This window comes from Urocitellus parryii, chromosome Y (assembly GCF_045843805.1).
Source record: "Urocitellus parryii isolate mUroPar1 chromosome Y, mUroPar1.hap1, whole genome shotgun sequence".
In the NCBI taxonomy this organism is placed as follows: domain Eukaryota; kingdom Metazoa; phylum Chordata; class Mammalia; order Rodentia; family Sciuridae; genus Urocitellus; species Urocitellus parryii.
In genome coordinates this window covers 57,124,670-57,196,758 of record NC_135548.1, presented here as the reverse complement: position 1 = coordinate 57,196,758, position 72,089 = coordinate 57,124,670, and positions in this window count along the sequence as shown.

The window sequence follows — 72,089 nt, the reverse complement described above, 5'->3', positions numbered from 1 at the left end:
GAGCTCTCCACTGCCACACACTAGAGCTTTATGGACAGCCTCAGTGCACAACCAAAGAGAAAGCTATGAAACCCAGAGAAAAAAGGCCTAGGATTCCTCCTCTGAGTTATTTTCCACAAGTATGGCCACAGTGAGGACAGGCTGACCAGCACGGATACCACGTTAGAGCCATGCTTCTGCGTTGGTGGAGCCCGCCTCCATGTGAACCAGGCTTCTGAGAATGGAGGCCACATTCCAAATACTGCCCTACTGAGAACAATGGTTCCAAAGACCAGCAAAGGGACTGCTTCCCTCCAACATGGTGTATGGCCCAGTGGTGCCATGACCCCGAGTGGGGGAATACAACAGCCGCTTCTCCTTCCTCTGAACATGTGTTTCCTGTCGCCCTCCTCTAACCTAGAGCCTGTTCTCCATCCCTTCTGGGTTGGATGTGGAGATCTCTGCTATGAATTTCTTAGGCTACCAAGGCCCCAGACAGACTTCCTCTTCCATAGACTCTACTAACCTAACAGTAGGTTAAGATAGGAGACAAGTGATCCTAGAACTCATAGGGATGGTGGTCTTCAGGGTACATAGGCTGGGATAATGGCTGCTGTGGTGTTTGGCTCACAAAAACCAACCAACCAACCAACGAAAAAGCGCTGGCATTATTATCAGATGAGCTCTGTGGCTACGTGCTCAGGAAGCCCTCATCTGACTTTAGTTAGGGATCACAACCTGGCTATTGTGATCACTCCTTGCCTAGTGGACTCAGGTGCGTAAGACCATGGAATTTATGCAAAAACAGATGATTCAGGCTGTCTCCCAGGCTGTGTTTTCTTCCCAATTTCATCCTGTTACTGCTTGCTAGAATCCTGGCAATGCTCTGCCCAGGCAGTGGTTTTTTGGTCACACAGAAGGCTTTCAATAGTACTGCTTCAGTCCACAAAATGCCAGTTCCCTCTTTAGCCCATGCATTCCCATGTTCCTTTGAAACCACTCCTATCCCAGACCATGAAAACATACTGCTCCTGGAGAGAGGCTTTCCTCCTCACTCCTCAAAGATGTCAGCTTTGGATGCCTGTTCATGTCCAGGGGAGGGCACCTGGTGGGGAGCCGCAATATCCACCGGGGTATACCATTGGACCTCAAGACCTTCCACCAGCAGAAGTGCAGTTGGCTTTGTGCACGAACCCAACACACCTGTTGGAGTGTTCTTGGGGGTCAGAGACTAGTCTTTGTTGCTAAGAGTTGACCTGAGTCCACATCCTGACCCTTGCTCTCTGCTATCTGATTGTCTCACTTACTCTGACGGCGAGAGATGATTTGGCCCAGCTCATAATCCTCTGGAGTCTCCTCAGTAAGGAAGTGTAGGTCGAGGGCGCTGCGGATGACGACAGGAGCCCTATCGTGGCAGGTCACCTGGAGCAGCATGGGAGACAGGCCTTCAGGAAATGGGCCTTGAAGTGACTACTCAAGGACAGTGGGCAGGGGCATTCTGGAGGCACCTCCACTCTAAATACAAGGGCAACATCCATGACCCTACTACCCGAGGCTGACCTCCTGCTCATCGTGTGGGCTCTTCCCACAGGCTACTAGCCCAATCCTTGTACATAGGACTTCCTGGGCCTGCCATTGCTCTTTGTGGAGCTGCACTCCTCTCGGAGTGAAAGGACCCCACTACCTGCATACAGATGCAATCTCATCCCACAAGTTGGGAGGAATGGGACAATAGCCTCCAAGATCCCAGGTCTGCCCGAGGATGCAGGCGGCATTGGGAATGGCCTAGGCACAAAACCTAGAGGCTTTGGTCTGGATTGCCAGGGCCAAAAACAGACCCAGGAACATGACCACACACAGGAGAGCTGAAAGATAGCCACGAGAGCTCCTGGCCTCCAGAGGCTCAGTGCTGGCTGGGATGTAGGAGGCCACCTCATCCGGCAAGGGTGGTCATTGGGTTACCTGGACATTTAGTGTGCTTGCTCCACATCCATATCGACTCTGCAGAGAGACTCTCTCAGCTCCTTGTTCAAGGAACATGGAGAACCTCACACTGCTGTCCTCCTCCATAGACGTCAGCATCCCATACAAGGGAACCTGCAACCTAGTTCCTGTCCTATTCTCATCTGTCACCCATACCTGTCCCTGCCCTTCTGGACTGCATGCTGCCACCTAACACACAGACTCCCTCAGACATGGCAGTGGACAAGCTGCTGCACTCGCTCATCTCAGCTCCAGCCCTTCACACTGACCTCTCCCTTCTTGATTCCCATCTATCCTCCTGATCATCCAGAAGCTCCAAATTCAAGAGGGCATGAGTAGTCCATGGTATTGGACCAGTGTCTGCTCCCCACCCAGGTGAAAGCACCACGGGACACCCCTGCTCCCAGGCTTACCAGAACACTCTTGGCCATCTCTGGACTTTGTGTTTCTAAGTGGACACGAATTAAGCAGGTGTCTCCCACCTGCTTGTGGGAAAGCGGCCTGGAGGACTTGCAGGTTGATTCTGAGAACTGTGGGGGATGGAACATCAGCAAACCCAGAAACAGAAAGCCACCCGAGACTGTCAGTTGGCTCTATGGGCTTCCAGCAAATATGTCCAGGTGCTGAGGCTTCTTATTTCCTCAGGGCGGAGTGGAATGGCAGCACATGCACAGCTTGAATAAGGTAGGTGTTTACCTCCTTTCCCTTGACCTGGGGGCGTTTCCTCACGATGAAATATTGTATTCCCAGATTCATGGACAGACACACGAGTGAGTGGTCAGAGACCTTGATTTCTGCAGAGCGAAGTGGAGAGAATTGTTAGGTGGCACTCAAGGATTATACCACAAAACACCCACAACCCCTGAGAGTCTCCGCCAGGCCCATCACACTTTGGTATTTTGGGGCCAAGGCCCACTTTCTCTTGGCTGTCAGTTATCCTGAGCACACTGTGGATCATGTCTCCCCACTGTCTGATTGTCCTACTTAGTCTCATTCTCAGACATCATATACAGCAGCTCAAAGTTGTCCACATCCTCATGCTGCAACAAATTTTGGTCCAAGGCCCTGCGGATGAGGCTTGTCACCGTCTCCTGAAAGGTCACCTGGATCAGGGTGGGACAAATGTCATCAGAGAATGGCTTTTAGAAGAGCTACCCAGAAGACTGTGGTCAAACATTCAGGAGAAATCTCAGCTACATATACAAGGGCACAATCTTGTTATCCTGCTACCTGAGTGTGTCCTCCATATACCACCTGGGTTCTTGCAATGTGCTACTAGAACAATCCTGGTACAAATATCTGCCTGTACCTGCCATCTCCCCTCCCCCTGGGGAGCCACATTCCACTCATGTCAAAGGACCAAACTGCCTATGCACAGACACACTCTCATCTCACTGAGATGAGAGCAATGGGCCAGGGATCTGCGCACCAAGTGTGATCTGGGATGCAGGCTGCCTTTGTGGGTGGAAGAGGCAGATGCACTGAAAATTTGGGTCCTGACTGCCACGACACAAAACAGACTCAGATACAAGAGTGTGCACTTGAGTGCTTCATGATAGCTTTGAGAGGCCCTGGCCTCTGGAAGCTCGGTGCGGGTCTGGTTGTCATGATGTACTTGACTCAGCACTGGCAGTCACTGAACATGTCTCCTCTGCAGCTGGACACCTGCAGCATTAGCGTGTCTACTGCACATCCATAGAAATTCTGCCAAGAACCCCTTTAGCTCCGTATTTACATACATGCAAAGCCTAACATTCCGAAGCTTTGGCATGACCCCCCAGGTGATCCCGACCCCAAATTCCTACACCTAGTCATGCTAAGGAGGATCTCTTCCCTGCCACCAGGAACACATCCCCTCCTACACATGTGACAAGTCACTGCCACCTCCTCTGCTCCAACTTCACTCATTGAGAATACCAAGTTCTAGGCACTGCAGCCTGCACCCTGGACATATCTCTGCCTTCATCTGTCCACAGCACTTCCGTCTGCACTTCTGGCCTGCAAAACCCACAATACACAGGCCCACTCACCACTGAAGCTGGGCATGCTGATGCTCTCCCTCCTCAGGTCAAGCCCTTAAGACGGACCTCTCTCTTCTTTATTTCCCACCATTGCCCTGGGGTTGGCTGTGTCTCCTGCCGTCCACTGTGTGGACACCCAGGAGGCAGCCCTGCTGTCGGGCTTACCGGGATGCGATTTGTCTCCCTCAGGCTCTGTCCCTCTAGGAGGACGTGAACAACGCGGCTGTCTTCCACCTGCTCGCTGGAGTGAAGCAGTGAGGAGCTGCTACTCACAGCTGCTGGGGTCCTGGATGCCACTGCCACAGAAGGTTCCAAGAACTGTGGGGGATGACAACATCAGCAAAGCCCAGCAACTGCACCCCACCCAGCCTGGCAGTTGGCTCTGTGGGCATTCTACAACATCCATCCAGAACCTGAGGTTCTTGTCCCCTTGGAGGATGTGGAGTGGCACCAGGAGTAAAGACTGAAGAAGGTGGCTGTTTTGGGAACAAGAGATCCAGCACCTGCTGGGTGGGGATGAAATCCCAGGAGATTAACCCCATGTTGCTGCTGAAATGTAGGTTCCTCCCACAAATGACAGGCAGGAGCTCATTCCTAAGCTGGTCCTGCCTGTAAGGTTCAAGGCTCTGAACCCTGAAGGGCTCCTCCGTGTTCTGATCATTTTCACCCTGGGTTGGGACCAAGAATGGTGGGTTCAAAATGGAAATGGTGACAAACAGAAAAATGACTTGTGCCAATACACTAGAGTCAAAGCACAATGGGACAGTTCCCATCAGTACAAACACACACACACACACACACACACACACACACACACACACACACACAGAGTCAGAATAGGAGTCCTGGGCCATTCATCAGGGATCAGACTAGAGGGCCTGCTGGGCTCACCTGCCCTGTGCTACTCACTGTTACTCTTGAGCTCCTCTGCGACAATCGCCAGAGGCTGTGGCGTCTAAGATGAAGCCTCACCCAGTGTATCCACAAAAGGGCTAGTTGGCCCCCCTGAGATTCCTGGGAGCCTGAGGCTCGGCATTGTCTGCAACCACAGGAGAACATCCTTCTCCCTCCAGTGGCTCCAACCAAGTGAGCTCGGATGGCTTGGTCAGTGAAGTGGGTGCCTGGATACCAGGGTTCCATGTTCTGTTTGATCCATTGTCAAGGCAATGATGTCATTTCCTGTGCCCATACCTGAGCCTCTTTTCACATAAGACCACTTTCAACAGCCCTATGGGCTGCCGATTTCTCCTCCATGCCTACCCATCTCAGGTGCGCAGGTGTTCACCAACAACTACCCAAACATCCCCACCAGCATCTGCCCTGCTTGGTGCCACTAGAGTTCCAGCTTGGAGCCTTCAAAAATGCATTCACAACCAGTCCTTCCCTCTCAGCAGCTTTTGGACCCTGGTCCCATCATTGTGCAACTCATGGTGTGCCCAGTCTTTTCTGGAAAGTAGGGTAGCATCTAATCTCTAGGGTTTATTGTGTCTATTGGCCCATAACACCCTCTGTTCTCTCTGAAACCAGAGATGGGACTCAGAGGAGGCTAAAGCACAAATGTAGAGATGGGATAATCACAAGAAAGGGAGAGACAAAGAATGCACCCTAACTCAATCAGGCCTGTGTCCCACACAGGGACATGGCCAATGTCCGTCCCATCGTGGCTGCAGTTCCCTCTCTACACCATGGCAAGTTGGAGGGGACTGAGATGCAGAGGCTGCTCCCCTCTGCCATACAACTTCCCAAGGCTTCTCCTAAGATTTCAAAAGGGCCAAGTGTGTCTAGTGTTGGGGTCTCACAGAGACTCCGAGGTACCACAGCATCCTGCTGCCCAGAACCGGTTCACCCCTCACCTCAAGGGGGCTCAGCCTCTGGATTCATGGGAATTGAAGTGGGTACAGGTGATGGGATATCACCTCCAAGACTGAGTTATGCCAAGTCCATGACCCCTGTCTGCATCCCTGTCTCCAGCACCACTCCCCCCTCTCTCTTTCCTCCTCAGAGCAAACAAATCCATTTAGCAAGTGTGTCCTGTGATAAAGACATGACGGTCACCCATCCTCTCATTACAAAAACACTGAGGCTCAGCCAACATGGATCCTACAGGGAACACAGGCATAAACTCAGACTCCAATCCTCCCAGCCGAGCCTCAGTGGAGCCTGGACTCCCAGCCTCCTGAGTCAAGGAAACAGAGGTTCCTAGCCGAGCCACCTTGGATGCAGCCGCACACAAACTGAACTCATCAATGCCCCTTGCTCTCAGTTGTGAGTAAGAGGGGAAGTGGTGTTTCACAACCCTGGACATCAAGTGCAGTCTCCAGGCTTTGGGGTGTGCCCTGGCCTCTGTCTATCTGCCCAGGCTCTCCAACCCACACTGGCCTCTTACCCAACCTCCTCCTAGGGCCAAACTCAATCCTGCCTCTCAATTTCTGCTGCCTTCCCCAACACACTGCTCCCCAAAATGAGCAGGGCTGGCTCTCGGTTATCATGCTGGTGCCAGCAGCAATGCCACCCCACTGACATAATTCTGAGTCCCAACCTAGGCACTCCAGCTGTCTTTGCCACACCTGGCCTGTTTGGGCTCTGGCTCTTGCTCTTTTCTTTCATGTGCATGTGTTTTGAGGTTTTGAGTTTCTCCCACTGCAGAACTGCAGCTGTGGCAGGGTAGAGCTCATGAGGGTGACATTCTGAGCCACATCCAATCCCATCAGGACTGTTCACTGGGATGACTGCTGGAACACAGTGATGAGTGAACACATGGGAGGTGGTTGGACCCACCTTGCCTCTGAGTGGCTTCCTTTCAGGACAGGAATGTAGGCATGGGAGCCCCTGGCGTGGGATGCTTTGCACAAGGCGTGACCATGGGCTCTCTTTCCTGGCAAAAATGGCTCCACTCAGCATGGAGAGCACTGTCATTCCTGGTGGCTAACAACAGCCCTGGACCCCAGAAAGGAACCCACACTCAAGATTAACGTCTGAGTGTGCGTGTCCTCGAGGAAATGAGGTCTCCTGATCCCAGGTGCAAAGGGGTAAGTCCTCTAACTCCAGGGGCCATGAAGGGACATCTGAGTTTCCCTTGTCCTTCTTTCCCTCTCTAACTAACCACAGTTAGGACCCTGGCCTCATTCCCCAGTGAGGATCATTAGGCTCCATAAAGGACAGTCTCTAAGATGCTCAGTGGACCAACACCCTCTGCACAACCCATAACCCTATTCACCCAAGAGGCAAGAGGATTTCTATTCAGGAAAACCAGGAAAGGGAGAGCCTTTCTCAAGGACACAAGGACAATAGTGAGTGAGGGAGTGATTAATGGATGGAGAACTATTTCCAACACCAACTTCCAGGAGCATATATGGCCCCCTGGAGAATTCTGCATTGTGTTGGTAATTAAGGAGAACGTGTGAATTCAGGGGTCACTAGGTCCTCTAAGCCATAAGGAGGGAAACTGCCATAAAGGAACTAGGACAAGGGTGCGAGGAATGCTCACTGGTGGGAGATCGGAAGGAAGGAAAGTGTACTCATTAGAAAAGTGTCGCCTGAAAATTCTTAGCCAGCCAAAAGCCGTGCGAACTTGTGTGGGAAAAGAGTCTTTGCACAGTGATGAAGCTAAGAGCTCACATGATGGAACACAGCATCAACTGGGACCAAATCCAATATCTGATATTCTTGTAGGAAGAGGAGAGTCTGGACCCAGATACCAGGGAGACTGGGGGATACCGGATATGTGAGGTTGGAGCCAGGGCGGGATGCCCATATGGGAACCACAGATCGTGGGCAGCAATAGGAGAGTGGGCAAGGGCTGGGAGAGTTGGGGAGACAGTCCCCTTGAAACCTGGGAGGGGTTATGGCACTGGGACAGCCCAACACCTACTGTGTTGAGCCTCTGGAGCTCAACGGAAGACACTTCCTCTGTTGTCGGCCACCCAGTTAACAGAGTTTGGTTGCAGCAGCCTAGGACCCAGCTGAAGGTCTGAGCATGTTGGCCATGCAGGTTGGATCTGGACCACAGACACCCTCATCAGAGATTGTAGGGTCTCAGCCTTGAGGCAAGACAGGCACTAAGTCAGGCCAGGTGGGGAAACGGATAGGCACACACTCTGGGGGCTGGTGCCTGTGTTACTGGGAGCACTTCTGATCGCAATTCCCTGATCTGCTGCCAACACAGGCTACAGAGGAGGGTACAGAAACACAGACCATGGATCTGCCCCACTCAGTGGGCCCAGGCCAACACCACACCCAGCAGCCTCCTGCCATACCCAATGAGTCTCGAAGCGGCCCCCTCTTCCCATCCTGAGAGCTCTTCCCTTCCTCATGTGCCAATAGCTCCCTACTGTCACTGGCAATATCTACTCTGTGAGATGTCAACATCCGTGGGTACTGTTCTCTCATCCCAGGACAGTGTGGTCCCACACACCCTGGTGAAATGGGCCACCTGGAGGCTGGACCTGGAGGTTGTTGAGGCTGATTGGCAGCGGTGGTCCTCTGGCACTTAATATTATTTAAGTTAAAAAAAAACAAAAACAAAAACAAAAAACGGGTCTTGGTGCTCAAAAATGTTTGATTTGCATATTCTCATCCCCTAACCCCAATATTTTCATTATTTCCTCACATATGAAATCTTACTAGCATAATGGTAATTTCGTATTAAACAAAGTGGATTGAAATAACATTGGTAAAAATAATCAATCACCATACTTTCAATTTTTGTTCTGCTTTCCTATTAGAAACCACTTGGATACAAGAGAACAGAGGACAGACTCATGGAAATGCTTGAAATGACAAGAAGCTCCCACTCAAGCTCAGCATTCAGTCCTGGACAGGGTAAGACCAGGCCACTTTGACATCTGTGCCAAAGAGTCTACCAGACAGAATCCTCTGACTGATCCCTGACTGAGCCATAGGAACTGGCTAGAAAAGCCTTCACATCCTCAATACATTCTTCACGTCAGAATACTTGACAACCATTGATATCCATCTCTCGTTAACTTGCTCCCCAGCCAACCATTCTTCAACAAATTCAAAGGAGTAACTCATGCAAGCACACAGAAAGGGGTGTTCACTACACACATCCATGTGCGAAAAAGACAACTGGTATTTCTTGTTTGGGCTATTTCAAATGAAATCCCTTCTGCATGACCTCCACAAACCAAAGGAAAATATTTGTGAAATTCCCACGTAGAAGACAAGATACACTTGCCAAGGAGGCAGTGGCAAGAATTTTGACACTCCAAATGTAGAGTGTGTGTTTAGGAAGCAGTCACAGTTTCCATGAGAGAGTCCCATGAAATCAATTAGGAAGATCCATGCTCTAGCCCTACCATGCAAGTGATGTGACTTGAAAGAGTCACTTAGTCTTAGTAACCATCATCACTAACAACTAAGTCAATGAATAAAGGTCCTCAGGTGCCAAGCTACAAAATGTGGGATGAGCATGGATGAGGATGGGTGGGAGAAGTCTCCAACTCTAACACAATTAGGGAAGGATGTGCTGACCTCAAGTGGCTGGGGGGCTGGGATCCTGCCACAGAGGGGGATTCCAAACCTCACATCCCCTGACCCAGGCCAGAAGACCAGGTAGAGTCCAAGGACCCTGGGGTGGCCCAATGGCAATAAAGGTCAAAAGGAACTAGGGATCTGCCTGGTCCCTCAATCCCCTACTCTGAGCAGGGCTGCATGACGAGGCCAGAGGCCATCCACAGCAATCTGCCTTTACAGGAAAACAGGGACTGCAGGCTGCCTCTGGCTCACTGAATCAGGGTGGTGTTTTCATAAAGCAAGACCACTTCCTCACATTTGACCAGCAGCTCATGTGTTGACAGCACAATGACTGACTTGACTCAGGCCCTGATGAATGAAATAGAAAATTAATAGCAAACCCATCTTTAGCTCTTCCACATCATCAGGGGCTCTGATTCAATTCCGTCCAGAAAGGTGTCTGAAATGATTTCTAAACATGCTGGGGACTCACCTCTGTGTGGAACTTTTCAGGAAAAAGGGGATCAAATCTCATGAAGCAACTCTTCTCTCTTCTAGCCCATGGGCAATGCAAGGAACCTGCATGATACCAGAGGCTCACTTCTCTCTTCTCATGTCTTCTGGAAAGGATTCGTTAATGCTTCCTGCAAGGTGAAGCAGAAGCCTGCATCCCCAGCTGCACAGAAGTGTTTTAGGGGAGTGTCTCTCTTAAAACCCAAAAATAAAAAAACAGGTCATTCAACAGGCACATGGATTCGAGTACATGTTCAATGATCCCTCCTCCCTGGAGCCTTCCACATGCCCATCTTCCACATTCACAGAGCAATGCTTGGCCATTCTCAAGACCAGGAGACCATGATGCTCATCACCAGGAAGTCAATAAGGAACATGAAGAGAGCAGCATGGATTGCAGAAGGTGGCACATCAAGGATCTTCAGCTCTGCTGCCAGAACACAAGAGCTTAACTTCAGTATTGACTTTTTGCCAACTACCAAGTACGATAGCAGTGTCAAGCCCAATATGCAGATATGCAAGTAGTAGGTGACACCCCGCATCCATTCACAAAAGTGGGCAACATCTGCATCAGAACAAGGAAATATCTTACCCTTACTCATAAAAATCATCAGAAACAAAATAAAATGGATGCAAGACTTCTCATTTCACTATTAGGTAGCTGTTGGAATTCCCTATTAAATAATACCTCCTCCAAAATAAAAAGTATCTCAGACATGTGTCAACTATTCAATGGATGACATTTTAAAAACTATGGACTTTACTTAATATTTATGTATGCTATATCCCTGCCTAAGGCTCTATGAGAAAGGAGCACATAGAATTGGATCTTTGAAAATCTCACATTTGCTGATAAATATTACTGCTGATCTCAGGCATGGCGAAGTGAAAAGTGGGACTTTGGATATTCCAAGAATGCTATGTTGTGGGATTGGTGTCCCTGATTCATACATAGCATATGGTTTCTATGAAATCCAGTGAGGGAGCAGGAGTAACGAAGCTGATTGCACAGATGACCTCAGGGAATACTGACAGATAGGCCAAATGAAAAATATGCTCCAGCTAACCATTGGTATTTGGGCTTCTGATCCCAGTCCTGTTTTTAAAAAAGGTGCAGACAGGCAGTGTTCATTAAAAACTGTCTACCAATTAAAAGTGGGTATTTTAAATGGCATATAGTTACACATCTGATAGAATGGTCTGGCAACATATGAATTTCATTCTAACAACAACAACAACAACAAAACATAGAAAATGAGACATAAAGATAAAACCTTGTCTTCACCAGGATGCCTAAAAATAGGTTTTATTTGGCTCATGCAAATAAATATCTTTCAATAGAATTTCTGATTTCTGAATGAATCCATTCAACTTCATACTGCACAGATCACAAGGTTTTCTTTACAGAATATTCTCTTCTTCTTCTTAAAGCCTCACATAGAAAATGTCTCACAGGACATAGGAGGGGAATGACCCAAAGGATGAGAGAATGGCTGGAACCGTTCTCAAATGTGCCCATGTAGCCTAAAGTTTGAAGGCATCTAATTGTACTCTAAAACAATTATGAACCTATTCGATCCATTATTAATAAATATCACCACTTTACCACTTGAACCAAATCACAGAAAATTGGAAACAGATGATCATTGGCTTTGATACCTTTACTTCTGTTTCATTACTCAGAGTCGATCAACTCTATACTTCAAGTGACACAGATTTATTTCAGAATGCCTAAGATCCTAAGGATCTATTTTAGCTCAGCCCATGGTATTGCTTCATTATTTTATTATTTTGTAAGTAATAAAATATAACTTCATGTTGGATGATATATTCAAGCCATGAATATATCATCCAACATTGTTCTTCCCAAAATATTAGCCCAATTTCTGCGCGCGCTCACTTACTGTTCAGGAATTTTACTAATTGTTTGAAGGTTCTAGAGGACCTGTTAGACTCCTAATGGACAAACCATACAACATAGTCCAGAGAACGGACGAGTGCCATAAGAAGAAAATAAGGTCAGCCTACAGCAATGGGCAGCTGCCTGCCCTCGGCTGGGAGGAGCCCTGGACATGGCACCAGGGCTGCTGGGCAGCAGAAGCCTCCACAGCCCTGCAGGGAGCCTGGAGCACAGCTCTGCCTAACCATGCTCAGCCCTGGACAGATGCACATGAGTTCCCATCACAGGCTCGAGTGTGACAGTCCCAGGTGCATGCCTGTCATGCCAGCCACCAGGGAGGCTGAGGCAAGAGGAACGTTTGAGGTCAGCCTTGGCAACTTAGACCCCGAGGCAAAGGGGAAATACTTTTACAGGGGTCTCTGAGGGTGTAGCTCAGGTAGGTCACTTGCCTCACAGGCTCAAGGCCCTGGGTTCAATCCCCAGAACCCACGTACACACAAAAAGTGAACTTGGAATATTGTTTAGAATGATGGGTCAGGTACACACAAGGACTTCAATATGACCTCTCAGAGGAGCTCAATTTGAGATCAGACTGAACAAAAGACCACCTGGACCATTGACTCAGTGTCTGAAACCCTCTGTGAGCATGAGAAGCACTGCTGGCAAGACACCAGAGGGCCAAAGCACTTGTGCCCCCTGCAGGGGCGTCTCTTGTCTACCGCCAAAGACTGTTCCCCTCCTGGGGCAGCTGAGAGCAAGCTGGGCCTTGGAGCAACGACTAGTGCTTTAGACATAGACTATGCAAGCAAGGGTCAATGTCTTTAATAAAACTAAAATTAAAAAGTCACATTGAAAAAAATTTAAAAAGAAGAAAATAAGGTCAAGTAGAGGAAGCCCATTTTCACAGGAAAAAATCCCCCAGTGAAAAGCATCAGAATAGATACCAAGAAAAATACCAACAAAAACAGTGTGCTCCCACTATGTATCTACTCAACCTGCAAAAGTTAGAAAGCTAGATAATACAATCCTGGCCACAGGTAGAGCTATGCAGAAGAGCCACCTGGCAGTGCTTAGTCAAAGAAGTAAACATGCACACTTTGACCTAGAAATTCCACCTGTGTGTAAACCAGGCGGTGCTTAAGCAGTTTCACAAGGGGACATGCACAGGGAAATTTATCCTCAGGTTCTTATAGAGTTGTCTGTGCTTACAGGGAGTTGATGGTTGTCAAGATGCCCACAGCTGCGAAAGTCAAAAGCTAAAAAAATAATAGATGCCAACCTGGATATATTAATAATCCCGTATCTATGATCACCTTCATAAGGTAGCTTCCCAACTTCTGTGTGGAAGTGAGTTTCTCCTTGGCCCTTACACTGTTGTGGAGACCACTAGGAGTTCAGCTTTGTGCAGGATCATCTGACCTGGACTTTTGGCAAGACCTGTACAGCCCTCACACATGCTCAGATGCTACAGGACTTTTCAGACCAGTCCAGACAACAGTAGGCATCCATTCATTGTCTGCACTCTACAGATTCCTAGATGCACGACATTCATTACCATCAAATGCAGAATTTTCATCAAAAACTAATATATATATCATTCCAATCTGAATCAAGAAAATCGGAAATATCCCCAAATCCAAAGAGTGGATCCCCATTGTGATGCTACAAGTTGAAAATTCCACAGCTGACCTCATGGGATGGTTCACAGTCAAAAGACAGCTGCATGAAAAATATTGCATGACCTTCCTGCTATTTGAAAAGTGGCATGTGAAGTACACATGCATGTCTTCCTCAGACATGGGTTCATTTGCAAGACACCTTGTGCAATTGAAAATACTCCAAAAGGGGAGAAATCAGAACCATGTCTCCAAAGTATTTCAGCAGAGACCAACTCCATCTGTCTATCTATCTCTCAGTGAGTGTGTGTGCTCTTGTGTGTGTTTGTGTGTCTTTGTTTGTGTTTGTACCATCACAGCTGATACTTCATTGCCCCCATTGGAAAACTGACTCAGATAATGCCATCTGCCAAACTCCTAAAAACCAAAGTTCTTGCTGATAGAATGAAACATTCCTTCCTGTTGGTTTGGATGTGTCCTTTAGGAATCACTGCTACATTTAGTATACTCAAATCATCACAGTAGATCAGGTAACAAAAACATATATATTTTAAAATAATAATAATATATTAATGGAAACAACAAATACAGGATAGAGTAACAACTGTGTTACTAAACAAGGTCAAGGACAATGGCAAACTATAGATTCAAACTTTGAAGAAATGTAAATATTCCTGGGCTGCCTCAGCCCCGCCCAGGCACACAGCAACAGAATGGTTTTGCAAGCATCCTCAGGAGGGCAGGAGCCTTCTTTGCAGGACGAGAGGGAGGTTGAGGCTCGATCCACCCATCATTCTTTTGGGAGAGGCTCCTTTTCCTCAGCACAAAGTTGGATTTTTTGTGAGGATTCTTGGCATAAAATACGTTGGCCTCTGCTGGAATCCTCAGCTCTGGGGAGAGAGGGGTGTACAAAAAGAAGGTGGCACTCAGGAGGTGCTCCCTAGGACACGCCAACATCTGAGAGCCTGTGCCAGAAAAGGCCAGAGCCACACACCTGAGAGCTCTCCAATTCAGCACCAATACCAACAAAGACAGCCTCCACAGTCCTCCCTGAGGAAGAACTAGGCAGAGCACTTCAACAGACCTAATGTCTGTTCCTACCGAAGGCTTTGGACTCCAGAATATCTCAGGTCCTCTTGCATCTGCCAAAGCACACCACTAGGGTTTGCATCTGAAATCTCCCACAAAAGGCTCCTGTGCCGAAGATTCAGTCCCCACATGAGCCATCTTCATAGGTGGGTTTGGAGGGAAGCATTGGATGGTGAGTGCTCTGATGTCAACATGAAATTCTCATTCAAGATGAATACACTACTGGGGGGTGGGAGGGACTGGAAGAAAGGTTGAGCATGGTTGGAGTAAGACCTAAACAGGGTTGTGCCCTGGGCAACAGTACCTTGTTCCTGTTGGCTCCACTGAATCCTCATTCTCCAAGGAGAGGTCCTCCCTCTCCATCTTTCTCTCTCTCCCTCTCTGCCAGCCTCGTTCTCTCTCTCCCAGTCTATGCCTTTGTGGCAAGGGCTGAGGAGCTCTCCACTGCCACACACTAGAGCTTTATGGACAGCCTCAGTGCACAACCAAAGAGAAAGCTATGAAACCCAGAGAAAAAAGGCCTAGGATTCCTCCTCTGAGTTATTTTCCTCAAGTATGGCCACAGTGAGGACAGGCTGACCAGAGCGGATACCACGTTAGAGCCATGCTTCTGCGTTGGTGGAGCCCGCCTCCATGTGAACCAGGCTTCTGAGAATGGAGGCCACATTCCAAATACTGCCCTACTGAGAACAATGGTTCCAAAGACCAGCAAAGGGACTGCTTCCCTCCAACATGGTGTATGGCCCAGTGGTGCCATGACCCCGAGTGGGGGAATACAACAGCCGCTTCTCCTTCCTCTGAACATGTGTTTCCTGTCGCCCTCCTCTAACCTAGAGCCTGTTCTCCATCCCTTCTGGGTTGGATGTGGAGATCTCTGCTATGAATTTCTTAGGCTACCAAGGCCCCAGACAGACTTCCTCTTCCATAGACTCTACTAACCTAACAGTAGGTTAAGATAGGAGACAAGTGATCCTAGAACTCATAGGGATGGTGGTCTTCAGGGTACATAGGCTGGGATAATGGCTGCTGTGGTGTTTGGCTCACAAAAACCAACCAACCAACCAACGAAAAAGCGCTGGCATTATTATCAGATGAGCTCTGTGGCTACGTGCTCAGGAAGCCCTCATCTGACTTTTGTTAGGGATCACAACCTGGCTATTGTGATCACTCCTTGCCTAGTGGACTCAGGTGCGTAAGACCATGGAATTTATGCAAAAACAGATGATTCAGGCTGTCTCCCAGGCTGTGTTTTCTTCCCAATTTCATCCTGTTACTGCTTGCTAGAATCCTGGCAATGCTCTGCCCAGGCAGTGGTTTTTTGGTCACACAGAAGGCTTTCAATAGTACTGCTTCAGTCCACAAAATGCCAGTTCCCTCTTTAGCCCATGCATTCCCATGTTCCTTTGAAACCACTCCTATCCCAGACCATGAAAACATACTGCTCCTGGAGAGAGGCTTTCCTCCTCACTCCTCAAAGATGTCAGCTTTGGATGCCTGTTCATGTCCAGGGGAGGGCACCTGGTGGGGAGCCGCAATATCCACCGGGTATACCATTGGACCTCAAGACCTTCCACCAGCAGAAGTGCAGTTGGCTTTGTGCACGAACCCAACACACCTGTTGGAGTGTTCTTGGGGGTCAGAGACTACTCTTTGTTGCTAAGAGTTGACCTGAGTCCACATCCTGACCCTTGCTCTCTGCTATCTGATTGTCTCACTTACTCTGACGGCGAGAGATGATTTGGCCCAGCTCATAATCCTCTGGATTCTCCTCAGTAAGGAAGTGTAGGTCGAGGGCGCTGCGGATGACGACAGGATCCCTATCGTGGCAGGTCACCTGGAGCAGCATGGGAGACAGGCCTTCAGGAAATGGGCCTTGAAGTGACTACTCAAGGACAGTGGGCAGGGGCATTCTGGAGGCACCTCCACTCTAAATACAAGGGCAACATCCATGACCCTACTACCCGAGGCTGACCTCCTGCTCATCGTGTGGGCTCTTCCCACAGGCTACTAGCCCAATCCTTGTACATAGGACTTCCTGGGCCTGCCATTGCTCTTTGTGGAGCTGCACTCCTCTCGGAGTGAAAGGACCCCACTACCTGCATACAGATGCAATCTCATCCCACAAGTTGGGAGGAATGGGACAATAGCCTCCAAGATCCCAGGTCTGCCCGAGGATGCAGGCGGCATTGGGAATGGCCTAGGCACAAAACCTAGAGGCTTTGGTCTGGATTGCCAGGGCCAAAAACAGACCCAGGAACATGACCACACACAGGAGAGCTGAAAGATAGCCACGAGAGCTCCTGGCCTCCAGAGGCTCAGTGCTGGCTGGGATGTAGGAGGGCACCTCATCCGGCAAGGGTGGTCATTGGGTTACCTGGACATTTAGTGTGCTTGCTCCACATCCATATCGACTCTGCAGAGAGACTCTCTCAGCTCCTTGTTCAAGGAACATGGAGAACCTCACACTGCTGTCCTCCTCCATAGACGTCAGCATCCCATACAAGGGAACCTGCAACCTAGTTCCTGTCCTATTCTCATCTGTCACCCATACCTGTCCCTGCCCTTCTGGACTGCATGCTGCCACCTGACACACAGACTCCCTCAGACATGGCAGTGGACAAGCTGCTGCACTCGCTCATCTCAGCTCCAGCCCTTCACACTGACCTCTCCCTTCTTGATTCCCATCTATCCTCCTGATCATCCAGAAGCTCCAAATTCAAGAGGGCATGAGTAGTCCATGGTATTGGACCAGTGTCTGCTCCCCACCCAGGTGTAAGCACAACGGGACACCCCTGCTCCCAGGCTTACCAGAACACTCTTGGCCATCTCTGGACTTTGTGTTTCTAAGTGGTCACGAATTAAGCAGGTGTCTCCCACCTGCTTGAGGGAAAGCGGCCTGGAGGACTTGCAGGTTGATTCTGAGAACTGTGGGGGATGGAACATCAGCAAACCCAGAAACAGAAAGCCACCCCAGACTGTCAGTTGGCTCTATGGGCTTCCAGCAAATATGTCCAGGTGCTGAGGCTTCTTATTTCCTCAGGGCGGAGTGGAATGGCAGCACATGCACAGCTTGAATAAGGTAGGTGTTTACCTCCTTTCCCTTGACCTGGGGGCGTTTCCTCACCATGAAATATTGTATTCCCAGATTCATGGACAGACACACGAGTGAGTGGTCAGAGACCTTGATTTCTGCAGAGCGAAGTGGAGAGAATTGTTAGGTGGCACTCAAGGATTATACCACAAAACACCCACAACCCCTGAGAGTCTCCGCCAGGCCCATCACAGTTTGGTATTTTGGGGCCAAGGCCCACTTTCTCTTGGCTGTCAGTTATCCTGAGCCCACTGTGGATCATGTCTCCCCACTGTCTGATTGTCCTACTTACTCTCATCCTCAGACATCATATACAGCAGCTCAAAGTTGTCCACATCCTCATGCTGCAACAAATTTTGGTCCAAGGCCCTGCGGATGAGGCTTGTCACCGTCTCCTGAAAGGTCACCTGGATCAGGGTGGGACAAATGTCAGCAGAGAATGGCTTTTAGAAGAGCTACCCAGAAGACTCTGGTCAAACATTCAGGAGAAATCTCAGCTACATATACAAGGGCACAATCTTGTTATCCTGCTACCTGAGTGTGTCCTCCATATACCACCTGGGTTCTTGCAATGTGCTACTAGAACAATCCTGGTACAAATATCTGCCTGTACCTGCCATCTCCCCTCCCCCTGGGGAGCCACATTCCACTCATGTCAAAGGACCAAACTGCCTATGCACAGACACACTCTCATCTCACTGAGATGAGAGCAATGGGCCAGGGATCTGCACACCAAGTGTGATCTGGGATGCAGGCTGCCTTTGTGGGTGGAAGAGGCAGATGCACTGAAAATTTGGGTCCTGACTGCCACGACACAAAACAGACTCAGATACAAGAGTGTGCACTTGAGTGCTTCATGATAGCTTTGAGAGGCCCTGGCCTCTGGAAGCTCGGTGCGGGTCTGGTTGTCATGATGTACTTGACTCAGCACTGGCAGTCACTGAACATGTCTCCTCTGCAGCTGGACACCTGCAGCATTAGCGTGTCTACTGCACATCCATAGAAATTCTGCCAAGAACCCCTTTAGCTCCGTATTTACATACATGCAAAGCCTAACATTCCGAAGCTTTGGCATGACCCCCCAGGTGATCCCGACCCCAAATTCCTACACCTAGTCATGCTAAGGAGGTTCTCTTCCCTGCCACCAGGAACACATCCCCTCCTACACATGTGACAAGTCACTGCCACCTCCTCTGCTCCAACTTCACTCATTGAGAATACCAAGTTCTAGGCACTGCAGCCTGCACCCTGGACATATCTCTGCCTTCATCTGTCCACAGCACTTCCGTCTGCACTTCTGGCCTGCAAAACCCACAATACACAGGCCCACTCACCACTGAAGCTGGGCATGCTGATGCTCTCCCTCCTCAGGTCAAGCCCTTAAGACGGACCTCTCTCTTCTTTATTTCCCACCATAGCCCTGGGGTTGGCTGTGTCTCCTGCCTTCCACTGTGTGGACACCCAGGAGGCAGCCCTGCTGTCGGGCTTACCGGGATGCGCTTTGTCTCCCTCAGGCTCTGTCCCTCTAGGAGGACGTGAACAACGCGGCTGTCTTCCACCTGCTCGCTGGAGTGAAGCAGTGAGGAGCTGCTACTCACAGCTGCTGGGGTCCTGGATGCCACTGCCACAGAAGGTTCCAAGAACTGGGGATGACAACCTCAGCAAAGCCCAGCAACTGCACCCCACCCAGCCTGGCAGTTGGCTCTGTGGGCATTCTACAACATCCATCCAGAACCTGAGGTTCTTGTCCCCTTGGAGGATGTGGAGTGGCACCAGGAGTAAAGACTGAAGAAGGTGGCTGTTTTGGGAACAAGAGATCCAGCACCTGCTGGGTGGGGATGAAATCCCAGGAGATTAACCCCATGTTGCTGCTGAAATGTAGGTTCCTCCCACAAATGACAGGCAGGAGCTCATTCCTAAGCTGGTCCTGCCTGTAAGGTTCAAGGCTCTGAACCCTGAAGGGCTCCTCCGTGTTCTGATCATTTTCACCCTGGGTTGGGACCAAGAATGGTGGGTTCAAAATGGAAATGGTGACAAACAGAAAAATGACTTGTGCCAATACACTAGAGTCAAAGCACAATGGGACAGTTCCCATCAGTACAAACACACACACAAACACACACACACACACACACACACACACACACACAGAGTCAGAATAGGAGTCCTGGGCCATTCATCAGGGATCAGACTAGAGGGCCTGCTGGGCTCACCTGCCCTGTGCTACTCACTGTTACTCTTGAGCTCCTCTGCGACAATCGCCAGAGGCTCTGGCGTCTAAGATGAAGCCTCACCCAGTGTATCCACAAAAGGGCTAGTTGGCCCCCCTGAGATTCTTGGGAGCCTGAGGCTCGGCATTGTCTGCAACCACAGGAGAACATCCTTCTCCCTCCAGTGGCTCCAACCAAGTGAGCTCAGATGGCTTGGTCAGTGAAGTGGGTCCCTGGATACCAGGGTTCCATGTTCTGTTTGATCCATTGTCAAGGCAATGATGTCATTTCCTGTGCCCATACCTGAGCCTCTTTTCACATAAGACCACTTTCAACAGCCCTATGGGCTGCCGATTTCTCCTCCATGCCTACCCATCTCAGGTGTGCATTTGTTCACCAGCAACTACCCAAACATCCCCACCAGCATCTGCCCTGCTTGGTGCCACTAGAGTTCCAGCTTGGAGCCTTCAAAAATGCATTCACAACCAGTCCTTCCCTCTCAGCAGCTTTTGGACCCTGGTCCCATCATTGTGCAACTCATGGTGTGCCCAGTCTTTTCTGGAAAGTAGGGTAGCATCTAATCTCTAGGGTTTATTGTGTCTATTGGCCCATAACACCCTCTGTTCTCTCTGAAACCAGAGATGGGACTCACAGGTGGCTAAAGCACAAATGTAGAGATGGGATAATCACAAGAAAGGGAGAGACAAAGAATGCACCCTAACTCAATCAGGCCTGTGTCCCACACAGGGACATGGCCAATGTCCGTCCCATCGTGGCTGCAGTTCCCTCTCTACACCATGGCAAGTTGGAGGGGACTGAGATGCAGAGGCTGCTCCCCTCTGCCATACAACTTCCCAAGGCTTCTCCTAAGATTTCAAAAGGGCCAAGTGTGTCTAGTGTTGGGGTCTCACAGAGACTCCGAGGTACCACAGCATCCTGCTGCCCAGAACCGGTTCACCCCTCACCTCAAGGGGGCTCAGCCTCTGGATTCATGGGAATTGAAGTGGGTACAGGTGATGGGATATCACCTCCAAGACTGAGTTATGCCAAGTCCATGACCCCTGTCTGCATCCCTGTCTCCAGCACCACTCCCCCCTCTCTCTTTCCTCCTCAGAGCAAACAAATCCATTTAGCAAGTGTGTCCTGTGATAAAGACATGACGGTCACCCATCCTCTCATTACAAAAACACTGAGGCTCAGCCAACATGGATCCTACAGGGAACACAGGCATAAACTCAGACTCCGATCCTCCCAGCCGAGCCTCAGTGGAGCCTGGACTCCCAGCCTCCTGAGTCAAGGAAACAGAGGTTCCTAGCCGAGCCACCTTGGATGCAGCCACACACAAACTGAACTCATCAATGCCCCTTGCTCTCAGTTGTGAGTAAGAGGGGAAGTGGTGTTTCACAACCCTGGACATCAAGGGCAGTCTCCAGGCTTTGGGGTGTGCCCTGGCCTCTGTCTATCTGCCCAAGCTCTCCAACCCACACTGGCCTCTTACCCAACCTCCTCCTAGGGCCAAACTCAATCCTGCCTCTCAATTTCTGCTGCCTTCCCCAACACACTGCTCCCCAAAATGAGCAGGGCTGGCTCTCGGTTATCATGCTGGTGCCAGCAGCAATGCCACCCCACTGACATAATTCTGAGTCCCAACATAGGCACTCCAGCTGTCTTTGCCACACCTGGCCTGTTTGGGCTCTGGCTCTTGCTCTTTTCTTTCATGTGCATGTGTTTTGAGGTTTTGAGTTTCTCCCACTGCAGAACTGCAGCTGTGGCAGGGTAGAGCTCATGAGGGTGACATTCTGAGCCACATCCAATCCCATCAGGACTGTTCACTGGGGTGACTGCTGGAACACAGTGATGAGTGAACACATGGGAGGTGGTTGGACCCACCTTGCCTCTGAGTGGCTTCCTTTCAGGACAGGAATGTAGGCATGGGAGCCCCTGGCGTGGGATGCTTGGCACAAGGCGTGACCATGGGCTCTCTTTCCTGGCAAAAATGGCTCCACTCAGCATGGAGAGCACTGTCATTCCTGGTGGCTAACAACAGCCCTGGACCCCAGAAAGGAACCCACACTCAAGATTAACGTCTGAGTGTGCGTGTCCTCGAGGAAATGAGGTCTCCTGATCCCAGGTGCAAAGGGGTAAGTCCTCTAACTCCAGGGGCCATGAAGGGACATCTGAGTTTCCCTTGTCCTTCTTTCCCTCTCTAACTAACCACAGTTAGGACCCTGGCCTCATTCCCCAGTGAGGATCATTAGGCTCCATAAAGGACAGTCTCTAAGATGCTCAGTGGACCAACACCCTCTGCACAACCCATAACCCTATTCACCCAAGAGGCAAGAGGATTTCTATTCAGGAAAACCAGGAAAGGGAGAGCCTTTCTCAAGGACACAAGGACATTAGTGAGTGAGGGAGTGATTAATGGATGGAGAACTATTTCCAACACCAACTTTCAGGAGCATATATGGCCCCCTGGAGAATTCTGCAGTGTGTTGGTGATTAAGGAGAACGTGTGAATTCAGGGGTCACTAGGTCCTCTCAGCCATAAGGAGGGAAACTGCCATAAAGGAACTAGGACAAGGGTGCGAGGAATGCTCACTGGTGGGAGATCGGAAGGAAGGAAAGTGTACTCATTAGAAAAGTGTCGCCTGAAAATTCTTAGCCAGCCAAAAGTCGTGCGAACTTGTGTGGGAAAAGAGTCTTTGCACAGTGATGAAGCTAAGAGCTCACATGATGGAACACAGCATCAACTGGGACCAAATCCAATATCTGATATTCTTGTAGGAAGAGGAGAGTCTGGACCCAGATACCAGGGAGACTGGGGGATACCGGATATGTGAGGTTGGAGCCAGGGCGGGATGCCCATATGGGAACCACAGATCGTGGGCAGCAATAGGAGAGTGGGCAAGGGCTGGGAGAGTTGGGGAGACAGTCCCCTTGAAACCTGGGAGGGGTTATGGCACTGGGACAGCCCAACACCTACTGTGTTGAGCCTCTGGAGCTCAACGGAAGACACTCCCTCTGTTGTCGGCCACCCAGTTAACAGAGTTTGGTTGCAGCAGCCTAGGACCCAGCTGAAGGTCTGAGCATGTTGGCCATGCAGGTTGGATCTGGACCACAGACACCCTCATCAGAGATTGTAGGGTCTCAGCCCTGAGGCAAGACAGGCACTAAGTCAGGCCAGGTGGGGAAACGGATAGGCACACACTCTGGGGGCTGGTGCCTGTGTTACTGGGAGCACTTCTGATCGCAATTCCCTGATCTGCTGCCAACACAGGCTACAGAGGAGGGTACAGAAACACAGACCACGGATCTGCCCCACTCAGTGGGCCCAGGCCAACACCACACCCAGCAGCCTCGTGCCATACCCAATGAGTCTCGAAGCGGCCCCCTCTTCCCATCCTGAGAGCTCTTCCCTTCCTCATGTGCCAATAGCTCCCTACTGTCACTGGCAATATCTACTCTGTGAGATGTCAACATCCGTGGGTACTGTTCTCTCATCCCAGGACAGTGTGGTCCCACACACCCTGGTGAAATGGGCCACCTGGAGGCTGGACCTGGAGGTTGTTGAGGCTGAATGGCAGCGGTGGTCCTCTGGCACTTAATATTATTTAAGTTAAAAAAAAAAAAACAAAAACAAAAACAAAAAACGGGTCTTGGTGCTCAAAAATGTTTGATTTGCATATTCTCATCCCCTAACCCCAATATTTTCATTATTTCCTCACATATGAAATCTTACTAGCATAAAGGTAATTTCGTATTAAACAAAGTGGATTGAAATAACATTGGTAAAAATAATCAATCACCATACTTTCAATTTTTGTTCTGCTTTCCTATTAGAAACCACTTGGATACAAGAGAACAGAGGACAGACTCATGGAAATGCTTGAAATGACAAGAAGCTCCCACTCAAGCTCAGCATTCAGTCCTGGACAGGGTAAGACCAGGCCACTTTGACATCTGTGCCAAAGAGTCTACCAGACAGAATCCTCTGACTGATCCCTGACTGAGCCATAGGAACTGGCTAGAAAAGCCTTCACATCCTCAATACATTCTTCACGTCAGAATACTTGACAACCATTGATATCCATCTCTCGTTAACTTGCTCCCCAGCCAACCATTCTTCAACAAATTCAAAGGAGTAACTCATGCAAGCACACAGAAAGGGGTGTTCACTACACACATCCATGTGCGAAAAAGACAACTGGTATTTCTTGTTTGGGCTATTTCAAATGAAATCCCTTCTGCATGACCTCCACAAACCAAAGGAAAATATTTGTGAAATTCCCACGTAGAAGACAAGATACACTTGCCAAGGAGGCAGTGGCAAGAATTTTGACACTCCAAATGTAGAGTGTGTGTTTAGGAAGCAGTCACAGTTTCCATGAGAGAGTCCCATGAAATCAATTAGGAAGATCCATGCTCTAGCCCTACCATGCAAGTGATGTGACTTGAAAGAGTCACTTAGTCTTAGTAACCATCATCACTAACAAGTAAGTCAATGAATAAAGGTCCTCAGGTGCCAAGCTACAAAATGTGGGATGAGCATGGATGAGGATGGGTGGGAGAAGTCTCCAACTCTAACACAATTAGGGAAGGATGTGCTGACCTCAAGTGGCTGGGGGGCTGGGATCCTGCCACAGAGGGGGATTCCAAACCTCACATCCCCTGACCCAGGCCAGAAGACCAGGTAGAGTCCAAGGACCCTGGGGTGGCCCAATGGCAATAAAGGTCAAAAGGAACTAGGGATCTGCCTGGTCCCTCAATCCCCTACTCTGAGCAGGGCTGCATGACGAGGCCAGAGGCCATCCACAGCAATCTGCCTTTACAGGAAAACAGGGACTGCAGGCTGCCTCTGGCTCACTGAATCAGGGTGGTGTTTTCATAAAGCAAGACCACTTCCTCACATTTGACCAGCAGCTCATGTGTTGACAGCACAATGACTGACTTGACTCAGGCCCTGATGAATGAAATAGAAAATTCATAGCAAACCCATCTTTAGCTCTTCCACATCATCAGGGGCTCTGATTCAATTCCGTCCAGAAAGGTGTCTGAAATGATTTCTAAACATGCTGGGGACTCACCTCTGTGTGGAACTTTTCAGGAAAAAGGGGATCAAATCTCATGAAGCAACTCTTCTCTCTTCTAGCCCATGGGCAATGCAAGGAACCTGCATGATACCAGATGCTCACTTCTCTCTTCTCGTGTCTTCTGGAAAGGATTCGTTAATGCTTCCTGCAAGGTGAAGCAGAAGCCTGCATCCCCAGCTGCACAGAAGTGTTTTAGGGCAGTGTCTCCCTTAAAACCCAAAAATAAAAAAAACAGGTCATTCAACAGGCACATGGATTCGAGTACATGTTCAATGATCCCTCCTCCCTGGAGCCTTCCACATGCCCATCTTCCACATTCACAGAGCAATGCTTGGCCATTCTCAAGACCAGGAGACCATGATGCTCATCACCAGGAAGTCAATAAGGAACATGAAGAGAGCAGCATGGATTGCAGAAGGTGGCACATCAAGGATCTTCAGCTCTGCTGCTAGAACACAAGAGCTTAACTTCAGTATTGACTTTTTGCCAACTACCAAGTACGATAGCAGTGTCAAGCCCAATATGCAGATATGCAAGTAGTAGGTGACACCCCGCATCCATTCACAAAAGTGGGCAACATCTGCATCAGAACAAGGAAGTATCTTACCCTTACTCATAAAAATCATCAGAAACAAAATAAAATGGATGCAAGACTTCTCATTTCACTATTAGGTAGCTGTTATAATTCCCTATTAAATAATACCTCCTCCAAAATAAAAAGTATCTCAGACATGTGTCAACTATTCAATGGATGACATTTTAAAAACTATGGACTTTACTTAATATTTATGTATGCTATATCCCTGCCTAAGGCTCTATGAGAAAGGAGCACATAGAATTGGATCTTTGAAAATCTCACATTTGCTGATAAATATTACTGCTGATCTCAGGCATGGCGAAGTGAAAAGTGGGACTTTGGATATTCCAAGAATGCTATGTTGTGGGATTGGTGTCCCTGATTCATACATAGCATATGGTTTCTATGAAATCCAGTGAGGGAGCAGGAGTAACGAAGCTGATTGCACAGATGACCTGAGGGAATACTGACAGATAGGCCAAATGAAAAATATGCTCCAGCTAACCATTGGTATTTGGGCTTCTGATCCCAGTCCTGTTTTTAAAAAAGGTGCAGACAGGCAGTGTTCATTAAAAACTGTCTACCATGTAAAAGTGGGTAATTTAAATGGCATCTAGTTACACATCTGATAGAATGGTCTGGCAACATATGAATTTCATTCTAACAACAACAACAACAACAAAACATAGAAAATGAGACATAAAGATAAAACCTTGTCTTCACCAGGATGCCTAAAAATAGGTTTTATTTCGCTCATGCTAATAAATATCTTTCAATAGAATTTCTGATTTCTGAATGAATCCATTCAACTTCATACTGCACAGATCACAAGGTTTTCTTTACAGAATATTCTCTTCTTCTTCTTAAAGCCTCACATAGAAAATGTCTCACAGGACATAGGAGGGGAATGACCCAAAGGATGAGAGAATGGCTGGAACCGTTCTCAAATGTGCCCATGTAGCCTAAAGTTTGAAGGCATCTAATTGTACTCTAAAACAATTATGAACCTATTCGATCCATTATTAATAAATATCACCACTTTACCACTTGAACCAAATCACAGAAAATTGGAAACAGATGATCATTGGCTTTGATACCTTTACTTCTGTTTCATTACTCAGAGTCGATCAACTCTATACTTCAAGTGACACAGATTTATTACAGAATGCCTAAGATCCTAAGGATCTATTTTAGCTCAGCCCATGGTATTGCTTCATTATTTTATTATTTTGTAAGTAATAAAATATAACTTCATGTTGGATGATATATTCAAGCCATGAATATATCATCCAACATTGTTCTTCCCAAAATATTAGCCCAATTTCTGCGCGCGCTCACTTACTGTTCAGGAATTTTACTAATTGTTTGAAGGTTCTAGAGGACCTGTTAGACTCCTAATGGACAAACCATACAACATACTCCAGAGAACGGACGAGTGCCATAAGAAGAAAATAAGGTCAGCCTACAGCAATGGGCAGCTGCCTGCCCTCGGCTGGGAGGAGCCCTGGCCATGGCACCAGGGCTGCTGGGCAGCAGAAGCCTCCACAGCCCTGCAGGGAGCCTGGAGCACAGCTCTGCCTAACCATGCTCAGCCCTGGACAGATGCACATGAGTTCCCATCACAGGCTCGAGTGTGACAGTCCCAGGTGCATGCCTGTCATGCCAGCCACCAGGGAGGCTGAGGCAAGAGGAACGTTTGAGGTCAGCCTTGGCAACTTAGACCCCGAGGCAAAGGGGAAATACTTTTACAGGGGTCTCTGAGGGTGTAGCTCAGGTAGGTCACTTGCCTCACAGGCTCAAGGCCCTGGGTTCTATCCCTAGAACCCACGTACACACAAAACGTGAACTTGGAATATTGTTTAAAATGATGGATCAGGTACACACAAGGACTTCAATATGACCTCTCAGAGGAGCTCAATTTGAGATCAGACTGAACAAAAGACCACCTGGACCATTGACTCAGTGTCTGAAACCCTCTGTGAGCATGGGAAGCACTGCTGGCAAGACACCAGAGGGCCAAAGCACTTGTGCCCCCTGCAGGGGTGTCTCTTGTCTACCGCCAAAGACTGTTCCCCTCCTGGGGCAGCTGAGAGCAAGCTGGGCCTTGGAGCAAGGACTAGTGCTTTAGATATAGACTATGCAAGCAAGGGGCAATGTCTTTAATAAAACTAAAATTAAAAAGTCACATTGAAAAAATTTTAAAAAGAAGAAAATAAGGTCAAGTAGAGGAAGCCCATTTTCACAGGAAAAAATCCCCCAGTGAAAAGCATCAGAATAGATACCAAGAAAAATACCAACAAAAACAGTGTGCTCCCACTATGTATCTACTCAACATGCAAAAGTTAGAAAGCTAGATAATACAATCCTGGCCACAGGTAGAGCTATGCAGAAGAGCCACCTGGCAGTGCTTAGTCAAAGAAGTAAACATGCACACTTTGACCTAGAAATTCCACCTGTGTGTAAACCAGGCGGTGCTTAAGCAGTGTCACAAGGGGACATGCACAGGGAAATTTATCCTCAGGTTCTTATAGAGTTGTCTGTGCTTACAGGGAGTTGATGGTTGTCAAGATGCCCACAGCTGCGAAAGTCAAAAGCTAAAAATATAATAGATGCCAACCTGGATATATTAATAATCCCGTATCTATGATCACCTTCATAAGGTAGCTTCCCAACTTCTGTGTGGAAGTGAGTTCCTCCTTGGCCCTTACACTGTTGTGGAGACCACTAGGAGTTCAGCTTTGTGCAGGATCATCTGACCTGGACTTTTGGCAAGACCTGTACAGCCCTCACACATGCTCAGATGCTACAGGACTTTTCAGACCAGTCCAGACAACAGTAGGCATCCATTCATTGTCTGCACTCTACAGATTCCTAGATGCACGACATTCATTACCATCAAATGCAGAATTTTCATCAAAAACTAATATATATATATCATTCCAATCTGAATCAAGAAAATCGGAAATATCCCCAAATCCAAAGAGTGGATCCCCATTGTGATGCTACAAGTTGAAAATTCCACAGCTGACCTCATGGGATGGTTCACAGTCAAAAGACAGCTGCATGAAAAATATTACATGACCTTCCTGCTATGTGAAAAGTGGCATGTGAAGTACACATGCATGTCTTCCTCAGACATGGGTTCATTTGCAAGACACCTTGTGCAATTGAAAATACTCCAAAAGGGGAGAAATCAGAACCATGTCTCCAAAGTATTTCAGCAGAGACCAACTCCATCTGTCTATCTATCTCTCAGTGAGTGTGTGTGCTCTTGTGTGTGTTTGTGTGTCTTTGTTTGTGTTTGTACCATCATAGCTGATACTTCATTGCCCCCATTGGAAAACTGACTCAGATAATGCCATCTGCCAAACTCCTAAAAACCAAAGTTCTTGCTGATAGAATGAAGCATTCCTTCCTGTTGGTTTGGATGTGTCCTTTAGGAATCACTGCTACATTTAGTATACTCAAATCATCACAGTAGATCAGGTAACAAAAACATATATATTTTAAAATAATAATAATATATTAATGGAAACAACAAATACAGGATAGAGTAACAACTGTGTTACTAAACAAGGTCAAGGACAATGGCAAACTATAGATTCAAACTTTGAAGAAAATAGTAATCAATGTAAATATTCCTGGGCTGCCTCAGCCCCGCCCAGGCACACAGCAACAGAATGGTTTTGCAAGCATCCTCAGGAGGGCAGGAGCCTTCTTTGCAGGACGAGAGGGAGGTTGAGGCTCGATCCACCCATCATTCTTTTGGGAGAGGCTCCTTTTCCTCAGCACAAAGTTGGATTTTTTTGTGAGGATTCTTGGCATAAAATACATTGGCCTCTGCTGGAATCCTCAGCTCTGGGGAGAGAGGGGTGTACAAAAAGAAGGTGGCACTCAGGAGGTGCTCCCTAGGACATGCCAACATATGAGAGCCTGTGCCAGAAAAGGCCAGAGCCACACACCTGAGAGCTCTCCAATTCAGCACCAATACCAACAAAGACAGCCTCCACAGTCCTCCCTGAGGAAGAACTAGGCAGAGCACTTCAACAGACCTAATGTCTGTTCCTACCGAAGGCTTTGGACTCCAGAATATCTCAGGTCCTCTTGCATCTGCCAAAGCACACCACTAGGGTTTGCATCTGAAATCTCCCACAAAAGGCTCCTGTGCCGAAGATTCAGTCCCCACATGAGCCATCTTCATAGGTGGGTTTGGAGGGAAGCATTGGATGGTGAGTGCTCTGATGTCAACATGAAATTCTCATTCAAGATGAATACACTACTGGGGGGTGGGAGGGACTGGAAGAAAGGTTGAGCATGGTTGGAGTAAGACCTAAACAGGGTTGTGCCCTGGGCAACAGTACCTTGTTCCTGTTGGCTCCACTGAATCCTCATTCTCCAAGGAGAGGTCCTCCCTCTCCATCTTTCTCTCTCTCCCTCTCTGCCAGCCTCGTTCTCTCTCTCCCAGTCTATGCCTTTGTGGCAAGGGCTGAGGAGCTCTCCACTGCCACACACTAGAGCTTTATGGACAGCCTCAGTGCACAACCAAAGAGAAAGCTATGAAACCCAGAGAAAAAAGGCCTAGGATTCCTCCTCTGAGTTATTTTCCTCAAGTATGGCCACAGTGAGGACAGGCTGACCAGCGCGGATACCACGTTAGAGCCATGCTTCTGCGTTGGTGGAGCCCGCCTCCATGTGAACCAGGCTTCTGAGAATGGAGGCCACATTCCAAATACTGCCCTACTGAGAACAATGGTTCCAAAGACCAGCAAAGGGACTGCTTCCCTCCAACATGGTGTATGGCCCAGTGGTGCCATGACCCCGAGTGGGGGAATACAACAGCCGCTTCTCCTTCCTCTGAACATGTGTTTCCTGTCGCCCTCCTCTAACCTAGAGCCTGTTCTCCATCCCTTCTGGGTTGGATGTGGAGATCTCTGCTATGAATTTCTTAGGCTACCAAGGCCCCAGACAGACTTCCTCTTCCATAGACTCTACTAACCTAACAGTAGGTTAAGATAGGAGACAAGTGATCCTAGAACTCATAGGGATGGTGGTCTTCAGGGTACATAGGCTGGGATAATGGCTGCTGTGGTGTTTGGCTCACAAAAACCAACCAACCAACCAACGAAAAAGCGCTGGCATTATTATCAGATGAGCTCTGTGGCTACGTGCTCAGGAAGCCCTCATCTGACTTTAGTTAGGGATCACAACCTGGCTATTGTGATCACTCCTTGCCTAGTGGACTCAGGTGCGTAAGACCATGGAATTTATGCAAAAACAGATGATTCAGGCTGTCTCCCAGGCTGTGTTTTCTTCCCAATTTCATCCTGTTACTGCTTGCTAGAATCCTGGCAATGCTCTGCCCAGGCAGTGGTTTTTTGGTCACACAGAAGGCTTTCAATAGTACTGCTTCAGTCCACAAAATGCCAGTTCCCTCTTTAGCCCATGCATTCCCATGTTCCTTTGAAACCACTCCTATCCCAGACCATGAAAACATACTGCTCCTGGAGAGAGGCTTTCCTCCTCACTCCTCAAAGATGTCAGCTTTGGATGCCTGTTCATGTCCAGGGGAGGGCACCTGGTGGGGAGCCGCAATATCCACCAGGGTATACCATTGGACCTCAAGACCTTCCACCAGCAGAAGTGCAGTTGGCTTTGTGCACGAACCCAACACACCTGTTGGAGTGTTCTTGGGGGTCAGAGACTAGTCTTTGTTGCTAAGAGTTGACCTGAGTCCACATCCTGACCCTTGCTCTCTGCTATCTGATTGTCTCACTTACTCTGACGGCGAGAGATGATTTGGCCCAGCTCATAATCCTCTGGAGTCTCCTCAGTAAGGAAGTGTAGGTCGAGGGCGCTGCGGATGACGACAGGAGCCCTATCGTGGCAGGTCACCTGGAGCAGCATGGGAGACAGGCCTTCAGGAAATGGGCCTTGAAGTGACTACTCAAGGACAGTGGGCAGGGGCATTCTGGAGGCACCTCCACTCTAAATACAAGGGCAACATCCATGACCCTACTACCCGAGGCTGACCTCCTGCTCATCGTGTGGGCTCTTCCCACAGGCTACTAGCCCAATCCTTGTACATAGGACTTCCTGGGCCTGCCATTGCTCTTTGTGGAGCTGCACTCCTCTCGGAGTGAAAGGACCCCACTACCTGCATACAGATGCAATCTCATCCCACAAGTTGGGAGGAATGGGACAATAGCCTCCAAGATCCCAGGTCTGCCCGAGGATGCAGGCGGCATTGGGAATGGCCTAGGCACAAAACCTAGAGGCTTTGGTCTGGATTGCCAGGGCCAAAAACAGACCCAGGAACATGACCACACACAGGAGAGCTGAAAGATAGCCACGAGAGCTCCTGGCCTCCAGAGGCTCAGTGCTGGCTGGGATGTAGGAGGGCACCTCATCCGGTAAGGGTGGTCATTGGGTTACCTGGACATTTAGTGTGCTTGCTCCACATCCATATCGACTCTGCAGAGAGACTCTCTCAGCTCCTTGTTCAAGGAACATGGAGAACCTCACACTGCTGTCCTCCTCCAAAGACGTCAGCATCCCATACAAGGGAACCTGCAACCTAGTTCCTGTCCTATTCTCATCTGTCACCCATACCTGTCCCTGCCCTTCTGGACTGCATGCTGCCACCTGACACACAGACTCCCTCAGACATGGCAGTGGACAAGCTGCTGCACTCGCTCATCTCAGCTCCAGCCCTTCACACTGACCTCTCCCTTCTTGATTCCCATCTATCCTCCTGATCATCCAGAAGCTCCAAATTCAAGAGGGCATGAGTAGTCCATGGTATTGGACCAGTGTCTGCTCCCCACCCAGGTGTAAGCACCACGGGACACCCCTGCTCCCAGGCTTACCAGAACACTCTTGGCCATCTCTGGACTTTGTGTTTCTAAGTGGACACGAATTAAGCAGGTGTCTCCCACCTGCTTGTGGGAAAGCGGCCTGGAGGACTTGCAGGTTGATTCTGAGAACTGTGGGGGATGGAACATCAGCAAACCCAGAAACAGAAAGCCACCCCAGACTGTCAGTTGGCTCTATGGGCTTCCAGCAAATATGTCCAGGTGCTGAGGCTTCTTATTTCCTCAGGTCGGAGTGGAATGGCAGCACATGCACAGCTTGAATAAGGTAGGTGTTTACCTCCTTTCCCTTGACCTGGGGGCGTTTCCTCACGATGAAATATTGTATTCCCAGATTCATGGACAGACACACGAGTGAGTGGTCAGAGACCTTGATTTCTGCAGAGCGAATTGGAGAGAATTGTTAGGTGGCACTCAAGGATTATACCACAAAACACCCACAACCCCTGAGAGTCTCCACCAGGCCCATCACACTTTGGTATTTTGGGGCCAAGGCCCACTTTCTCTTGGCTGTCAGTTATCCTGAGCCCACTGTGGATCATGTCTCCCCACTGTCTGATTGTCCTACTTACTCTCATCCTCAGACATCATATACAGCAGCTCAAAGTTGTCCACATCCTCATGCTGCAACAAATTTTGGTCCAAGGCCCTGTGGATGAGGCTTGTCACCGTCTCCTGAAAGGTCACCTGGATCAGGGTGGGACAAATGTCATCAGAGAATGGCTTTTAGAAGAGCTACCCAGAAGACTGTGGTCAAACATTCAGGAGAAATCTCAGCTACATATACAAGGGCACAATCTTGTTATCCTGCTACCTGAGTGTGTCCTCCATATACCACCTGGGTTCTTGCAATGTGCTACTAGAACAATCCTGGTACAAATATCTGCCTGTACCTGCCATCTCCCCTCCCCCTGGGGAGCCACATTCCACTCATGTCAAAGGACCAAACTGCCTATGCACAGACACACTCTCATCTCACTGAGATGAGAGCAATGGGCCAGGGATCTGCGCACCAAGTGTGATCTGGGATGCAGGCTGCCTTTGTGGGTGGAAGAGGCAGATGCACTGAAAATTTGGGTCCTGACTGCCACGACACAAAACAGACTCAGATACAAGAGTGTGCACTTGAGTGCTTCATGATAGCTTTGAGAGGCCCTGGCCTCTGGAAGCTCGGTGCGGGTCTGGTTGTCATGATGTACTTGACTCAGCACTGGCAGTCACTGAACATGTCTCCTCTGCAGCTGGACACCTGCAGCATTAGCGTGTCTACTGCACATCCATAGAAATTCTGCCAAGAACCCCTTTAGCTCCGTATTTACATACATGCAAAGCCTAACATTCCGAAGCTTTGGCATGACCCCCCAGGTGATCCCGACCCCAAATTCCTACACCTAGTCATGCTAAGGAGGTTCTCTTCCCTGCCACCAGGAACACATCCCCTCCTACACATGTGACAAGTCACTGCCACCTCCTCTGCTCCAACTTCACTCATTGAGAATACCAAGTTCTAGGCACTGCAGCCTGCACCCTGGACATATCTCTGCCTTCATCTGTCCACAGCACTTCCGTCTGCACTTCTGGCCTGCAAAACCCACAATACACAGGCCCACTCACCACTGAAGCTGGGCATGCTGATGCTCTCCCTCCTCAGGTCAAGCCCTTAAGACGGACCTCTCTCTTCTTTATTTCCCACCATAGCCCTGGGGTTGGCTGTGTCTCCTGCCTTCCACTGTGTGGACACCCAGGAGGCAGCCCTGCTGTCGGGCTTACCGGGATGCGCTTTGTCTCCCTCAGGCTCTGTCCCTCTAGGAGGACGTGAACAACGCGGCTGTCTTCCACCTGCTCGCTGGAGTGAAGCAGTGAGGAGCTGCTACTCACAGCTGCTGGGGTCCTGGATGCCACTGCCACAGAAGGTTCCAAGAACTGTGGGGGATGACAACATCAGCAAAGCCCAGCAACTGCACCCCACCCAGCCTGGCAGTTGGCTCTGTGGGCATTCTACAACATCCATCCAGAACCTGAGGTTCTTGTCCCCTTGGAGGATGTGGAGTGGCACCAGGAGTAAAGACTGAAGAAGGTGGCTGTTTTGGGAACAAGAGATCCAGCACCTGCTGGGTGGGGATGAAATCCCAGGAGATTAACCCCATGTTGCTGCTGAAATGTAGGTTCCTCCCACAAATGACAGGCAGGAGCTCATTCCTAAGCTGGTCCTGCCTGTAAGGTTCAAGGCTCTGAACCCTGAAGGGCTCCTCCGTGTTCTGATCATTTTCACCCTGGGTTGGGACCAAGAATGGTGGGTTCAAAATGGAAATGGTGACAAACAGAAAAATGACTTGTGCCAATACACTAGAGTCAAAGCACAATGGGACAGTTCCCATCAGTACAAACACACACACACACACACACACACACACACACACACACACACAGAGTCAGAATAGGAGTCCTGGGCCATTCATCAGGGATCAGACTAGAGGGCCTGCTGGGCTCACCTGCCCTGTGCTACTCACTGTTACTCTTGAGCTCCTCTGCGACAATCGCCAGAGGCTCTGGCGTCTAAGATGAAGCCTCACCCAGTGTATCCACAAAAGGGCTAGTTGGCCCCCCTGAGATTCCTGGGAGCCTGAGGCTCGGCATTGTCTGCAACCACAGGAGAACATCCTTCTCCCTCCAGTGGCTCCAACCAAGTGAGCTCGGATGGCTTGGTCAGTGAAGTGGGTGCCTGGATACCAGGGTTCCATGTTCTGTTTGATCCATTGTCAAGGCAATGATGTCATTTCCTGTGCCCATACCTGAGCCTCTTTTCACATAAGACCACTTTCAACAGCCCTATGGGCTGCCGATTTCTCCTCCATGCCTACCCATCTCAGGTGTGCAGGTGTTCACCAACAACTACCCAAACATCCCCACCAGCATCTGCCCTGCTTGGTGCCACTAGAGTTCCAGCTTGGAGCCTTCAAAAATGCATTCACAACCAGTCCTTCCCTCTCAGCAGCTTTTGGCCCCTGGTCCCATCATTGTGCAACTCATGGTGTGCCCAGTATTTTCTGGAAAGTAGGGTAGCATCTAATCTCTAGGGTTTATTGTGTCTATTGGCCCATAACACCCTCTGTTCTCTCTGAAACCAGAGATGGGACTCACAGGTGGCTAAAGCACAAATGTAGAGATGGGATAATCACAAGACAGGGAGAGACAAAGAATGCACCCTAACTCAATCAGGCCTGTGTCCCACACAGGGACATGGCCAATGTCCGTCCCATCGTGGCTGCAGTTCCCTCTCTACACCATGGCAAGTTGGAGGGGACTGAGATGCAGAGGCTGCTCCCCTCTGCCATACAACTTCCCAAGGCTTCTCCTAAGATTTCAAAAGGGCCAAGTGTGTCTAGTGTTGGGGTCTCACAGAGACTCCGAGGTACCACAGCATCCTGCTGCCCAGAACCGGTTCACCCCTCACCTCAAGGGGGCTCAGCCTCTGGATTCATGGGAATTGAAGTGGGTACAGGTGATGGGATATCACCTCCAAGACTGAGTTATGCCAAGTCCATGACCCCTGTCTGCATCCCTCTCTCCAGCACCACTCCCCCCTCTCTCTTTCCTCCTCAGAGCAAACAAATCCATTTAGCAAGTGTGTCCTGTGATAAAGACATGACGGTCACCCATCCTCTCATTACAAAAACACTGAGGCTCAGCCAACATGGATCCTACAGGGAACACAGGCATAAACTCAGACTCCGATCCTCCCAGCCGAGCCTCAGTGGAGCCTGGACTCCCAGCCTCCTGAGTCAAGGAAACAGAGGTTCCTAGCCAAGCCACCTTGGATGCAGCCACACACAAACTGAACTCATCAATGCCCCTTGCTCTCAGTTGTGAGTAAGAGGGGAAGTGGTGTTTCACAACCCTGGACATCAAGTGCAGTCTCCAGGCTTTGGGGTGTGCCCTGGCCTCTGTCTATCTGCCCAGGCTCTCCAACCCACACTGGCCTCTTACCCAACCTCCTCCTAGGGCCAAACTCAATCCTGCCTCTCAATTTCTGCTGCCTTCCCCAACACACTGCTCCCCAAAATGAGCAGGGCTGGCTCTCCGTTATCATGCTGGTGCCAGCAGCAATGCCACCCCACTGACATAATTCTGAGTCCCAACCTAGGCACTCCAGCTGTCTTTGCCACACCTGGCCTGTTTGGGCTCTGGCTCTTGCTCTTTTCTTTCATGTGCATGTGTTTTGAGGTTTTGAGTTTCTCCCACTGCAGAACTGCAGCTGTGGCAGGGTAGAGCTCATGAGGGTGACATTCTGAGCCACATCCAATCCCATCAGGACTGTTCACTGGGGTGACTGCTGGAACACAGTGATGAGTGAACACATGGGAGGTGGTTGGACCCACCTTGCCTCTGAGTGGCTTCCTTTCAGGACAGGAATGTAGGCATGGGAGCCCCTGGCGTGGGATGCTTGGCACAAGGCGTGACCATGGGTTCTCTTTCCTGGCAAAAATGGCTCCACTCAGCATGGAGAGCACTGTCATTCCTGGTGGCTAACAACAGCCCTGGACCCCAGAAAGGAACCCACACTCAAGATTAACGTCTGAGTGTGCGTGTCCTCGAGGAAATGAGGTCTCCTGATCCCAGGTGCAAAGGGGTAAGTCCTCTAACTCCAGGGGCCATGAAGGGACATCTGAGTTTCCCTTGTCCTTCTTTCCCTCTCTAACTAACCACAGTTAGGACCCTGGCCTCATTCCCCAGTGAGGATCATTAGGCTCCATAAAGGACAGTCTCTAAGATGCTCAGTGGACCAACACCCTCTGCACAACCCATAACCCTATTCACCCAAGAGGCAAGAGGATTTCTATTCAGGAAAACCAGGAAAGGGAGAGCCTTTCTCAAGGACACAAGGACATTAGTGAGTGAGGGAGTGATTAATGGATGGAGAACTATTTCCAACACCAACTTCCAGGAGCATATATGGCCCCCTGGAGAATTCTGCAGTGTGTTGGTGATTAAGGAGAACGTGTGAATTCAGGGGTCACTAGGTCCTCTCAGCCATAAGGAGGGAAACTGCCATAAAGGAACTAGGACAAGGGTGCGAGAAATGCTCACTGGTGGGAGATCGGAAGGAAGGAAAGTGTACTCATTAGAAAAGTGTCGCCTGAAAATTCTTAGCCAGCCAAAAGTCGTGCGAACTTGTGTGGGAAAAGAGTCTTTGCACAGTGATGAAGCTAAGAGCTCACATGATGGAACACAGCATCAACTGGGACCAAATTCAATATCTGATATTCTTGTAGGAAGAGGAGAGTCTGGACCCAGATACCAGGGAGACTGGGGGATACCGGATATGTGAGGTTGGAGCCAGGGCGGGATGCCCATATGGGAACCACAGATCGTGGGCAGCAATAGGAGAGTGGGCAAGGGCTGGGAGAGTTGGGGAGACAGTCCCCTTGAAACCTGGGAGGGGTTATGGCACTGGGACAGCCCAACACCTACTGTGTTGAGCCTCTGGAGCTCAACGGAAGACACTTCCTCTGTTGTCGGCCACCCAGTTAACAGAGTTTGGTTGCAGCAGCCTAGGACCCAGCTGAAGGTCTGAGCATGTTGGCCATGCAGGTTGGATCTGGACCACAGACACCCTCATCAGAGATTGTAGGGTCTCAGCCCTGAGGCAAGACAGGCACTAAGTCAGGCCAGGTGGGGAAACGGATAGGCACACACTCTGGGGGCTGGTGCCTGTGTTACTGGGAGCACTTCTGATCGCAATTCCCTGATCTGCTGCCAACACAGGCTACAGAGGAGGGTACAGAAACACAGACCACGGATCTGCCCCACTCAGTGGGCCCAGGCCAACACCACACCCAGCAGCCTCGTGCCATACCCAATGAGTCTTGAAGCGGCCCCCTCTTGCCATCCTGAGAGCTCTTCCCTTCCTCATGTGCCAATAGCTCCCTACTGTCACTGGCAATATCTACTCTGTGAGATGTCAACATCCGTGGGTACTGTTCTCTCATTCCAGGACAGTGTGGTCCCACACACCCTGGTGAAATGGGCCACCTGGAGGCTGGACCTGGAGGTTGTTGAGGCTGAATGGCAGCGGTGGTCCTCTGGCACTTAATATTATTTAAGTTAAAAAAAAACAAAAACAAAAACAAAAAACGGGTCTTGGTGCTCAAAAATGTTTGATTTGCATATTCTCATCCCCTAACCCCAATATTTTCATTATTTCCTCACATATGAAATCTTACTAGCATAAAGGTAATTTCGTATTAAACAAAGTGGATTGAAATAACATTGGAAAAAATAATCAATCACCATACTTTCAATTTTTGTTCTGCTTTCCTATTAGAAACCACTTGGATACAAGAGAACAGAGGACAGACTCATGGAAATGCTTGAAATGACAAGAAGCTCCCACTCAAGCTCAGCATTCAGTCCTGGACAGGGTAAGACCAGGCCACTTTGACATCTGTGCCAAAGAGTCTACCAGACAGAATCCTCTGACTGATCCCTGACTGAGCCATAGGAACTGGCTAGAAAAGCCTTCACATCCTCAATACATTCTTCACGTCAGAATACTTGACAACCATTCATATCCATCTCTCATTAACTTGCTCCCCAGCCAACCATTCTTCAACAAATTCAAAGGAGTTACTCATGCAAGCACACAGAAAGGGGTGTTCACTACACACATCCATGTGCGAAAAAGACAACTGGTATTTCTTGTTTGGGCTATTTCAAATGAAATCCCTTCTGCATGACCTCCACAAACCAAAGGAAAATATTTGTGAAATTCCCACGTAGAAGACAAGATACACTTGCCAAGGAGGCAGTGGCAAGAATTTTGACACTCCAAATGTAGAGTGTGTGTTTAGGAAGCAGTCACAGTTTCCATGAGAGAGTCCCATGAAATCAATTAGGAAGATCCATGCTCTAGCCCTACCATGCAAGTGATGTGACTTGAAAGAGTCACTTAGTCTTAGTAACCATCATCACGAACAACTAAGTCAATGAATAAAGGTCCTCAGGTGCCAAGCTACAAAATGTGGGATGAGCATGGATGAGGATGGGTGGGAGAAGTCTCCAACTCTAACACAATTAGGGAAGGATGTGCTGACCTCAAGTGGCTGGGGGGCTGGGATCCTGCCACAGAGGGGGATTCCAAACCTCACATTCCCTGACCCAGGCCAGAAGACCAGGTAGAGTCCAAGGACCCTGGGGTGGCCCAATGGCAATAAAGGTCAAAAGGAACTAGGGATCTGCCTGGTCCCTCAATCCCCTACTCTGAGCAGGGCTGCATGACGAGGCCAGAGGCCATCCACAGCAATCTGCCTTTACAGGAAAACAGGGACTGCAGGCTGCCTCTGGCTCACTGAATCAGGGTGGTGTTTTCATAAAGCAAGACCACTTCCTCACATTTGACCAGCAGCTCATGTGTTGACAGCACAATGACTGACTTGACTCAGGCCCTGATGAATGAAATAGAAAATTCATAGCAAACCCATCTTTAGCTCTTCCACATCATCAGGGGCTCTGATTCAATTCCGTCCAGAAAGGTGTCTGAAATGATTTCTAAACATGCTGGGGACTCACCTCTGTGTGGAACTTTTCAGGAAAAAGGGGATCAAATCTCATGAAGCAACTCTTCTCTCTTCTAGCCCATGGGCAATGCAAGGAACCTGCATGATACCAGAGGCTCACTTCTCTCTTCTCGTGTCTTCTGGAAAGGATTCGTTAATGCTTCCTGCAAGGTGAAGCAGAAGCCTGCATCCCCAGCTGCACAGAAGTGTTTTAGGGCAGTGTCTCCCTTAAAACCCCAAAATAAAAAAAACAGGTCATTCAACAGGCACATGGATTCGAGTACATGTTCAATGATCCCTCCTCCCTGGAGCCTTCCACATGCCCATCTTCCACATTCACAGAGCAATGCTTGGCCATTCTCAAGACCAGGAGACCATGATGCTCATCACCAGGAAGTCAATAAGGAACATGAAGAGAGCAGCATGGATTGCAGAAGGTGGCACATCAAGGATCTTCAGCTCTGCTGCTAGAACACAAGAGCTTAACTTCAGTATTGACTTTTTGCCAACTACCAAGTACGATAGCAGTGTCAAGCCCAATATGCAGATATGCAAGTAGTAGGTGACACCCCGCATCCATTCACAAAAGTGGGCAACATCTGCATCAGAACAAGGAAGTATCTTACCCTTACTCATAAAAATCATCAGAAACAAAATAAAATGGATGCAAGACTTCTCATTTCACTATTAGGTAGCTGTTGGAATTCCCTATTAAATAATACCTCCTCCAAAATAAAAAGTATCTCAGACATGTGTCAACTATTCAATGGATGACATTTTAAAAACTATGGACTTTACTTAATATTTATGTATGCTATATCCCTGCCTAAGGCTCTATGAGAAAGGAGCACATAGAATTGGATCTTTGAAAATCTCACATTTGCTGATAAATATTACTGCTGATCTCAGGCATGGCAAAGTGAAAAGTGGGACTTTGGATATTCCAAGAATGCTATGTTGTGGGATTGGTGTCCCTGATTCATACATAGCATATGGTTTCTATGAAATCCAGTGAGGGAGCAGGAGTAACGAAGCTGATTGCACAGATGACCTCCGGGAATACTGACAGATAGGCCAAATGAAAAATATGCTCCAGCTAACCATTGGTATTTGGGCTTCTGATCCCAGTCCTGTTTTTAAAAAAGGTGCAGACAGGCAGTGTTCATTAAAAACTGTCTACCATGTAAAAGTGGGTAATTTAAATGGCATCTAGTTACACATCTGATAGAATGGTCTGGCAACATATGAATTTCATTCTAACAACAACAACAACAACAACAAAACATAGAAAATGAGACATAAAGATAAAACCTTGTCTTCACCAGGATGCCTAAAAATAGGTTTTATTTGGCTCATGCCAATAAATATCTTTCAATAGAATTTCTGATTTCTGAATGAATCCATTCAACTTCATACTGCACAGATCACAAGGTTTTCTTTACAGAATATTCTCTTCTTCTTCTTAAAGCCTCACATAGAAAATGTCTCACAGGACATAGGAGGGGAATGACCCAAAGGATGAGAGAATGGCTGGAACCGTTCTCAAATGTGCCCATGTAGCCTAAAGTTTGAAGGCATCTAATTGTACTCTAAAACAATTATGAACCTATTCGATCCATTATTAATAAATATCACCACTTTACCACTTGAACCAAATCACAGAAAATTGGAAACAGATGATCATTGGCTTTGATAACTTTACTTCTGTTTCATTACTCAGAGTCGATCAACTCTATACTTCAAGTGACACAGATTTATTACAGAATGCCTAAGATCCTAAGGATCTATTTTAGCTCAGCCCATGGTATTGCTTCATTATTTTATTATTTTGTAAGTAATAAAATATAACTTCATGTTGGATGATATATTCAAGCCATGAATATATCATCCAACATTGTTCTTCCCAAAATATTAGCCCAATTTCTGCGCGCGCTCACTTACTGTTCAGGAATTTTACTAATTGTTTGAAGGTTCTAGAGGACCTGTTAGACTCCTAATGGACAAACCATACAACATACTCCAGAGAACGGACGAGTGCCATAAGAAGAAAATAAGGTCAGCCTACAGCAATGGGCAGCTGCCTGCCCTCGGCTGGGAGGAGCCCTGGCCATGGCACCAGGGCTGCTGGGCAGCAGAAGCCTCCACAGCCCTGCAGGGAGCCTGGAGCACAGCTCTGCCTAACCATGCTCAGCCCTGGACAGATGCACATGAGTTCCCATCACAGGCTCGAGTGTGACAGTCCCAGGTGGATGCCTGTCATGCCAGCCACCAGGGAGGCTGAGGCAAGAGGAACGTTTGAGGTCAGCCTTGGCAACTTAGACCCCGAGGCAAAGGGGAAATACTTTTACAGGGGTCTCTGAGGGTGTAGCTCAGGTAGGTCACTTGCCTCCCAGGCTCAAGGCCCTGGGTTCAATCCCCAGAACCCACGTACACACAAAAAGTGAACTTGGAATATTGTTTAAAATGATGGGTCAGGTACACACAAGGACTTCAATATGACCTCTCAGAGGAGCTCAATTTGAGATCAGACTGAACAAAAGACCACCTGGACCATTGACTCAGTGTCTGAAACCCTCTGTGAGCATGAGAAGCACTGCTGGCAAGACACCAGAGGGCCAAAGCACTTGTGCCCCCTGCAGGGGCGTCTCTTGTCTACCGCCAAAGACTGTTCCCCTCCTGGGGCAGCTGAGAGCAAGCTGGGCCTTGGAGCAAGGACTAGTGCTTTAGATATAGACTATGCAAGCAAGGGGCAATGTCTTTAATAAAACTAAAATTAAAAAGTCACATTGAAAAAATTTTAAAAAGAAGAAAATAAGGTCAAGTAGAGGAAGCCCATTTTCACAGGAAAAAATCCCCCAGTGAAAAGCATCAGAATAGATACCAAGAAAAATACCAACAAAAACAGTGTGCTCCCACTATGTATCTACTCAACATGCAAAAGTTAGAAAGCTAGATAATACAATCCTGGCCACAGGTAGAGCTATGCAGAAGAGCCACCTGGCAGTGCTTAGTCAAAGAAGTAAACATGCACACTTTGACCTAGAAATTCCACCTGTGTGTAAACCAGGCGGTGCTTAAGCAGTGTCACAAGGGGACATGCACAGGGAAATTTATCCTCAGGTTCTTATAGAGTTGTCTGTGCTTACAGGGAGTTGATGGTTGTCAAGATGCCCACAGCTGCGAAAGTCAAAAGCTAAAAAAATAATAGATGCCAACCTGGATATATTAATAATCCCGTATCTATGATCACCTTCATAAGGTAGCTTCCCAACTTCTGTGTGGAAGTGAGTTTCTCCTTGGCCCTTACACTGTTGTGGAGACCACTAGGAGTTCAGCTTTGTGCAGGATCATCTGACCTGGACTTTTGGCAAGACCTGTACAGCCCTCACACATGCTCAGATGCTACAGGACTTTTCAGACCAGTCCAGACAACAGTAGGCATCCATTCATTGTCTGCACTCTACAGATTCCTAGATGCACGACATTCATTACCATCAAATGCAGAATTTTCATCAAAAACTAATATATATATCATTCCAATCTGAATCAAGAAAATCGGAAATATCCCCAAATCCAAAGAGTGGATCCCCATTGTGATGCTACAAGTTGAAAATTCCACAGCTGACCTCATGGGATGGTTCACAGTCAAAAGACAGCTAGCTGCATGAAAAATATTGCATGACCTTCCTGCTATTTGAAAAGTGGCATGTGAAGTACACATGCATGTCTTCCTCAGACATGGGTTCATTTGCAAGACACCTTGTGCAATTGAAAATACTCCAAAAGGGGAGAAATCAGAACCATGTCTCCAAAGTATTTCAGCAGAGACCAACTCCATCTGTCTATCTATCTCTCAGTGAGTGTGTGTGCTCTTGTGTGTGTTTGTGTGTCTTTGTTTGTGTTTGTACCATCATAGCTGATACTTCATTGCCCCCATTGGAAAACTGACTCAGATAATGCCATCTGCCAAACTCCTAAAAACCAAAGTTCTTGCTGATAGAATGAAACATTCCTTCCTGTTGGTTTGGATGTGTCCTTTAGGAATCACTGCTACATTTAGTATACTCAAATCATCACAGTAGATCAGGTAACAAAAACATATATATTTTAAAATAATAATAATATATTAATGGAAACAACAAATACAGGATAGAGTAACAACTGTGTTACTAAACAAGGTCAAGGACAATGGCAAACTATAGATTCAAACTTTGAAGAAAATAGTAATCAATGTAAATATTCCTGGGCTGCCTCAGCCCCGCCCAGGCACACAGCAACAGAATGGTTTTGCAAGCATCCTCAGGAGAGCAGGAGCCTTCTTTGCAGGACGAGAGGGAGGTTGAGGCTCGATCCACCCATCATTCTTTTGGGAGAGGCTCCTTTTCCTCAGCACAAAGTTGGATTTTTTGTGAGGATTCTTGGCATAAAATACGTTGGCCTCTGCTGGAATCCTCAGCTCTGGGGAGAGAGGGGTGTACAAAAAGAAGGTGGCACTCAGGAGGTGCTCCCTAGGACACGCCAACATCTGAGAGCCTGTGCCAGAAAAGGCCAGAGCCACACACCTGAGAGCTCTCCAATTCAGCACCAATACCAACAAAGACAGCCTCCACAGTCCTCCCTGAGGAAGAACTAGGCAGAGCACTTCAACAGACCTAATGTCTGTTCCTACCGAAGGCTTTGGACTCCAGAATATCTCAGGTCCTCTTGCATCTTCCAAAGCACACCACTAGGGTTTGCATCTGAAATCTCCCACAAAAGGCTCCTGTGCCGAAGATTCAGTCCCCACATGAGCCATCTTCATAGGTGGGTTTGGAGGGAAGCATTGGATGGTGAGTGCTCTGATGTCAACATGAAATTCTCATTCAAGATGAATACACTACTGGGGGGTGGGAGGGACTGGAAGAAAGGTTGAGCGTGGTTGGAGTAAGACCTAAACAGGGTTGTGCCCTGGGCAACAGTACCTTGTTCCTGTTGGCTCCACTGAATCCTCATTCTCCAAGGAGAGGTCCTCCCTCTCCATCTTTCTCTCTCTCCCTCTCTGCCAGCCTCGTTCTCTCTCTCCCAGTCTATGCCTTTGTGGCAAGGGCTGAGGAGCTCTCCACTGCCACACACTAGAGCTTTATGGACAGCCTCAGTGCACAACCAAAGAGAAAGCTATGAAACCCAGAGAAAAAAGGCCTAGGATTCCTCCTCTGAGTTATTTTCCTCAAGTATGGCCACAGTGAGGACAGGCTGACCAGCACGGATACCACGTTAGAGCCATGCTTCTGCGTTGGTGGAGCCCGCCTCCATGTGAACCAGGCTTCTGAGAATGGAGGCCACATTCCAAATACTGCCCTACTGAGAACAATGGTTCCAAAGACCAGCAAAGGGACTGCTTCCCTCCAACATGGTGTATGGCCCAGTGGTGCCATGACCCCGAGTGGGGGAATACAACAGCCGCTTCTCCTTCCTCTGAACATGTGTTTCCTGTCGCCCTCCTCTAACCTAGAGCCTGTTCTCCATCCCTTCTGGGTTGGATGTGGAGATCTCTGCTATGAATTTCTTAGGCTACCAAGGCCCCAGACAGACTTCCTCTTCCATAGACTCTACTAACCTAACAGTAGGTTAAGATAGGAGACAAGTGATCCTAGAACTCATAGGGATGGTGGTCTTCAGGGTACATAGGCTGGGATAATGGCTGCTGTGGTGTTTGGCTCACAAAAACCAACCAACCAACCAACGAAAAAGCGCTGGCATTATTATCAGATGAGCTCTGTGGCTACGTGCTCAGGAAGCCCTCATCTGACTTTAGTTAGGGATCACAACCTGGCTATTGTGATCACTCCTTGCCTAGTGGACTCAGGTGCGTAAGACCATGGAATTTATGCAAAAACAGATGATTCAGGCTGTCTCCCAGGCTGTGTTTTCTTCCCAATTTCATCCTGTTACTGCTTGCTAGAATCCTGGCAATGCTCTGCCCAGGCAGTGGTTTTTTGGTCACACAGAAGGCTTTCAATAGTACTGCTTCAGTCCACAAAATGCCAGTTCCCTCTTTAGCCCATGCATTCCCATGTTCCTTTGAAACCACTCCTATCCCAGACCATGAAAACATACTGCTCCTGGAGAGAGGCTTTCCTCCTCCCTCCTCAAAGATGTCAGCTTTGGATGCCTGTTCATGTCCAGGGGAGGGCACCTGGTGGGGAGCCGCAATATCCACCACCAGGGTATACCATTGGACCTCAAGACCTTCCACCAGCAGAAGTGCAGTTGGCTTTGTGCACGAACCCAACACACCTGTTGGAGTGTTCTTGGGGGTCAGAGACTACTCTTTGTTGCTAAGAGTTGACCTGAGTCCACATCCTGACCCTTGCTCTCTGCTATCTGATTGTCTCACTTACTCTGACGGCGAGAGATGATTTGGCCCAGCTCATAATCCTCTGGATTCTCCTCAGTAAGGAAGTGTAGGTCGAGGGCACTGCGGATGACGACAGGAGCCCTATCGTGGCAGGTCACCTGGAGCAGCATGGGAGACAGGCCTTCAGGAAATGGGCCTTGAAGTGACTACTCAAGGACAGTGGGCAGGGGCATTCTGGAGGCACCTCCACTCTAAATACAAGGGCAACATCCATGACCCTACTACCCGAGGCTGACCTCCTGCTCATCGTGTGGGCTCTTCCCACAGGCTACTAGCCCAATCCTTGTACATAGGACTTCCTGGGCCTGCCATTGCTCTTTGTGGAGCTGCACTCCTCTCGGAGTGAAAGGACCCCACTACCTGCATACAGATGCAATCTCATCCCACAAGTTGGGAGGAATGGGACAATAGCCTCCAAGATCCCAGGTCTGCCCGAGGATGCAGGCGGCATTGGGAATGGCCTAGGCACAAAACCTAGAGGCTTTGGTCTGGATTGCCAGGGCCAAAAACAGACCCAGGAACATGACCACACACAGGAGAGCTGAAAGATAGCCACGAGAGCTCCTGGCCTCCAGAGGCTCAGTGCTGGCTGGGATGTAGGAGGCCACCTCATCCGGCAAGGGTGGTCATTGGGTTACCTGGACATTTAGTGTGCTTGCTCCACATCCATATCGACTCTGCAGAGAGACTCTCTCAGCTCCTTGTTCAAGGAACATGGAGAACCTCACACTGCTGTCCTCCTCCATAGACGTCAGCATCCCATACAAGGGAACCTGCAACCTAGTTCCTGTCCTATTCTCATCTGTCACCCATACCTGTCCCTGCCCTTCTGGACTGCATGCTGCCACCTGACACACAGACTCCCTCAGACATGGCAGTGGACAAGCTGCTGCACTCGCTCATCTCAGCTCCAGCCCTTCACACTGACCTCTCCCTTCTTGATTCCCATCTATCCTCCTGATCATCCAGAAGCTCCAAATTCAAGAGGGCATGAGTAGTCCATGGTATTGGACCAGTGTCTGCTCCCCACCCAGGTGTAAGCACCACGGGACACCCCTGCTCCCAGGCTTACCAGAACACTCTTGGCCATCTCTGGACTTTGTGTTTCTAAGTGGACACGAATTAAGCAGGTGTCTCCCACCTGCTTGTGGGAAAGCGGCCTGGAGGACTTGCAGGTTGATTCTGAGAACTGTGGGGGATGGAACATCAGCAAACCCAGAAACAGAAAGCCACCCCAGACTGTCAGTTGGCTCTATGGGCTTCCAGCAAATATGTCCAGGTGCTGAGGCTTCTTATTTCCTCAGGTCGGAGTGGAATGGCAGCACATGCACAGCTTGAATAAGGTAGGTGTTTACCTCCTTTCCCTTGACCTGGGGGCGTTTCCTCACCATGAAAGATTGTATTCCCAGATTCATGGACAGACACACGAGTGAGTGGTCAGAGACCTTGATTTCTGCAGAGCGAAGTGGAGAGAATTGTTAGGTGGCACTCAAGGATTATACCACAAAACACCCACAACCCCTGAGAGTCTCCGCCAGGCCCATCACACTTTGGTATTTTGGGGCCAAGGCCCACTTTCTCTTGGCTGTCAGTTATCCTGAGCCCACTGTGGATCATGTCTCCCCACTGTCTGATTGTCCTACTTACTCTCATCCTCAGACATCATATACAGCAGCTCAAAGTTGTCCACATCCTCATGCTGCAACAAATTTTGGTCCAAGACCCTGCGGATGAGGCTTGTCACCGTCTCCTGAAAGGTCACCTGGATCAGGGTGGGACAAATGTCATCAGAAAATGGCTTTTAGAAGAGCTACCCAGAAGACTGTGGTCAAACATTCAGGAGAAATCTCAGCTACATATACAAGGGCACAATCTTGTTATCCTGCTACCTGAGTGTGTCCTCCATATACCACCTGGGTTCTTGCAATGTGCTACTAGAACAATCCTGGTACAAATATCTGCCTGTACCTGCCATCTCCCCTCCCCCTGGGGAGCCACATTCCACTCATGTCAAAGGACCAAACTGCCTATGCACAGACACACTCTCATCTCACTGAGATGAGAGCAATGGGCCAGGGATCTGCGCACCAAGTGTGATCTGGGATGCAGGCTGCCTTTGTGGGTGCAAGAGGCAGATGCACTGAAAATTTGGGTCCTGACTGCCACGACACAAAACAGACTCAGATACAAGAGTGTGCACTTGAGTGCTTCATGATAGCTTTGAGAGGCCCTGGCCTCTGGAAGCTCGGTGCGGGTCTGGTTGTCATGATGTACTTGACTCAGCACTGGCAGTCACTGAACATGTCTCCTCTGCAGCTGGACACCTGCAGCATTAGCGTGTCTACTGCACATCCATAGAAATTCTGCCAAGAACCCCTTTAGCTCCGTATTTACATACATGCAAAGCCTAACATTCCGAAGCTTTGGCATGACCCCCCAGGTGATCCCGACCCCAAATTCCTACACCTAGTCATGCTAAGGAGGTTCTCTTCCCTGCCACCAGGAACACATCCCCTCCTACACATGTGACAAGTCACTGCCACCTCCTCTGCTCCAACTTCACTCATTGAGAATACCAATTTCTAGGCACTGCAGCCTGCACCCTGGACATATCTCTGCCTTCATCTGTCCACAGCACTTCCGTCTGCACTTCTGGCCTGCAAAACCCACAATACACAGGCCCACTCACCACTGAAGCTGGGCATGCTGATGCTCTCCCTCCTCAGGTCAAGCCCTTAAGACGGACCTCTCTCTTCTTTATTTCCCACCATAGCCCTGGGGTTGGCTGTGTCTCCTGCCGTCCACTGTGTGGACACCCAGGAGGCAGCCCTGCTGTCGGGCTTACTGGGATGCGCTTTGTCTCCCTCAGGCTCTGTCCCTCTAGGAGGACGTGAACAACGCGGCTGTCTTCCACCTGCTCGCTGGAGTGAAGCAGTGAGGAGCTGCTACTCACAGCTGCTGGGGTCCTGGATGCCACTGCCACAGAAGGTTCCAAGAACTGTGGGGGATGACAACATCAGCAAAGCCCAGCAACTGCACCCCACCCAGCCTGGCAGTTGGCTCTGTGGGCATTCTACAACATCCATCCAGAACCTGAGGTTCTTGTCCCCTTGGAGGATGTGGAGTGGCACCAGGAGTAAAGACTGAAGAAGGTGGCTGTTTTGGGAACAAGAGATCCAGCACCTGCTGGGTGGGGATGAAATCCCAGGAGATTAACCCCATGTTGCTGCTGAAATGTAGGTTCCTCCCACAAATGACAGGCAGGAGCTCATTCCTAAGCTGGTCCTGCCTGTAAGGTTCAAGGCTCTGAACCCTGAAGGGCTCCTCCGTGTTCTGATCATTTTCACCCTGGGTTGGGACCAAGAATGGTGGGTTCAAAATGGAAATGGTGACAAACAGAAAAATGACTTGTGCCAATACACTAGAGTCAAAGCACAATGGGACAGTTCCCATCAGTACAAACACATACACACACACACACACACACACACACACACACACACACACACAGAGTCAGAATAGGAGTCCTGGGCCATTCATCAGGGATCAGACTAGAGGGCCTGCTGGGCTCACCTGCCCTGTGCTACTCACTGTTACTCTTGAGCTCCTCTGCGACAATCGCCAGAGGCTCTGGCGTCTAAGATGAAGCCTCACCCAGTGTATCCACAAAAGGGCTAGTTGGCCCCCCTGAGATTCCTGGGAGCCTGAGGCTCGGCATTGTCTGCAACCACAGGAGAACATCCTTCTCCCTCCAGTGGCTCCAACCAAGTGAGCTCGGATGGCTTGGTCAGTGAAGTGGGTGCCTGGATACCAGGGTTCCATGTTCTGTTTGATCCATTGTCAAGGCAATGATGTCATTTCCTGTGCCCATACCTGAGCCTCTTTTCACATAAGACCACTTTCAACAGCCCTATGGGCTGCCGATTTCTCCTCCATGCCTACCCATCTCAGGTGCGCAGGTGTTCACCAACAACTACCCAAACATCCCCACCAGCATCTGCCCTGCTTGGTGCCACTAGAGTTCCAGCTTGGAGCCTTCAAAAATGCATTCACAACCAGTCCTTCCCTCTCAGCAGCTTTTGGACCCTGGTCCCATCATTGTGCAACTCATGGTGTGCCCAGTCTTTTCTGGAAAGTAGGGTAGCATCTAATCTCTAGGGTTTATTGTGTCTATTGGCCCATAACACCCTCTGTTCTCTCTGAAACCAGAGATGGGACTCACAGGTGGCTAAAGCACAAATGTAGAGATGGGATAATCACAAGAAAGGGAGAGACAAAGAATGCACCCTAACTCAATCAGGCCTGTGTCCCACACAGGGACATGGCCAATGTCCGTCCCATCGTGGCTGCAGTTCCCTCTCTACACCATGGCAAGTTGGAGGGGACTGAGATGCAGAGGCTGCTCCCCTCTGCCATACAACTTCCCAAGGCTTCTCCTAAGATTTCAAAAGGGCCAAGTGTGTCTAGTGTTGGGGTCTCACAGAGACTCCGAGGTACCACAGCATCCTGCTGCCCAGAACCGGTTCACCCCTCACCTCAAGGGGGCTCAGCCTCTGGATTCATGGGAATTGAAGTGGGTACAGGTGATGGGATATCACCTCCAAGACTGAGTTATGCCAAGTCCATGACCCCTGTCTGCATCCCTGTCTCCAGCACCACTCCCCCCTCTCTCTTTCCTCCTCAGAGCAAACAAATCCATTTAGCAAGTGTGTCCTGTGATAAAGACATGACGGTCACCCATCCTCTCATTACAAAAACACTGAGGCTCAGCCAACATGGATCCTACAGGGAACACAGGCATAAACTCAGACTCCGATCCTCCCAGCCGAGCCTCAGTGGAGCCTGGACTCCCAGCCTCCTGAGTCAAGGAAACAGAGGTTCCTAGCCAAGCCACCTTGGATGCAGCCACACACAAACTGAACTCATCAATGCCCCTTGCTCTCAGTTGTGAGTAAGAGGGGAAGTGGTGTTTCACAACCCTGGACATCAAGGGCAGTCTCCAGGCTTTGGGGTGTGCCCTGGCCTCTGTCTATCTGCCCAGGCTCTCCAACCCACACTGGCCTCTTACCCAACCTCCTCCTAGGGCCAAACTCAATCCTGCCTCTCAATTTCTGCTGCCTTCCCCAACACACTGCTCCCCAAAATGAGCAGGGCTGGCTCTCGGTTATCATGCTGGTGCCAGCAGCAATGCCACCCCACTGACATAATTCTGAGTCCCAACCTAGGCACTCCAGCTGTCTTTGCCACACCTGGCCTGTTTGGGCTCTGGCTCTTGCTCTTTTCTTTCATGTGCATGTGTTTTGAGGTTTTGAGTTTCTCCCACTGCAGAACTGCAGCTGTGGCAGGGTAGAGCTCATGAGGGTGACATTCTGAGCCACATCCAATCCCATCAGGACTGTTCACTGGGGTGACTGCTGGAACACAGTGATGAGTGAACACATGGGAGGTGGTTGGACCCACCTTGCCTCTGAGTGGCTTCCTTTCAGGACAGGAATGTAGGCATGGGAGCCCCTGGCGTGGGATGCTTGGCACAAGGCGTGACCATGGGCTCTCTTTCCTGGCAAAAATGGCTCCACTCAGCATGGAGAGCACTGTCATTCCTGGTGGCTAACAACAGCCCTGGACCCCAGAAAGGAACCCACACTCAAGATTAACGTCTGAGTGTGCGTGTCCTCGAGGAAATGAGGTCTCCTGATCCCAGGTGCAAAGGGGTAAGTCCTCTAACTCCAGGGGCCATGAAGGGACATCTGAGTTTCCCTTGTCCTTCTTTCCCTCTCTAACTAACCACAGTTAGGACCCTGGCCTCATTCCCCAGTGAGGATCATTAGGCTCCATAAAGGACAGTCTCTAAGATGCTCAGTGGACCAACACCCTCTGCACAACCCATAACCCTATTCACCCAAGAGGCAAGAGGATTTCTATTCAGGAAAACCAGGAAAGGGAGAGCCTTTCTCAAGGACACAAGGACATTAGTGAGTGAGGGAGTGATTAATGGATGGAGAACTATTTCCAACACCAACTTCCAGGAGCATATATGGCCCCCTGGAGAATTCTGCAGTGTGTTGGTGATTAAGGAGAACGTGTGAATTCAGGGGTCACTAGGTCCTCTCAGCCATAAGGAGGGAAACTGCCATAAAGGAACTAGGACAAGGGTGCGAGGAATGCTCACTGGTGGGAGATCGGAAGGAAGGAAAGTGTACTCATTAGAAAAGTGTCGCCTGAAAATTCTTAGCCAGCCAAAAGTCGTGCGAACTTGTGTGGGAAAAGAGTCTTTGCACAGTGATGAAGCTAAGAGCTCACATGATGGAACACAGCATCAACTGGGACCAAATCCAATATCTGATATTCTTGTAGGAAGAGGAGAGTCTGGACCCAGATACCAGGGAGACTGGGGGATACCGGATATGTGAGGTTGGAGCCAGGGCGGGATGCCCATATGGGAACCACAGATCGTGGGCAGCAATAGGAGAGTGGGCAAGGGCTGGGAGAGTTGGGGAGACAGTCCCCTTGAAACCTGGGAGGGGTTATGGCACTGGGACAGCCCAACACCTACTGTGTTGAGCCTCTGGAGCTCAACGGAAGACACTTCCTCTGTTGTCGGCCACCCAGTTAACAGAGTTTGGTTGCAGCAGCCTAGGACCCAGCTGAAGGTCTGAGCATGTTGGCCATGCAGGTTGGATCTGGACCACAGACACCCTCATCAGAGATTGTAGGGTCTCAGCCCTGAGGCAAGACAGGCACTAAGTCAGGCCAGGTGGGGAAACGGATAGGCACACACTCTGGGGGCTGGTGCCTGTGTTACTGGGAGCACTTCTGATCGCAATTCCCTGATCTGCTGCCAACACAGGCTACAGAGGAGGGTACAGAAACACAGACCACGGATCTGCCCCACTCAGTGGGCCCAGGCCAACACCACACCCAGCAGCCTCGTGCCATACCCAATGAGTCTTGAAGCGGCCCCCTCTTGCCATCCTGAGAGCTCTTCCCTTCCTCATGTGCCAATAGCTCCCTACTGTCACTGGCAATATCTACTCTGTGAGATGTCAACATCCGTGGGTACTGTTCTCTCATCCCAGGACAGTGTGGTCCCACACACCCTGGTGAAATGGGCCACCTGGAGGCTGGACCTGGAGGTTGTTGAGGCTGAATGGCAGCGGTGGTCCTCTGGCACATAATATTATTTAAGTTAAAAAAAAAACAAAAACAAAAACAAAAAACGGGTCTTGGTGCTCAAAAATGTTTGATTTGCATATTCTCATCCCCTAACCCCAATATTTTCATTATTTCCTCACATATGAAATCTTACTAGCATAAAGGTAATTTCGTATTAAACAAAGTGGATTGAAATAACATTGGAAAAAATAATCAATCACCATACTTTCAATTTTTGTTCTGCTTTCCTATTAGAAACCACTTGGATACAAGAGAACAGAGGGCAGACTCATGGAAATGCTTGAAATGACAAGAAGCTCCCACTCAAGCTCAGCATTCAGTCCTGGACAGGGTAAGACCAGGCCACTTTGACATCTGTGCCAAAGAGTCTACCAGACAGAATCCTCTGACTGATCCCTGACTGAGCCATAGGAACTGGCTAGAAAAGCCTTCACATCCTCAATACATTCTTCACGTCAGAATACTTGACAACCATTGATATCCATCTCTCGTTAACTTGCTCCCCAGCCAACCATTCTTCAACAAATTCAAAGGAGTAACTCATGCAAGCACACAGAAAGGGGTGTTCACTACACACATCCATGTGCGAAAAAGACAACTGGTATTTCTTGTTTGGGCTATTTCAAATGAAATCCCTTCTGCATGACCTCCACAAACCAAAGGAAAATATTTGTGAAATTCCCACGTAGAAGACAAGATACACTTGCCAAGGAGGCAGTGGCAAGAATTTTGACACTCCAAATGTAGAGTGTGTGTTTAGGAAGCAGTCACAGTTTCCATGAGAGAGTCCCATGAAATCAATTAGGAAGATCCATGCTCTAGCCCTACCATGCAAGTGATGTGACTTGAAAGAGTCACTTAGTCTTAGTAACCATCATCACTAACAACTAAGTCAATGAATAAAGGTCCTCAGGTGCCAAGCTACAAAATGTGGGATGAGCATGGATGAGGATGGGTGGGAGAAGTCTCCAACTCTAACACAATTAGGGAAGGATGTGCTGACCTCAAGTGGCTGGGGGGCTGGGATCCTGCCACAGAGGGGGATTCCAAACCTCACATTCCCTGACCCAGGCCAGAAGACCAGGTAGAGTCCAAGGACCCTGGGGTGGCCCAATGGCAATAAAGGTCAAAAGGAACTAGGGATCTGCCTGGTCCCTCAATCCCCTACTCTGAGCAGGGCTGCATGACGAGGCCAGAGGCCATCCACAGCAATCTGCCTTTACAGGAAAACAGGGACTGCAGGCTGCCTCTGGCTCACTGAATCAGGGTGGTGTTTTCATAAAGCAAGACCACTTCCTCACATTTGACCAGCAGCTCATGTGTTGACAGCACAATGACTGATTTGACTCAGGCCCTGATGAATGAAATAGAAAATTCATAGCAAACCCATCTTTAGCTCTTCCACATCATCAGGGGCTCTGATTCAATTCCGTCCAGAAAGGTGTCTGAAATGATTTCTAAACATGCTGGGGACTCACCTCTGTGTGGAACTTTTCAGGAAAAAGGGGATCAAATCTCATGAAGCAACTCTTCTCTCTTCTAGCCCATGGGCAATGCAAGGAACCTGCATGATACCAGAGGCTCACTTCTCTCTTCTCGTGTCTTCTGGAAAGGATTCGTTAATGCTTCCTGCAAGGTGAAGCAGAAGCCTGCATCCCCAGCTGCACAGAAGTGTTTTAGGGCAGTGTCTCCCTTAAAACCCCAAAATAAAAAAAACAGGTCATTCAACAGGCACATGGATTCGAGTACATGTTCAATGATCCCTCCTCCCTGGAGCCTTCCACATGCCCATCTTCCACATTCACAGAGCAATGCTTGGCCATTCTCAAGACCAGGAGACCATGATGCTCATCACCAGGAAGTCAATAAGGAACATGAAGAGAGCAGCATGGATTGCAGAAGGTGGCACATCAAGGATCTTCAGCTCTGCTGCTAGAACACAAGAGCTTAACTTCAGTATTGACTTTTTGCCAACTACCAAGTACGATAGCAGTGTCAAGCCCAATATGCAGATATGCAAGTAGTAGGTGACACCCCGCATCCATTCACAAAAGTGGGCAACATCTGCATCAGAACAAGGAAGTATCTTACCCTTACTCATAAAAATCATCAGAAACAAAATAAAATGGATGCAAGACTTCTCATTTCACTATTAGGTAGCTGTTGGAATTCCCTATTAAATAATACCTCCTCCAAAATAAAAAGTATCTCAGACATGTGTCAACTATTCAATGGATGACATTTTAAAAACTATGGACTTTACTTAATATTTATGTATGCTATATCCCTGCCTAAGGCTCTATGAGAAAGGAGCACATAGAATTGGATCTTTGAAAATCTCACATTTGCTGATAAATATTACTGCTGATCTCAGGCATGGCGAAGTGAAAAGTGGGACTTTGGATATTCCAAGAATGCTATGTTGTGGGATTGGTGTCCCTGATTCATACATAGCATATGGTTTCTATGAAATCCAGTGAGGGAGCAGGAGTAACGAAGCTGATTGCACAGATGACCTCAGGGAATACTGACAGATAGGCCAAATGAAAAATATGCTCCAGCTAACCATTGGTATTTGGGCTTCTGATCCCAGTCCTGTTTTTAAAAAAGGTGCAGACAGGCAGTGTTCATTAAAAACTGTCTACCATGTAAAAGTGGGTAATTTAAATGGCATCTAGTTACACATCTGATAGAATGGTCTGGCAACATATGAATTTCATTCTAACAACAACAACAACAACAACAAAACATAGAAAATGAGACATAAAGATAAAACCTTGTCTTCACCAGGATGCCTAAAAATAGGTTTTATTTGGCTCATGCCAATAAATATCTTTCAATAGAATTTCTGATTTCTGAATGAATCCATTCAACTTCATACTGCACAGATCACAAGGTTTTCTTTACAGAATATTCTCTTCTTCTTCTTAAAGCCTCACATAGAAAATGTCTCACAGGACATAGGAGGGGAATGACCCAAAGGATGAGAGAATGGCTGGAACCGTTCTCAAATGTGCCCATGTAGCCTAAAGTTTGAAGGCATCTAATTGTACTCTAAAACAATTATGAACCTATTCGATCCATTATTAATAAATATCACCACTTTACCACTTGAACCAAATCACAGAAAATTGGAAACAGATGATCATTGGCTTTGATACCTTTACTTCTGTTTCATTACTCAGAGTCGATCAACTCTATACTTCAAGTGACACAGATTTATTACAGAATGCCTAAGATCCTAAGGATCTATTTTAGCTCAGCCCATGGTATTGCTTCATTATTTTATTATTTTGTAAGTAATAAAATATAACTTCATGTTGGATGATATATTCAAGCCATGAATATATCATCCAACATTGTTCTTCCCAAAATATTAGCCCAATTTCTGCGCGCGCTCACTTACTGTTCAGGAATTTTACTAATTGTTTGAAGGTTCTAGAGGACCTGTTAGACTCCTAATGGACAAACCATACAACATACTCCAGAGAACGGACGAGTGCCATAAGAAGAAAATAAGGTCAGCCTACAGCAATGGGCAGCTGCCTGCCCTCGGCTGGGAGGAGCCCTGGCCATGGCACCAGGGCTGCTGGGCAGCAGAAGCCTCCACAGCCCTGCAGGGAGCCTGGAGCACAGCTCTGCCTAACCATGCTCAGCCCTGGACAGATGCACATGAGTTCCCATCACAGGCTCGAGTGTGACAGTCCCAGGTGCATGCCTGTCATGCCAGCCACCAGGGAGGCTGAGGCAAGAGGAACGTTTGAGGTCAGCCTTGGCAACTTAGACCCCGAGGCAAAGGGGAAATACTTTTACAGGGGTCTCTGAGGGTGTAGCTCAGGTAGGTCACTTGCCTCACAGGCTCAAGGCCCTGGGTTCAATCCCCAGAACCCACGTACACACAAAAAGTGAACTTGGAATATTGTTTAAAATGATGGGTCAGGTACACACAAGGACTTCAATATGACCTCTCAGAGGAGCTCAATTTGAGATCAGACTGAACAAAAGACCACCTGGACCATTGACTCAGTGTCTGAAACCCTCTGTGAGCATGAGAAGCACTGCTGGCAAGACACCAGAGGGCCAAAGCACTTGTGCCCCCTGCAGGGGCGTCTCTTGTCTACCGCCAAAGACTGTTCCCCTCCTGGGGCAGCTGAGAGCAAGCTGGGCCTTGGAGCAAGGACTAGTGCTTTAGATATAGACTATGCAAGCAAGGGGCAATGTCTTTAATAAAACTAAAATTAAAAAGTCACATTGAAAAAATTTTAAAAAGAAGAAAATAAGGTCAAGTAGAGGAAGCCCATTTTCACAGGAAAAAATCCCCCAGTGAAAAGCATCAGAATAGATACCAAGAAAAATACCAACAAAAACAGTGTGCTCCCACTATGTATCTACTCAACCTGCAAAAGTTAGAAAGCTAGATAATACAATCCTGGCCACAGGTAGAGCTATGCAGAAGAGCCACCTGGCAGTGCTTAGTCAAAGAAGTAAACATGCACACTTTGACCTAGAAATTCCACCTGTGTGTAAACCAGGCGGTGCTTAAGCAGTTTCACAAGGGGACATGCACAGGGAAATTTATCCTCAGGTTCTTATAGAGTTGTCTGTGCTTACAGGGAGTTGATGGTTGTCAAGATGCCCACAGCTGCGAAAGTCAAAAGCTAAAAAAATAATAGATGCCAACCTGGATATATTAATAATCCCGTATCTATGATCACCTTCATAAGGTAGCTTCCCAACTTCTGTGTGGAAGTGAGTTTCTCCTTGGCCCTTACACTGTTGTGGAGACCACTAGGAGTTCAGCTTTGTGCAGGATCATCTGACCTGGACTTTTGGCAAGACCTGTACAGCCCTCACACATGCTCAGATGCTACAGGACTTTTCAGACCAGTCCAGACAACAGTAGGCATCCATTCATTGTCTGCACTCTACAGATTCCTAGATGCACGACATTCATTACCATCAAATGCAGAATTTTCATCAAAAACTAATATATATATATCATTCCAATCTGAATCAAGAAAATCGGAAATATCCCCAAATCCAAAGAGTGGATCCCCATTGTGATGCTACAAGTTGAAAATTCCACAGCTGACCTCATGGGATGGTTCACAGTCAAAAGACAGCTGCATGAAAAATATTGCATGACCTTCCTGCTATTTGAAAAGTGGCATGTGAAGTACACATGCATGTCTTCCTCAGACATGGGTTCATTTGCAAGACACCTTGTGCAATTGAAAATACTCCAAAAGGGGAGAAATCAGAACCATGTCTCCAAAGTATTTCAGCAGAGACCAACTCCATCTGTCTATCTATCTCTCAGTGAGTGTGTGTGCTCTTGTGTGTGTTTGTGTGTCTTTGTTTGTGTTTGTACCATCATAGCTGATACTTCATTGCCCCCATTGGAAAACTGACTCAGATAATGCCATCTGCCAAACTCCTAAAAACCAAAGTTCTTGCTGATAGAATGAAACATTCCTTCCTGTTGGTTTGGATGTGTCCTTTAGGAATCACTGCTACATTTAGTATACTCAAATCATCACAGTAGATCAGGTAACAAAAACATATATATTTTAAAATAATAATAATATATTAATGGAAACAACAAATACAGGATAGAGTAACAACTGTGTTACTAAACAAGGTCAAGGACAATGGCAAACTATAGATTCAAACTTTGAAGAAAATAGTAATCAATGTAAATATTCCTGGGCTGCCTCAGCCCCGCCCAGGCACACAGCAACAGAATGGTTTTGCAAGCATCCTCAGGAGAGCAGGAGCCTTCTTTGCAGGACGAGAGGGAGGTTGAGGCTCGATCCACCCATCATTCTTTTGGGAGAGGCTCCTTTTCCTCAGCACAAAGTTGGATTTTTTGTGAGGATTCTTGGCATAAAATACGTTGGCCTCTGCTGGAATCCTCAGCTCTGGGGAGAGAGGGGTGTACAAAAAGAAGGTGGCACTCAGGAGGTGCTCCCTAGGACACGCCAACATCTGAGAGCCTGTGCCAGAAAAGGCCAGAGCCACACACCTGAGAGCTCTCCAATTCAGCACCAATACCAACAAAGACAGCCTCCACAGTCCTCCCTGAGGAAGAACTAGGCAGAGCACTTCAACAGACCTAATGTCTGTTCCTACCGAAGGCTTTGGACTCCAGAATATCTCAGGTCCTCTTGCATCTGCCAAAGCACACCACTAGGGTTTGCATCTGAAATCTCCCACAAAAGGCTCCTGTGCCGAAGATTCAGTCCCCACATGAGCCATCTTCATAGGTGGGTTTGGAGGGAAGCATTGGATGGTGAGTGCTCTGATGTCAACATGAAATTCTCATTCAAGATGAATACACTACTGGGGGGTGGGAGGGACTGGAAGAAAGGTTGAGCGTGGTTGGAGTAAGACCTAAAGAGGGTTGTGCCCTGGGCAACAGTACCTTGTTCCTGTTGGCTCCACTGAATCCTCATTCTCCAAGGAGAGGTCCTCCCTCTCCATCTTTCTCTCTCTCCCTCTCTGCCAGCCTCGTTCTCTCTCTCCCAGTCTATGCCTTTGTGGCAAGGGCTGAGGAGCTCTCCACTGCCACACACTAGAGCTTTATGGAAAGCCTCAGTGCACAACCAAAGAGAAAGCTATGAAACCCAGAGAAAAAAGGCCTAGGATTCCTCCTCTGAGTTATTTTCCTCAAGTATGGCCACAGTGAGGACAGGCTGACCAGCACGGATACCACGTTAGAGCCATGCTTCTGCGTTGGTGGAGCCCGCCTCCATGTGAACCAGGCTTCTGAGAATGGAGGCCACATTCCAAATACTGCCCTACTGAGAACAATGGTTCCAAAGACCAGCAAAGGGACTGCTTCCCTCCAACATGGTGTATGGCCCAGTGGTGCCATGACCCCGAGTGGGGGAATACAACAGCCGCTTCTCCTTCCTCTGAACATGTGTTTCCTGTCGCCCTCCTCTAACCTAGAGCCTGTTCTCCATCCCTTCTGGGTTGGATGTGGAGATCTCTGCTATGAATTTCTTAGGCTACCAAGGCCCCAGACAGACTTCCTCTTCCATAGACTCTACTAACCTAACAGTAGGTTAAGATAGGAGACAAGTGATCCTAGAACTCATAGGGATGGTGGTCTTCAGGGTACATAGGCTGGGATAATGGCTGCTGTGGTGTTTGGCTCACAAAAACCAACCAACCAACCAACGAAAAAGCGCTGGCATTATTATCAGATGAGCTCTGTGGCTACGTGCTCAGGAAGCCCTCATCTGACTTTAGTTAGGGATCACAACCTGGCTATTGTGATCACTCCTTGCCTAGTGGACTCAGGTGCGTAAGACCATGGAATTTATGCAAAAACAGATGATTCAGGCTGTCTCCCAGGCTGTGTTTTCTTCCCAATTTCATCCTGTTACTGCTTGCTAGAATCCTGGCAATGCTCTGCCCAGGCAGTGGTTTTTTGGTCACACAGAAGGCTTTCAATAGTACTGCTTCAGTCCACAAAATGCCAGTTCCCTCTTTAGCCCATGCATTCCCATGTTCCTTTGAAACCACTCCTATCCCAGACCATGAAAACATACTGCTCCTGGAGAGAGGCTTTCCTCCTCCCTCCTCAAAGATGTCAGCTTTGGATGCCTGTTCATGTCCAGGGGAGGGCACCTGGTGGGGAGCCGCAATATCCACCACCAGGGTATACCATTGGACCTCAAGACCTTCCACCAGCAGAAGTGCAGTTGGCTTTGTGCACGAACCCAACACACCTGTTGGAGTGTTCTTGGGGGTCAGAGACTACTCTTTGTTGCTAAGAGTTGACCTGAGTCCACATCCTGACCCTTGCTCTCTGCTATCTGATTGTCTCACTTACTCTGACGGCGAGAGATGATTTGGCCCAGCTCATAATCCTCTGGATTCTCCTCAGTAAGGAAGTGTAGGTCGAGGGCGCTGCGGATGACGACAGGAGCCCTATCGTGGCAGGTCACCTGGAGCAGCATGGGAGACAGGCCTTCAGGAAATGGGCCTTGAAGTGACTACTCAAGGACAGTGGGCAGGGGCATTCTGGAGGCACCTCCACTCTAAATACAAGGGCAACATCCATGACCCTACTACCCGAGGCTGACCTCCTGCTCATCGTGTGGGCTCTTCCCACAGGCTACTAGCCCAATCCTTGTACATAGGACTTCCTGGGCCTGCCATTGCTCTTTGTGGAGCTGCACTCCTCTCGGAGTGAAAGGACCCCACTACCTGCATACAGATGCAATCTCATCCCACAAGTTGGGAGGAATGGGACAATAGCCTCCAAGATCCCAGGTCTGCCCGAGGATGCAGGCGGCATTGGGAATGGCCTAGGCACAAAACCTAGAGGCTTTGGTCTGGATTGCCAGGGCCAAAAACAGACCCAGGAACATGACCACACACAGGAGAGCTGAAAGATAGCCACGAGAGCTCCTGGCCTCCAGAGGCTCAGTGCTGGCTGGGATGTAGGAGGGCACCTCATCCGGCAAGGGTGGTCATTGGGTTACCTGGACATTTAGTGTGCTTGCTCCACATCCATATCGACTCTGCAGAGAGACTCTCTCAGCTCCTTGTTCAAGGAACATGGAGAACCTCACACTGCTGTCCTCCTCCATAGACGTCAGCATCCCATACAAGGGAACCTGCAACCTAGTTCCTGTCCTATTCTCATCTGTCACCCATACCTGTCCCTGCCCTTCTGGACTGCATGCTGCCACCTGACACACAGACTCCCTCAGACATGGCAGTGGACAAGCTGCTGCACTCGCTCATCTCAGCTCCAGCCCTTCACACTGACCTCTCCCTTCTTGATTCCCATCTATCCTCCTGATCATCCAGAAGCTCCAAATTCAAGAGGGCATGAGTAGTCCATGGTATTGGACCAGTGTCTGCTCCCCACCCAGGTGTAAGCACCACGGGACACCCCTGCTCCCAGGCTTACCAGAACACTCTTGGCCATCTCTGGACTTTGTGTTTCTAAGTGGACACGAATTAAGCAGGTGTCTCCCACCTGCTTGTGGGAAAGCGGCCTGGAGGACTTGCAGGTTGATTCTGAGAACTGTGGGGGATGGAACATCAGCAAACCCAGAAACAGAAAGCCACCCCAGACTGTCAGTTGGCTCTATGGGCTTCCAGCAAATATGTCCAGGTGCTGAGGCTTCTTATTTCCTCAGGTCGGAGTGGAATGGCAGCACATGCACAGCTTGAATAAGGTAGGTGTTTACCTCCTTTCCCTTGACCTGGGGGCGTTTCCTCACCATGAAAGATTGTATTCCCAGATTCATGGACAGACACACGAGTGAGTGGTCAGAGACCTTGATTTCTGCAGAGCGAAGTGGAGAGAATTGTTAGGTGGCACTCAAGGATTATACCACAAAACACCCACAACCCCTGAGAGTCTCCGCCAGGCCCATCACACTTTGGTATTTTGGGGCCAAGGCCCACTTTCTCTTGGCTGTCAGTTATCCTGAGCCCACTGTGGATCATGTCTCCCCACTGTCTGATTGTCCTACTTACTCTCATCCTCAGACATCATATACAGCAGCTCAAAGTTGTCCACATCCTCATGCTGCAACAAATTTTGGTCCAAGGCCCTGTGGATGAGGCTTGTCACCGTCTCCTGAAAGGTCACCTGGATCAGGGTGGGACAAATGTCATCAGAGAATGGCTTTTAGAAGAGCTACCCAGAAGACTGTGGTCAAACATTCAGGAGAAATCTCAGCTACATATACAAGGGCACAATCTTGTTATCCTGCTACCTGAGTGTGTCCTCCATATACCACCTGGGTTCTTGCAATGTGCTACTAGAACAATCCTGGTACAAATATCTGCCTGTACCTGCCATCTCCCCTCCCCCTGGGGAGCCACATTCCACTCATGTCAAAGGACCAAACTGCCTATGCACAGACACACTCTCATCTCACTGAGATGAGAGCAATGGGCCAGGGATCTGCGCACCAAGTGTGATCTGGGATGCAGGCTGCCTTTGTGGGTGCAAGAGGCAGATGCACTGAAAATTTGGGTCCTGACTGCCACGACACAAAACAGACTCAGATACAAGAGTGTGCACTTGAGTGCTTCATGAAAGCTTTGAGAGGCCCTGGCCTCTGGAAGCTCGGTGCGGGTCTGGTTGTCATGATGTACTTGACTCAGCACTGGCAGTCACTGAACATGTCTCCTCTGCAGCTGGACACCTGCAGCATTAGCGTGTCTACTGCACATCCATAGAAATTCTGCCAAGAACCCCTTTAGCTCCGTATTTACATACATGCAAAGCCTAACATTCCGAAGCTTTGGCATGACCCCCCAGGTGATCCCGACCCCAAATTCCTACACCTAGTCATGCTAAGGAGGTTCTCTTCCCTGCCACCAGGAACACATCCCCTCCTACACATGTGACAAGTCACTGCCACCTCCTCTGCTCCAACTTCACTCATTGAGAATACCAAGTTCTAGGCACTGCAGCCTGCACCCTGGACATATCTCTGCCTTCATCTGTCCACAGCACTTCCGTCTGCACTTCTGGCCTGCAAAACCCACAATACACAGGCCCACTCACCACTGAAGCTGGGCATGCTGATGCTCTCCCTCCTCAGGTCAAGCCCTTAAGACGGACCTCTCTCTTCTTTATTTCCCACCATAGCCCTGGGGTTGGCTGTGTCTCCTGCCGTCCACTGTGTGGACACCCAGGAGGCAGCCCTGCTGTCGGGCTTACTGGGATGCGCTTTGTCTCCCTCAGGCTCTGTCCCTCTAGGAGGACGTGAACAACGCGGCTGTCTTCCACCTGCTCGCTGGAGTGAAGCAGTGAGGAGCTGCTACTCACAGCTGCTGGGGTCCTGGATGCCACTGCCACAGAAGGTTCCAAGAACTGTGGGGGATGACAACATCAGCAAAGCCCAGCAACTGCACCCCACCCAGCCTGGCAGTTGGCTCTGTGGGCATTCTACAACATCCATCCAGAACCTGAGGTTCTTGTCCCCTTGGAGGATGTGGAGTGGCACCAGGAGTAAAGACTGAAGAAGGTGGCTGTTTTGGGAACAAGAGATCCAGCACCTGCTGGGTGGGGATGAAATCCCAGGAGATTAACCCCATGTTGCTGCTGAAATGTAGGTTCCTCCCACAAATGACAGGCAGGAGCTCATTCCTAAGCTGGTCCTGCCTGTAAGGTTCAAGGCTCTGAACCCTGAAGGGCTCCTCCGTGTTCTGATCATTTTCACCCTGGGTTGGGACCAAGAATGGTGGGTTCAAAATGGAAATGGTGACAAACAGAAAAATGACTTGTGCCAATACACTAGAGTCAAAGCACAATGGGACAGTTCCCATCAGTACAAACACACACACACACACACACACACACACACACACACACACACAGAGTCAGAATAGGAGTCCTGGGCCATTCATCAGGGATCAGACTAGAGGGCCTGCTGGGCTCACCTGCCCTGTGCTACTCACTGTTACTCTTGAGCTCCTCTGCGACAATCGCCAGAGGCTCTGGCGTCTAAGATGAAGCCTCACCCAGTGTATCCACAAAAGGGCTAGTTGGCCCCCCTGAGATTCCTGGGAGCCTGAGGCTCGGCATTGTCTGCAACCACAGGAGAACATCCTTCTCCCTCCAGTGGCTCCAACCAAGTGAGCTCGGATGGCTTGGTCAGTGAAGTGGGTGCCTGGATACCAGGGTTCCATGTTCTGTTTGATCCATTGTCAAGGCAATGATGTCATTTCCTGTGCCCATACCTGAGCCTCTTTTCACATAAGACCACTTTCAACAGCCCTATGGGCTGCCGATTTCTCCTCCATGCCTACCCATCTCAGGTGCGCAGGTGTTCACCAACAACTACCCAAACATCCCCACCAGCATCTGCCCTGCTTGGTGCCACTAGAGTTCCAGCTTGGAGCCTTCAAAAATGCATTCACAACCAGTCCTTCCCTCTCAGCAGCTTTTGGCCCCTGGTCCCATCATTGTGCAACTCATGGTGTGCCCAGTATTTTCTGGAAAGTAGGGTAGCATCTAATCTCTAGGGTTTATTGTGTCTATTGGCCCATAACACCCTCTGTTCTCTCTGAAACCAGAGATGGGACTCACAGGTGGCTAAAGCACAAATGTAGAGATGGGATAATCACAAGAAAGGGAGAGACAAAGAATGCACCCTAACTCAATCAGGCCTGTGTCCCACACAGGGACATGGCCAATGTCCGTCCCATCGTGGCTGCAGTTCCCTCTCTACACCATGGCAAGTTGGAGGGGACTGAGATGCAGAGGCTGCTCCCCTCTGCCATACAACTTCCCAAGGCTTCTCCTAACATTTCAAAAGGGCCAAGTGTGTCTAGTGTTGGGGTCTCACAGAGACTCCGAGGTACCACAGCATCCTGCTGCCCAGAACCGGTTCACCCCTCACCTCAAGGGGGCTCAGCCTCTGGATTCATGGGAATTGAAGTGGGTACAGGTGATGGGATATCACCTCCAAGACTGAGTTATGCCAAGTCCATGACCCCTGTCTGCATCCCTGTCTCCAGCACCACTCCCCCCTCTCTCTTTCCTCCTCAGAGCAAACAAATCCATTTAGCAAGTGTGTCCTGTGATAAAGACATGACGGTCACCCATCCTCTCATTACAAAAACACTGAGGCTCAGCCAACATGGATCCTACAGGGAACACAGGCATAAACTCAGACTCCGATCCTCCCAGCCGAGCCTCAGTGGAGCCTGGACTCCCAGCCTCCTGAGTCAAGGAAACAGAGGTTCCTAGCCAAGCCACCTTGGATGCAGCCACACACAAACTGAACTCATCAATGCCCCTTGCTCTCAGTTGTGAGTAAGAGGGGAAGTGGTGTTTCACAACCCTGGACATCAAGGGCAGTCTCCAGGCTTTGGGGTGTGCCCTGGCCTCTGTCTATCTGCCCAGGCTCTCCAACCCACACTGGCCTCTTACCCAACCTCCTCCTAGGGCCAAACTCAATCCTGCCTCTCAATTTCTGCTGCCTTCCCCAACACACTGCTCCCCAAAATGAGCAGGGCTGGCTCTCCGTTATCATGCTGGTGCCAGCAGCAATGCCACCCCACTGACATAATTCTGAGTCCCAACCTAGGCACTCCAGCTGTCTTTGCCACACCTGGCCTGTTTGGGCTCTGGCTCTTGCTCTTTTCTTTCATGTGCATGTGTTTTGAGGTTTTGAGTTTCTCCCACTGCAGAACTGCAGCTGTGGCAGGGTAGAGCTCATGAGGGTGACATTCTGAGCCACATCCAATCCCATCAGGACTGTTCACTGGGGTGACTGCTGGAACACAGTGATGAGTGAACACATGGGAGGTGGTTGGACCCACCTTGCCTCTGAGTGGCTTCCTTTCAGGACAGGAATCTAGGCATGGGAGCCCCTGGCGTGGGATGCTTGGCACAAGGCGTGACCATGGGCTCTCTTTCCTGGCAAAAATGGCTCCACTCAGCATGGAGAGCACTGTCATTCCTGGTGGCTAACAACAGCCCTGGACCCCAGAAAGGAACCCACACTCAAGATTAACGTCTGAGTGTGCGTGTCCTCGAGGAAATGAGGTCTCCTGATCCCAGGTGCAAAGGGGTAAGTCCTCTAACTCCAGGGGCCATGAAGGGACATCTGAGTTTCCCTTGTCCTTCTTTCCCTCTCTAACTAACCACAGTTAGGACCCTGGCCTCATTCCCCAGTGAGGATCATTAGGCTCCATAAAGGACAGTCTCTAAGATGCTCAGTGGACCAACACCCTCTGCACAACCCATAACCCTATTCACCCAAGAGGCAAGAGGATTTCTATTCAGGAAAACCAGGAAAGGGAGAGCCTTTCTCAAGGACACAAGGACATTAGTGAGTGAGGGAGTGATTAATGGATGGAGAACTATTTCCAACACCAACTTCCAGGAGCATATATGGCCCCCTGGAGAATTCTGCAGTGTGTTGGTGATTAAGGAGAACGTGTGAATTCAGGGGTCACTAGGTCCTCTCAGCCATAAGGAGGGAAACTGCCATAAAGGAACTAGGACAAGGGTGCGAGGAATGCTCACTGGTGGGAGATCGGAAGGAAGGAAAGTGTACTCATTAGAAAAGTGTCGCCTGAAAATTCTTAGCCAGCCAAAAGCCGTGCGAACTTGTGTGGGAAAAGAGTCTTTGCACAGTGATGAAGCTAAGAGCTCACATGATGGAACACAGCATCAACTGGGACCAAATCCAATATCTGATATTCTTGTAGGAAGAGGAGAGTCTGGACCCAGATACCAGGGAGACTGGGGGATACCGGATATGTGAGGTTGGAGCCAGGGCGGGATGCCCATATGGGAACCACAGATCGTGGGCAGCAATAGGAGAGTGGGCAAGGGCTGGGAGAGTTGGGGAGACAGTCCCCTTGAAACCTGGGAGGGGTTATGGCACTGGGACAGCCCAACACCTACTGTGTTGAGCCTCTGGAGCTCAACGGAAGACACTTCCTCTGTTGTCGGCCACCCAGTTAACAGAGTTTGGTTGCAGCAGCCTAGGACCCAGCTGAAGGTCTGAGCATGTTGGCCATGCAGGTTGGATCTGGACCACAGACACCCTCATCAGAGATTGTAGGGTCTCAGCCCTGAGGCAAGACAGGCACTAAGTCAGGCCAGGTGGGGAAACGGATAGGCACACACTCTGGGGGCTGGTGCCTGTGTTACTGGGAGCACTTCTGATCGCAATTCCCTGATCTGCTGCCAACACAGGCTACAGAGGAGGGTACAGAAACACAGACCACGGATCTGCCCCACTCAGTGGGCCCAGGCCAACACCACACCCAGCAGCCTCGTGCCATACCCAATGAGTCTTGAAGCGGCCCCCTCTTGCCATCCTGAGAGCTCTTCCCTTCCTCATGTGCCAATAGCTCCCTACTGTCACTGGCAATATCTACTCTGTGAGATGTCAACATCCGTGGGTACTGTTCTCTCATCCCAGGACAGTGTGGTCCCACACACCCTGGTGAAATGGGCCACCTGGAGGCTGGACCTGGAGGTTGTTGAGGCTGAATGGCAGCGGTGGTCCTCTGGCACATAATATTATTTAAGTTAAAAAAAAACAAAAACAAAAACAAAAAACGGGTCTTGGTGCTCAAAAATGTTTGATTTGCATATTCTCATCCCCTAACCCCAATATTTTCATTATTTCCTCACATATGAAATCTTACTAGCATAAAGGTAATTTCGTATTAAACAAAGTGGATTGAAATAACATTGGAAAAAATAATCAATCACCATACTTTCAATTTTTGTTCTGCTTTCCTATTAGAAACCACTTGGATACAAGAGAACAGAGGGCAGACTCATGGAAATGCTTGAAATGACAAGAAGCTCCCACTCAAGCTCAGCATTCAGTCCTGGACAGGGTAAGACCAGGCCACTTTGACATCTGTGCCAAAGAGTCTACCAGACAGAATCCTCTGACTGATCCCTGACTGAGCCATAGGAACCAGGCTAGAAAAGCCTTCACATCCTCAATACATTCTTCACGTCAGAATACTTGACAACCATTGATATCCATCTCTCGTTAACTTGCTCCCCAGCCAACCATTCTTCAACAAATTCAAAGGAGTAACTCATGCAAGCACACAGAAAGGGGTGTTCACTACACACATCCATGTGCGAAAAAGACAACTGGTATTTCTTGTTTGGGCTATTTCAAATGAAATCCCTTCTGCATGACCTCCACAAACCAAAGGAAAATATTTGTGAAATTCCCACGTAGAAGACAAGATACACTTGCCAAGGAGGCAGTGGCAAGAATTTTGACACTCCAAATGTAGAGTGTGTGTTTAGGAAGCAGTCACAGTTTCCATGAGAGAGTCCCATGAAATCAATTAGGAAGATCCATGCTCTAGCCCTACCATGCAAGTGATGTGACTTGAAAGAGTCACTTAGTCTTAGTAACCATCATCACTAACAACTAAGTCAATGAATAAAGGTCCTCAGGTGCCAAGCTACAAAATGTGGGATGAGCATGGATGAGGATGGGTGGGAGAAGTCTCCAACTCTAACACAATTAGGGAAGGATGTGCTGACCTCAAGTGGCTGGGGGGCTGGGATCCTGCCACAGAGGGGGATTCCAAACCTCACATTCCCTGACCCAGGCCAGAAGACCAGGTAGAGTCCAAGGACCCTGGGGTGGCCCAATGGCAATAAAGGTCAAAAGGAACTAGGGATCTGCCTGGTCCCTCAATCCCCTACTCTGAGCAGGGCTGCATGACGAGGCCAGAGGCCATCCACAGCAATCTGCCTTTACAGGAAAACAGGGACTGCAGGCTGCCTCTGGCTCACTGAATCAGGGTGGTGTTTTCATAAAGCAAGACCACTTCCTCACATTTGACCAGCAGCTCATGTGTTGACAGCACAATGACTGACTTGACTCAGGCCCTGATGAATGAAATAGAAAATTCATAGCAAACCCATCTTTAGCTCTTCCACATCATCAGGGGCTCTGATTCAATTCCGTCCAGAAAGGTGTCTGAAATGATTTCTAAACATGCTGGGGACTCACCTCTGTGTGGAACTTTTCAGGAAAAAGGGGATCAAATCTCATGAAGCAACTCTTCTCTCTTCTAGCCCATGGGCAATGCAAGGAACCTGCATGATACCAGAGGCTCACTTCTCTCTTCTCATGTCTTCTGGAAAGGATTCGTTAATGCTTCCTGCAAGGTGAAGCAGAAGCCTGCATCCCCAGCTGCACAGAAGTGTTTTAGGGCAGTGTCTCCCTTAAAACCCAAAAATAAAAAAAACAGGTCATTCAACAGGCACATGGATTCGAGTACATGTTCAATGATCCCTCCTCCCTGGAGCCTTCCACATGCCCATCTTCCACATTCACAGAGCAATGCTTGGCCATTCTCAAGACCAGGAGACCATGATGCTCATCACCAGGAAGTCAATAAGGAACATGAAGAGAGCAGCATGGATTGCAGAAGGTGGCACATCAAGGATCTTCAGCTCTGCTGCTAGAACACAAGAGCTTAACTTCAGTATTGACTTTTTGCCAACTACCAAGTACGATAGCAGTGTCAAGCCCAATATGCAGATATGCAAGTAGTAGGTGACACCCCGCATCCATTCACAAAAGTGGGCAACATCTGCATCAGAACAAGGAAGTACCTTACCCTTACTCATAAAAATCATCAGAAACAAAATAAAATGGATGCAAGACTTCTCATTTCACTATTAGGTAGCTGTTGGAATTCCCTATTAAATAATACCTCCTCCAAAATAAAAAGTATCTCAGACATGTGTCAACTATTCAATGGATGACATTTTAAAAACTATGGACTTTACTTAATATTTATGTATGCTATATCCCTGCCTAAGGCTCTATGAGAAAGGAGCACATAGAATTGGATCTTTGAAAATCTCACATTTGCTGATAAATATTACTGCTGATCTCAGGCATGGCGAAGTGAAAAGTGGGACTTTGGATATTCCAAGAATGCTATGTTGTGGGATTGGTGTCCCTGATTCATACATAGCATATGGTTTCTATGAAATCCAGTGAGGGAGCAGGAGTAACGAAGCTGATTGCACAGATGACCTCCGGGAATACTGACAGATAGGCCAAATGAAAAATATGCTCCAGCTAACCATTGGTATTTGGGCTTCTGATCCCAGTCCTGTTTTTAAAAAAGGTGCAGACAGGCAGTGTTCATTAAAAACTGTCTACCATGTAAAAGTGGGTAATTTAAATGGCATCTAGTTACACATCTGATAGAATGGTCTGGCAACATATGAATTTCATTCTAACAACAACAACAACAACAACAAAACATAGAAAATGAGACATAAAGATAAAACCTTGTCTTCACCAGGATGCCTAAAAATAGGTTTTATTTGGCTCATGCCAATAAATATCTTTCAATAGAATTTCTGATTTCTGAATGAATCCATTCAACTTCATACTGCACAGATCACAAGGTTTTCTTTACAGAATATTCTCTTCTTCTTCTTAAAGCCTCACATAGAAAATGTCTCACAGGACATAGGAGGGGAATGACCCAAAGGATGAGAGAATGGCTGGAACCGTTCTCAAATGTGCCCATGTAGCCTAAAGTTTGAAGGCATCTAATTGTACTCTAAAACAATTATGAACCTATTCGATCCATTATTAATAAATATCACCACTTTACCACTTGAACCAAATCACAGAAAATTGGAAACAGATGATCATTGGCTTTGATACCTTTACTTCTGTTTCATTACTCAGAGTCGATCAACTCTATACTTCAAGTGACACAGATTTATTACAGAATGCCTAAGATCCTAAGGATCTATTTTAGCTCAGCCCATGGTATTGCTTCATTATTTTATTATTTTGTAAGTAATAAAATATAACTTCATGTGGGATGATATATTCAAGCCATGAATATATCATCCAACATTGTTCTTCCCAAAATATTAGCCCAATTTCTGCGCGCGCTCACTTACTGTTCAGGAATTTTACTAATTGTTTGAAGGTTCTAGAGGACCTGTTAGACTCCTAATGGACAAACCATACAACATACTCCAGAGAACGGACGAGTGCCATAAGAAGAAAATAAGGTC